This window comes from Oncorhynchus gorbuscha, linkage group LG04 (genome assembly GCF_021184085.1).
Source record: "Oncorhynchus gorbuscha isolate QuinsamMale2020 ecotype Even-year linkage group LG04, OgorEven_v1.0, whole genome shotgun sequence".
Taxonomy (NCBI): domain Eukaryota; kingdom Metazoa; phylum Chordata; class Actinopteri; order Salmoniformes; family Salmonidae; genus Oncorhynchus; species Oncorhynchus gorbuscha.
In genome coordinates, this window is record NC_060176.1 from 78,084,409 (window position 1) to 78,156,497 (window position 72,089).

Here is a 72,089-nt window from a genome sequence, read left to right on the forward strand (position 1 = left end):
GACAGGACAGAAACATACAAGACAGGACAGAAACCTACAAGACAGGACAAGACAGGACAGAAACATACAAGACAGGACAGAAACATACAAGACAGGACTGGAAAGTCCAAGACAGGACAGAAACATACAAGACAGGACAGAAACATACAAGACAGGACAGAAACATACAAGACAGGACTGGAAAGTCCAAGACAGGACAAGACAGGACAGAAACATACAAGACAGGACTGGAAAGTCCAAGACAGGACAAGACTGGCCAGAAACATACAAGACAGGACTGGAATGTCCAAGACAGGACAAGACAGGAAAGTTCAAGAGAGGACAAGAAAGGACTGGAAAGTCCAAGACAGGACAAGAAAGGACTGGAAAGTCCAAGACAGGACAAGACTGGAAAGTCCAAGACAGGACAAGACTGGAAAGTCCAAGACAGGACAAGACAGGAAAGTTCAAGACAGGACAAGACAGGACTGGAAAGTACAAGAATAATATATAAGCCGGTTACCATAGAGCTGTGAATTAGGAGGAGGTGACATATTAAATGCTGTCTGGGGTTGCTTAGGGGTAATGCAAGATACGAATAGTTTCCAAAATGTCATTATAATCTTTCAGTTTGTTATTTAGTTTGATGGTAAATCTCTCCAGGGAGGCCAAGTCAGACAATAAATTAACCAGTATAGCACTGAATCTTTGGACCCCTTGTGTCTCCAAACTTTCACTCCTTTGCGATTTTATAGTGATGCTGGGGGGGGGGGGTATTTCATCACAATGATGTCCCCATAATGTCAAGGCGAAAACATGTTTAGATATTTTAGCAAATGTATCAAAAATAAAAAACAGAAATACCTTATTTATATATAACTATTCAGGTCCTTTCTTATGAGACTCGAATTTGAACTCAGGTGCATTTTGTTTCCATTGATCATCCTTGAGATGTCCCCAAGAACACAGTGTCCTCCATCATTCTTAAATGGAAGAAGTTTGGAACCACCAAGACACTTACTAGAGCTGTCTGCCCGGCCAAACTGAGCAATCGGGGGAAAATGGTCTTGGTCAGGGAGTCGACTAAGCACACGATGGTCACTCTGACAGAGCTCCTCTGTGGAAATGGGAGAAAATTCCAGAAGGACAACCATCTCTGCAGCACTTTCTGGTAAAGTGGCCAGACGGAAACCACTCCTCAGTAAAAGGCACATGACATCACTCTTGGAGTTTGCCAAAAGGCACCTGAAGTCTCTCAGACCATGAGAAACAAGATTCTCTGGTCTGATGAAACCAAGATTGAACTCAATGGCCTGAATGCCAAGCGTCACGTCTGGAGGAAACCTGGCACCAGCCCTACAGTGAAGCATGGTGGTGGCTGTATCATACTGTGGGGATGTTTTCAGTGGCAGGGACTGGGAGACTAGTCAGGATCGAGGGAAAGATGAACGGAGCAAAGTACAGTGAGATCCATGAGGAAAATCTGCTCCAGAGCGCTCAGAACCTCAGATTGGGGCAAAGGTTCCTCTTCCAACGGGACAACGATCCTAAACACACAGCCAAGACAACGCAGGAGTGGCTTCGGGACAAGTCTCTGAAAGTCCTTGAGTGGCCCAGCCAGAGCCCTGACTTGAACCCAATCGAACATCTATGAAGAAACCTGAAAATAGCTGTGCACTGACGCTCCCCATCCAACCTGACAGACCTTGAGAGGATCTACAGAGAAGAATAGGAGAAACTCCCCAAATACAGGTGTGCCAAGCTTGAAAGTATCATTACCCAAGAAGACTCTTGGCTGCAATCGCTTCCAAAGGTGCTTTAACAAAGTACTGAGTAAAGGGTCTGAATAATCTTGTAAAAGTATTAAAACATTTAAACATTTGCTAACATTTCTAAAAACCCGTTTTTGCTTTGTCATTATAGGGTATTGTGTGTAGGGTGATGATGAAAAAAATGAATTTCATCCATTTTAGAATAAGGCTGTAACGTAACAAAATGTGGGAAAAAGTTAAGGGGTCTGAATACTTTCCGAATGAACTGTAGGTCAAAATGCTGTTCTCCGTCAACCTAGAGGAAGTGTAAGGGGAAGGATGACAGTGTTCGGCTCACTCTCTGTGTACTGTGTTGTAGATGTTTGTGAGAGAGGCACAGTGGTGTGTGTGTGTGTGTGTGTGTGTGTGTGTGTGTGTGTGTGTGTGTGTGTGTGTGTGTGTGTGTGTGTGTGTGTGTGTGTGTGTGTGTGTGTGTGTGTGTGTGTGTGTGTGTGTGTGTGTGTGTGTGTGTGTGTGTGTGTGTGTGTGTGTGTCATACTTATCACTCATTTGGATTTTTTCACCCGATTGAGGGTCAAAGGTCGCAATAAGAAATGTGGCCCACAGTGAGCCCCGAACAAACTGCTTCTTTGGGAAGAGGAAGCAGTGCTGGGTTATTAAAGTGAAAATGACAGAGTACATGGGTATGAAGTAAACTTACCCTGCCGAAGGCAGTTGAAGATAACAAGCAGTGTGATGATAGCTCACACTCAACATGAGGAAAAGCAGTCCGAATTATTCCCCAGTAATCTATAGCCTCCGGTATCCGCCCATGCATATTAAAACGGAGAGGGAGACGGTTCTATTGGATCTACCAGCGGGCCAGTGGGGTACAGCAAGTATTCTGTTCCAATAGTGAGAAATGCCAAGATACTGTACATATTTGAACAACACACAGTCAGTAAAACTAAGCCAATTTGCTCCCTCAGTGTAGCTGCCATAATTCTACTGATTCCATCCCTTTTTGCTTCTTGATTCCACATCCGTGGGCTTTATGCACCACAACCCCTTGACATAAGTCGATCAAGTACTTCAACAACTTCAGTTTGGAAAAACACAAAAAATTCAGCATGTTAAAAAAAACAAGTTTTAAAAGGTGGTGAAAGTGGCTCGGGGAGGGAGAGATCTCAGGTGTGTGAATGTTCTGCTCTGCAAAAAGCCTTGGGACATCCCACATGGTACACCCTAGCAGGGGTACCACTCCGTAACCCTTTTCTCCAGTCCTTACAGTACTTTGAAGAGTTCTCTGCGGCCTCTTTTCAAACTGCCATTCACACCTCTCGCTCTAAAATGTGTGTCTATAGACAGACAGGGTTGTTAATGGGCCCATGTGTTAGCCCATCAGTGCTGAAAGAACATCTCAGTGAGAATAGTATCCCAAATGGCATCCTATTCCCTTTACAATACATTTTCATCAAACCCCTTGGTCTAAAGTAGTGCACTACATAGGGAATAGGGTGCTATTTTGGACAAATTTGTCTAAACACCCCCGGTACATAATGAGGAAACCCACTGTGTGGAGTGAACTACTCAGACGGTAAAATATTGAAGCGTCCTCAGTGGAGGGGAATGTTATTGGGAGAAAGAGGCGTCATCTGGATGCCCGAGGCTGTCTTTCTAAAACTTCTGATTCAATCATTCAAGTGAATAGGATTCACAAGTCAAAAGGTAGACTAGGTGAGTGTGTAGGTCTAGGGGGCCTTAAATCTACTGGGTGGATGATTCTCAGGTGTTAGTCCTGTGGTGCTGGGAAGGAAGGAACACGTTTACTGGTTACTTTGAGCCAATTGTTCCTGTTGTGACCTTCCAATGATTGAGGAAGGCATGGTAGCCTAGTGGTTAGAGCATTGGACTAGTAACCAGAAGGTTGCAAGTTCAAATCCCAGAGCTGACAAGGTACAAATCTGTCATTCTGCCCCTGAACAGGCAGTTAACCCACTGTTCCTAGGCTGTCATTGAAAATAAGAATTTGTTCTTAACTTAACTGACTTGCCTAGTTAAATAAACATCAAATTAACAGGAAGGACCACTGTCACCAACCTGAGACAAGGATAAAATACTAAAAAGAGTGTATTGACGAGGAACCAAACTGATTTCTGTTGCAAAACCTTTTACAATCACCACTAACCCCGTGGCAGGAAGGGGGAAACCCTTTCTGGGTTAATCAGCATTAGAGATTAGCATTCTCTCTATTCCGGCTGTTTGATTGCTGTCTGTGTCCCAAATGTGATCCTTTACCTGATATAGTGCACTACCACATAGTGCACTACTTTTGACCAGAGCCCTATGTATGGAATAAGGGTGTCATTTGGGGCACAAGCTGTGTGTCATTGATATTCCTCAAGGGAAGCAGTATTTGGCTAATTTCTGCAGACGGCTTTTTTGGGCATGTTTCAGTGAATGGCATGAATTATTTACAGAATGCCAGTCACAAACAGCATGCTGTCCACACACTGAACATATTGGACAGGTGCTGACTGACCTTGTCATGAAGACCTTCCCTTTGTGGTGCCTGGCAACACTCTGAACCGCGTACTGTGGGTCTCTACAACACTCTGAACCGCGTACTGTGGGTCTCTACAACACTCTGAACCATGTACTGTGGGTCTCTACAACACTCTGAACCGTGTACTGTGGGTCTCTACAACACTCTGAACCATGTACTGTGGGTCTCTACAACAACACTCTGAACCGTGTACTGTGGGTCTCTACAACAACACTCTGAACCATGTACTGTGGGTCTCTACAACAACACTCTGAACCGTGTACTGTGGGTCTCTACAACAACACTCTGAACCATGTACTGTGGGTCTCTATAACAACACTCTGAACCATGTACTGTGGGTCTCTACAACACTCTGAACCGTGTACTGTGGGTCTCTACAACACTCTGAACCATGTACTGTGGGTCTCTACAACACTCTGAACCGTGTACTGTGGTCTCTACAACACTCTGAACTGTGTACTGTGGGTCTCTACAACGCTCTGAACCGTGTACTGTGGGTCTCTACAACACTCTGAACTGTGTACTGTGGGTCTCTACAACGCTCTGAACCGTGTACTGTGGGTCTCTACAACACTCTGAACCGTGTACTGTGGTCTCTACAACACTCTGAACCGTGTACTGTGGGTCTCTACAACACTGAACCGTGTACTGTGGGTCTCTACAACACTCTGAACTGTGGGTCTCTACAACGCTCTGAACCGTGTACTGTGGGTCTCTACAACACTCTGAACCGTGTACTGTGGTCTCTACAACACTCTGAACCGTGTACTGTGGGTCTCTACAACACTCTGAACCGTGTACTGTGGGTCTCTACAACACTCTGAACCGTGTACTGTGGGTCTCTACAACACTCTGAACCGTGTACTGTGGGTCTCTACAACACTCTGAACCGTGTACTGTGGGTCTCTACAACACTCTGAACAGTGTACTGTGGGTCTCTACAACACTCTGAACCGTGTACTGTGGGTCTCTACAATGCTCTGAACTGTGTACTGTGGGTCTCTACAGTGCTCTGAACCATGTACTGTGGGTCTCTACATCACTCTGAACCGTGTACTGTGGTCTCTACAACACACTGAACCATGTACTGTGGTCTCTACAATACTCTGAACCGTGTACTGTAGGTCTCTACTACAACACTCTGAACCGTGTACTGTGGGTCTCTACAACAACACTCTGAACCGTGTACTGTGGGTCTCTACTACAGTGCTCTGAACCGTGTACTGTGGTCTCTACAACACTCTGAACCGTGTACTGTAGGTCTCTACTACAACACTGAACCGTGTACTGTAGGTCTCTACTACAACACTCTGAACCGTGTACTGTGGGTCTCTACAACACTCTGAACCGTGTACTGTGGGTCTCTACAACAATGCTCTGAACCGTGTAGTACGGGTCTCTACAACACTCTGAACCGTGTACTACGGGTCTCTACAACACTCTGAACCGTATACTATGGGTCTCTACAATGCCCTGAACTGTGGGTCTCTACTACCCCCCTGTGGTCAACTATGGAACAACAGCCAAGTCCTCATTTCCCCCTCAATAATATTCCTTGCGCTCGTTCTGTATCTCCCACAAATCTAAAGTCATTGTATTGATGAAGGCACGGGCTAGGTGGAGTTTCCAACACATCACTTATACTAGTCATTGCCATTCTAATCCATGAAAGGAAGTGATCATGTGCACAAATTAGGAGTTTATTGGCACACATCCTTACTCTGCTAACTAACTAGCATATTGAAAGAAAAACAACCATGTCATCCTGAATAGATCAGCATTCATTTATTCAGACAGGCCAGGCCCGAGGCTCCAGACAGGCCAGGCCCGAGGCTCCAGACAGGCCAGGCCCGAGGCTCCAGACAGGCAGGAGACAGAAACAACCGTGGACAAGAAGATTCGCCAAACAGCATTGGTTGATTGTTTTATTTAATTTCAAAACACAAGTGTTGCCTGTTTGTATTATTTTTCTCTCATTTATTTTCTTCTTTTTTTTAGAAAATGGAAAAGAAGTTGCCTTGTACAAACATTTAAAATTGACTAACAGAAAAGAGTCTGTACACATTCTGTAAAGATAGGAGAGGGGTTCAGCTCAGAAGAGGGTGATTCATGGTAGAACATAGCTCCTCAATCCTACTGTAGCTTTTCTTTTTTTCCATTACATTGACCCTTAAGCATGTGACCCCAGATAACCCTGTATAGTTGCACCCCAGGGCAGGAGAAGGACAGGTGCGACCCATAGCCAGGCTTGGTGGGCAGCAGCCACACATAGCAGGGGTCCGGTGAGGGAGTCGGTGGAGGTTAAGGGGGACGGGACTGTTGTGCTTCTCGTGACCCATCCAAAACCAGGTATACGCTTTTCTCCATCTTCCCAGAAAGAGAATACTCCTGACAGTTCTAGCAGGGCTCGGATTTCCTTTCCTCGAAAACAGTTCCAACATAATTAGCATTGTCGTTATCAACATAATTAAATCGATCAATAATTCATGGATACTTGGTGACAATGCATAATCAGTCATTATTCAGTGCTGTTTTCAGCATTCTGCGACCCGGGTGCCAGTGGTTCTCCACCCAGGGACAGAGAGCTTCCTTCAGGCTTGGTTAGACGGAGCAGAGCGGAGCGAGACCTGGATAGAGCCAGAGCTGGAGGAGAGAATGTCGGTCAGCAGCCAGGGTGGAGCTGGGCTGGATAGGATAGTGGGGTAAGGAAGTGAGTTACTTGAGAAGTGCTATTTGTTGCCGAGCAGCTCCAGCTGGTCCTGGTACTCTGTGAAGAGCCTCTGGAAATGCAAGTTCTGTCCTATGACAGGCAGCAGCTCTCTCAAGAGGTCCCTCTTCCGCAGGCCCTGGGGACAGACAGATAGGTCAAAGGACAAGTCACATGATCATTTCACTGTGTTTGGATTGGAGCTCATTACTGGAACTAATTCTAATACTGGAATTCTAATTCTATATGAGCCTCGACCTCCCGTCACGAGGAGTGTTCCTGTAACCAACGCTGTTTGGGACCCTCTCTGGGATTGACCCAATCCCATAAATCACTGTTCTCTCAATCATCATTGCTATTTCATTTGGGATTAGGGATGGGTATTTGAAATTATTTCACTGTTTGAGTACTCTCATTAAATGATTTCACTGTTTGAGTACTCTCATTAAATGATTTCACTGTTTGAGTAGTACTCTCATTAAATGATTTCACTGTTTGAGTACTCTCATTAAATGATTTCACTGTTCGAGTACTCTCATTAAATGATTTCACTGTTCGACTACTCTCATTAAATGATTTCACTGTTCGAGTACTCTCATTAAATGATTTCACTGTTCGAGTACTCTCATTAAATGATTTCACTGTTCGAGTACTCTAAATGATTTCACTGTTCGAGTACTCTAAATGATTTCACTGTTCGAGTACTCTAAATGATTTCACTGTTCGAGTACTCTAAATGATTTCACTGTTCGAGTACTCTAAATGATTTCACTGTTCGAGTACTATCATTAAATGATTTCACTGTTCGAGTACTCTAAATGATTTCACTGTTCGAGTACTCTAAATGATTTCACTGTTCGAGTACTCTAAATGATTTCACTGTTCGAGTACTCTAAATGATTTCACTGTTCGAGTACTCTAAATGATTTCACTGTTCGAGTACTCTAAATGATTTCACTGTTCGAGTACTCTAAATGATTTCACTGTTCGAGTACTATCATTAAATGATTTCACTGTTCGAGTACTAAATGATTTGACTGATCGAGTACTCTAAATGATTTCACTGTTCGTACTCTAAATGATTTACTCATTAAATGATTTCACTGTTCGAGTACTCTCATTAAATGATTTCACTGTTCGAGTACTCTCATTAAATGATTTCACTGTTCGAGTACTCTAAATGATTTCACTGTTCGAGTACTCTAAATGATTTCACTGTTCATTAAATGATTTCACTGTTCGAGTACTCTAAATGATTTCACTGTTCGAGTACTCTAAATGATTTCACTGTTCTAAATGATTTCACTGTTCGAGTACTCTAACTGATTTCACTGTACTCTAAATGATTTCACTGTTCGAGTACTCTAAATGATTTCACTGTTTGAGTATTAAATGATTTCACTGTTTGAGTACTCTCATTAAATGATTTCACTGTTCGAGTACTCTCATTAAATGATTTGACTGTTTGAGTACTCTCATTAAATTATTTCACTGTTTGAGTACTCTCATTAAATGATTTCACTGTTTGAGTACTCTCATTAAATGATTTCACTGTTCGAGCACTCTCATTAAATGATTTCACTGTTCGAGCACTCTCATTAAATGATTTCACTGTTCGAGTACTCTAAATGATTTCACTGTTCGAGTACTCTAAATGATTTCACTGTTCGAGTACTCTAAATGATTTCACTGTTCGAGTACTCTAAATGATTTCACTGTTCGAGTACTCTAAATGATTTCACTGTTCGAGTACTCTCATTAAATGATTTCACTGTTTGAGCACTCTCATTAAATGATTTCACTGTTCGAGTACTCTAAATGATTTCACTGTTCGAGTACTCTAAATGATTTCACTGTTTGAGTACTCTAAATGATTTCACTGTTTGAGCACTCTCATTAAATGATTTCACTGTTTGAGCACTCTCATTAAATGATTTCACTGTGTGAGTACTCTCATTAAATGATTTCACTGTTTGAGTACTCTAAATGATTTCACTGTTTGAGTACTCTAAATGATTTCACTGTTTGAGTACTCTAAATGATTTCACTGTTTGAGTACTCTCATTAAATGATTTCACTGTTTGAGTACTCTAAATGATTTCATTAAATGATTTCACTGTTTAAATGATTTCACTCTCATTAAATGATTTCACTCTAAATGATTTGTTTCGAGTACTATCATTAAATGATTTACTGTTCTCATTAAATGATTTCACTGTTCGAGTACTCTCATTAAATGATTTCACTGTTCGAGTACTCTCATTAAATGATTTCTCATTAAATGATTTCACTGTTCGAGTACTCTAAATGATTTCTCATTAAATGATTTCACTGTTCGAGTACTCTCATTAAATGATTTCACTGTTTGAGTATTCTAAATGATTTCACTGTTTGAGTACTCTAAATGATTTCACTGTTTGAGTACTCTAAATGATTTCACTGTTTGAGTACTCTAAATGATTTCACTGTTTGAGTACTCTAAATGATTTCACTGTTGAGTACTCTCATTAAATGATTTCACTGTTTGAGTACTCTCATTAAATGAGTACTCTAAATGATTTCACTGTTTGATTTCAGTACTCTAAATGATTTCACTGTTTGAGTACTCTCATTAAATGATTTCACTGTTTGTACTCTCATTAAAGATTTACTCTCATTAAATGATTTCACTGTTTGAGTACTCTCATTAAATGATTTCACTGTTCGAGTACTCTCATTAAATGATTTCACTGTTCGAGTACTATCATTAAATGATTTCACTGTTCGAGTACTCTCATTAAATGATTTCACTGTTCGAGTACTCTCATTAAATGATTTCACTGTTCGAGTACTCATTAAATGATTTCACTGTTCGAGTACTCTAAATGATTTCACTCTCATTAAATGATTTCACTGTTCGAGTACTCATTAAATGATTTGACTGTTCGAGTATTAAATGATTTCACTGTTCGAGTACTCTAAATGATTTCATTAAATGATTTCACTGTGTGAGTACTCTCATTAAATGATTTCACTGTTCGAGTACTCTACTCTCATTAAATGATTTCACTGTTACTCTCATTAAATGATTTCACTGTTCATTAAATGATTTCACTGTTCGAGTACTCTAAATGATTTCACTGTTCGAGTACTCTAAATGATTTCACTGTTCGAGTACTCTAAATGATTTCACTGTTTAAGTACTCTCATTAAATGATTTCACTGTTCGAGTACTCTCATTAAATGATTTCACTGTTTGAGTACTCTCATTAAATGATTTCACTGTTTGAGTACTCTCATTAAATGATTTCACTGTTTGAGTACTCTCATTAAATGATTTCACTGAATACTCATTAAATGATTTCACTGAATACTCATTAAATGATTTCACTGTTCGAGTACTCTCATTAAATGATTTCACTCATTAAATGATTTCACTGTTCATTAAATGATTTCACTGCATACTCTCATTAAATGATTTCACTGTTCGAGTACTCTCATTAAATGATTTCACTGTTCGAGTACTCTCTAAATGATTTCACTGTTCGAGTACTCTAAATGATTTCACTGTTTGAGTACTCTAAATGATTTCACTGTTTGAGTACTCTAAATGATTTCACTGTTTGAGTACTCTAAATGATTTCACTGTTTGAGTACTCTAAATGATTTCACTGTTTGAGTACTCTAAATGATTTCACTGTTTGAGTACTCTCATTAAATGATTTCACTGTTTGAGTACTCTCATTAAATGATTTCACTGTTTGAGTACTCTCATTAAATGATTTCACTGTTTAAGTACTCTCATTAAATGATTTCACTGTTTAAGTACTCTCATTAAATGATTTCACTGTTTGAGTACTCTCATTAAATGATTTCACTGTTTGAGTACTCTCATTAAATGATTTCACTGTTTGAGTACTCTCATTAAATGATTTCACTGAATACTCATTAAATGATTTCACTGTTTGAGTACTCTCATTAAATGATTTCACTGAATACTCATTAAATGATTTCACTGTTTGAGTACTCTCATTAAATGATTTCACTGAATACTCATTAAATGATTTCACTGTTCGAGTACTCTCATTAAATGATTTCACTGTTTGAGTACTCTCATTAAATGATTTCACTGTTTGAGTACTCTCATTAAATGATTTCACTGTTCGAGCACTCTCATTAAATGATTTCACTGTTCGAGTACTCTCATTAAATGATTTCACTGTTTGAGTACTCTCATTAAATGATTTCACTGTTTGAGTACTCTCATTAAATGATTTCACTGTTTGAGTACTCTCATTAAATGATTTCACTGTTCGAGTACTCTCATTAAATGATTTCACTGTGTGAGTACTCTCATTAAATGATTTCAGAGTACTCACAGGATGATTAAAAACAGCTGAAGGAGGCCGTCTCACATTTCAGCCACACCTGTTTTAAATCCAATTCTGTTGCTAAGTATTTACAGGATCTATGCTTGTGTTTTCACAGGAAGCCCCATTCTGTTCTTCTGTCCAATTACTGGTAAGAGCTGGCCTGATTGGTCAAAAATACCAATTAGTCAAAAAATATATTTTTTAAAAATACTTAATTGGGCAGCTTGTTTAAACGCAGTCTAAATGCTGTAGCAATTGAGCCCGGGGGCAAGATTCATTCGGCCCTAGCCGTGCTGCCTTCTAGGCACCGTGTCCTGCCTTCTAGGCACCGTGTGCTGCCTTCTAGGCACCTACCAGGGTTGTCGGCTCCCATGCACTGCCGGCAGACTTGTGCACTGGTCCCAGTAAGTCTTTACAGAGCTCACGTAGCCGATAATCAGAGCCTGCCGGACAAAACACAAAGGTTAGACAGCAAGAAAAATACGTAAAGTAAAAGGAATGTTCCGGATTTTACAACTTAGATGGTTTCCTCATCCTGAAACGAGTCTATGGGCCATGAGAAACTATAATCCATGGTTCATTTTTCAGCTACTACAATCTTTAACTTACTTTGGCCACTACCAGCTAACCACCAATGGAAGGGACACGTGTGAATGTTAAAAAAAATAAACTGCCAAATCACATGACCAAATAACGGAGTTGATTTCAGTTCATTTTGTCACACATGCCCCATCCACTTCCTCTATGGGCCCTGGTCTAAAGTAAAAGGGCATAGGTTGTCATGTGGGACACAGTCTGGGCTCACCCTCAGTGACCAGGAAGCGTGCATAGATGAGCAGCCAGTAGTGGTACTCTGTGCTGGAGCGCAGGGTGAGGGCTGAGGCCAGCTGGTTCTCCAGGAAAACCAGGGTCATGCCATGCTGCAGGTGGTGGGGGGTGGACGACAGTCTGGAGGCCAGGCGACCCGCACTGGGAGAGGAAAACAACCACATTAAAACATCGGAAAAATAGGGAAAGGTTTGGCAAAGTTCTGGATTAACGTAGTTTCATTATTTTTGGATAGAAAGTTAATGCCACAGTCAACTTGCACATTTACGGTGTAAAAATCAGTAAAACCAAGCAACGACTGTATCTGTGCATTAACAGTCACCTTGACAACACTAACTAGCTACTTCCCTCGTCGGAACGTTAACAGAACTGCTGAATAGCAGTGCTCGGCAGGCGGGGGGGGGTCGAAGGTCACAGTGTAGCACCAAACGTGCACTCTCCACCGAGTAGACTGTATCCCGTGACTTCCAAATAGTGACCAACGTCATGAACATCGCTGAACCTTGGAGGAAAACGTCTGGCCATGTCACCACTGGAGACGACGTGACACAGCTGCCCAGTGGGGAACGCCTCAGGTCAGCACAACACCTCCCTACAGTAACGCTAGTTGACATGGTGATCAATATTACAGGCTACTTCTCCCATTGAAATAAACAGCACTTGTTAACTAGTGGCCGCTATTTAATATCTGTTCAAATGTCTGGAAGCCGAAGACATCTTCCCACATCTCACCTCCCATACTGTTACAAAGAAGCGGCGTGCAGCCTTCAACGGCAGTGGGCCCGCGGTGTGCAGCCTTCAACGGCAGTGGGCCCGCGGCGTGCAGCCTTCAACGGCAGTGGGCCCGCGGCGTGCAGCCTTCAACGGCAGTGGGCCCGCGGCGTGCAGCCTTCAACGGCAGTGGGCCCGCGGCGTGCAGCCTTCAACGGCAGTGGGCCCGCGGCGTGCAGCCTTCAACGGCAGTGGGCCCGCGGCGTGCAGCCTTCAACGGCAGTGGGCCCGCGGCGTGCAGCCTTCAACGGCAGTGGGCCCGTGGCGTGCAGCCTTCAACGGCAGTGGGCCCGAGGCGTGCAGCCTTCAACGGCAGTGGGCCCGTGGCGTGCAGCCTTCAACGGCAGTGGGCCCGCGGCGTGCAGCCTTCAACGGCAGTGGGCCCGCGGCGTGCAGCCTTCAACGGCAGTGGGCCCGCGGCGTGCAGCCTTCAACGGCAGTGGGTGGGCCAGCCTTCAACGGCAGTGGGCCCGTGGCGTGCAGCCTTCAACGGCAGTGGGCCCGTGGCGTGCAGCCTTCAACGGCAGTGGGCCCACTGCCGTTGAAGGCTGCACGCCGCGGGCAGAAAAGGAAAAACAAGCCTTTTCATATTGGACGAGTTCGGATAGTACCTCCCCCTGTTTTAGTCTGGTTTCTGAACACGACCCTGCTGTTCACCATTAACATGACATCGACATCTGAACTGTTCAGCTCTTAATCAGAGACCTTCAGCCCCTGGTCTTCATCACGAGTAAATGTGGTGAGTGTGTATCAGTCTGTGTAGGGTGATGTTTCCCTACACTCTGATCTTGGGTCAGTTTAGCATTGTCCCCACTAATGGATAAGGTTATGGTAAGTTGATCCTAGATCATCGTTAACAGTCAAGACTCACTTGAGGTTGTGTCCCTGTGTGAGAGCCAGGGGTCCCTGTGACACGGGTGCATCCTGGGAGGAGATGCAGTTCTTGAAGTCGGCACACTGCACCAGGGAGTCCTGTTTATCTGCGATTAGGTTCCTGACACGCCACAAGATAATTACAAGGGTAATATAGAATGTGTGACTTTCATGATTTCTCTAAAGTAAGTGTATGTGTATGTGTGTGTGTGTCTTACCATGTCTCCAGGGAGGAGTTGAAGCAGTAAGACTTCCCATTGGAGAGACCAATGACTGGGACCCCCTGCTGTGTCAGTAAAGACTGGGACACAGTGCATTCTGTGCCTAGGAGAGGAGACAAGGAGAGGATGAATACGAGGGAAGAGAGACAGGAGAGGATGGATACGAGGGAAGAGAGACAGGAGAGGATGAATACGAGGGAAGAGAGACAGGAGAGGATGAATACGAGGGAAGAGAGGAGAGGATGAATACGAGGGAAGAGAGACAGGAGAGGATGGATACGAGAGGAGGAATACGAGGGAAGAGAGACAGGAGAGGATGGATACGAGAGGATGGATACGAGGGAAGAGAGACAGGAGAGGTGAATACGAGGGAAGAGAGGATGAATACGAGGGAAGAGAGGATGAATACGAGGGAAGAGAGGATGAATACGAGGGAAGAGAGGATGAATACGAGGGAAGAGAGGATGAATACGAGGGAAGAGAGACAGGAGAGGATGAATACGAGGGAAGAGAGACAGGAGAGGATGAATACGAGGGAAGAGAGACAGGAGAGGATGAATACGAGGAAAGAGAGACAGGAGAGGATGAATACGAGGGAAGAGAGACAGGAGAGGATAAATACGAGGGAAGAGAGACAGGAGAGGATAAATACGAGGGAAGAGAGACAGGAGAGGATAAATACGAGGGAAGAGAGACAGGAGAGGATAAATACGAGGGAAGAGAGACAGGAGAGGATGAATACGAGGGAAGAGAGACAGGAGAGGATGAATACGAGGGAAGAGAGACAGGAGAGGATGAATACGAGGGAAGAGAGACAGGAGAGGATGAATACGAGGGAAGAGAGACAGGAGAGGATGAATACAAGGGAAGAGAGACAGGAGAGGATGATTACAGGGAAGAGAGGATGAATACAGGGAAGAGAGGATGAATACGAGGGAAGAGAGGATGAATACGAGGGAAGAGAGACAGGAGAGGATGAATACGAGGGAAGAGAGGATGAATACGAGGGAAGAGAGGATGAATACGAGGGAAGAGAGGATGAATACGAGGGAAGAGAGGATGAATACGAGGGAAGAGAGACAGGAGAGGATGAATACGAAGGAAGAGAGACAGGAGAGGATGAATACGAAGGAAGAGAGACAGGAGAGGATGGATACGAGGGAAGAAAAACTAAGCTTTAAAAACATATTAGACCGTCAGTACGGTTGAAAGTATAGAATATATCCCACACGCTCTGCACAGGTTTGAGTAATAATAACAAAGTCAAGCAGGTGACATGACAGCGTGGGAGGACATGCCTCCCCCCACGGTTCATATTTAAAAGTATGTCAAACCACGCACTGTCTCAGAAAATCTTCTCACCCCAAAAGATTGAGTGACAGGAAAGTACTGACAGTCTTCCAGGTATTCATAGAACCATAGTTATAACGTAGAACAGAAGTTACTAATGTACCTTTGAGACAGTCAGTGCAGATGAAGGTATGGACGACGTCTACCAACAAGGTCACGAGGAACAGCACTAACCTCAGAGGAACAGCACTAACCTCAGAGGAACAGCACTAACCTCAGAGGAACAGCACTAACCTCAGAGGAACAGCACTAACCTCAGAGGAACAGCACTAACCTCAGAGGAACAGCACTAACCTCAGAGGAACAGCACTAACCTCAGAGGAACAGCACTAACCTCAGAGGAACAGCACTAACCTCAGAGGAACAGCACTAACCTCAGAGGAACAGCACTAACCTCTGATTAATGCACCAGTGCCACTGGAAGAATGGTAGAGCCCATGGTGTGGCAGGTTTGCGACGTCGACCTTGTAAAATCTTGACAACGCGCAGGGCGACAACCAGGTAGCAGCTGCGTATACCTCATTTCAGAGGGACGCCTCTCGGTGTAGCCCAGGATGTGGTGACACTTCTGGTCGAGTGGCATCTCACACCTTCTGGGACAGGGAGCCCTACTCCCGTGTAGGCTTGAGTGATGACATCCACAAGCCAGTGTGAAAGCCTCTGGCTTGGACAATGCAAGGCCTTTTTGACTTCCCACCGAAGCACAGAAACAGCTGATCTGACTTCCTGTAGTGCTCCGATGTTTGCATAGAGCGTATGAGGGAAAGGACTGGACACAGGAGATTAGTTCACTCATCATCCGCATTCTGGAAAGGATGGGGACAGTAGGCCACCAATTCAATCGCTTGATTGATGTGAAGGGGTGATAAAACCCTTAGGTAAAAAGGTCGCACCAAGGTCATCTGCCTTCTATCGGAGGTAGACCGGGCTCATAAAGAGCTCACTCACGTTTCGCTGATGAAATAGCTCAAGAGGAAAGCTCCTCTGCATGCTTGAAAGGAAGTTAAGTCCGATAATAGCAGGATCGCAGCTGATCAGTAGAGGGTCGGGCACTTCAGATGCCACACCCATAGCTGTAGGTGGTCTGGGCTGGGATGCCATAACCTGCATTCCAACTGAACGCAGCTCCTGTCTGTGGGAACTGCTATGGCTCTCCCTCTAAAAGAATGAGGGTTGGAAACCAGGGTTCCATGGCCATCTGGGGGGGGGGGCCTAAATGAAAAATTAGTCATTTAGGTCAACATTGGATCATTCAGAGATCCTCACTGAACTTCTGGAGAGAGTTTGCTGCACTGAAAGTAAAGGGGCTGAATAATTTTGCACGCCCAATTTTTCAGATTTGGATTTGTTAAAAAAGTTTGAAATATCCAATAAATGTCGTTCCACTTCATGATTGTGTCCCACTTGTTGTTGATTCTTCACAAACAAATACAGTTTTATATCTTTATGTTTGAAGCCTGAAATGTGGCAAAAGGTCGCAAAGTTCAAGGGGGGCGAATACTTTCGCAAGGCATTGTATGTATTTTTTTTTACAGTGGTTGAGGGGAGTTGCCATCGGTTTGGTTTTTGGTGGCCCTGGGTGGGTCCTGGCGAACAACAATGGTCAATTATTTGTGAAAATCAGGCCCTCTTCGCTTCACTCACCGTCACAGGCAGGATGGTGCAGTTAACGCAGGGGTGAGACAGATGGCCAACGGATCATGACCGTCTTTAACCTGTAGTTCAGCTCCACAAGGGGAGCAGCCATGCATACCCAGCATCACAGTGCTCTCAGAGCTCAGAATGGAAACAATATAAATATTTATTATACAATACACCGATTCATCAAATTAACTAATATAATAGTAACCGAAGACTGTATTACAACCGCTACCACAATACACAGGAAGGGTAGAGAGCTACAATAATCTGGCAGGCGTAACGGATGTGAAACGGCTAGCTTAGTTAGCGTTGGTGCTGGTGTAACGGATGTGAAACTGCTAGCTTAGTTAGCGGTGGTGCTGGTGTAACGGATGTGAAACGGCTAGCTTAGTTAGCGTTGGTGCTGGTGTAACGGATGTGAAACGGCTAGCTTAGTTAGCGTTGGTGCTAGTGTAACGGATGTGAAACGGCTAGCTTAGTTAGCGTTGATGCTGGTGTAACGGATGTGAAACGGCTAGCTTAGTTAGCGGTGGTGCTGGTGTAACGGATGTGAAATGGCTAGCTTAGTTAGCGGTGGAATAGTGCGCGCTAAATAGCGTTTCAAATCGGTGACGTCACTTGCTCTGAGAGCTTGAAGTAGTGGTTCCCCTTGCTCTGCAAGGGCCGTGGCTTTTGTGGAGCGATGGGTAACGATGCTTCGAGGGGTGACTGTTGTTCATGTGTGCAGAGGGTCCCTGGTTCGCGCCCGGGTATGGGCGCGGAGACGGTCTGAAGTTATACTGTTACACAGGAGATGTAAACATGGCTGGAATATGAGTTGTAACATATTTAAAATGTATGCTTATTTATGCGAAATACGCACGAATGGCAGTCATTTTGTAAGGCAAGCTGACAACACACAGTGGCAGCTAGTTTAATAAACTGGCAAGCTAGCTTGTGTGGCTAGCTTGTGATACCAAGCATGTGTAGCTAGCCTGTGACACCAAGCATGTGTAGCTAGCGTGTGATAACAGGGGAGAGGGATACCAGGGCAGAGAGATGTCTAGGGGAGGCAAACTGAATCGCATGTCATACAGCTGGCTAGGCTAACAAACATTCATAGATGTGGTTATCTAGGAAAGTGACCCGTTTGAGTTTTATATACATTTACATTTACATTTACATTTAGGTCATTTAGCAGACGCTCTTATCCAGAGCGACTTACAAATTGGTATATATATACAGTCTTGGCCAAAAGTTTTGAGAATGACACAAATATTAATTTTCACAAAGTCTGCTGCAATTTTCATATACTCCAGAATGTTATGAAGAGTGATCAGATGAATTGCAATTAATTGCAAAGTCCCCATTTGCCATGCAAATGAACTGAATCCCCCCAAAACATTTCCACTGCATTTCAGCCCTGCCACAAAAGGACCAGCTGACAGCATGTCAGTGATACTCTCATTAACACAGGTGTGAGTGTTGACGAGGACAAGGCTGGAGATCACTCTGACATGCTGATTGAGTTTGAATAACAGACTGGAAGCTTTTAAAGGAGGGTGGTGCTTGGAATCTTTGTTCTTCTGTCAACCATGGTTACCTGCAAGGAAACACGTGCCGTCATCATTGCTTTGCACAAAAAGGGCTTCACAGGCAAGGATATTGCTGCCAGTAAGATTGCACCTAAATCAACCATTTATCGGATCAAGAACTTCAAGGAGAGCGGTTCAATTGTTGTGAAGAAGGCTTCAGGGCACCCAAGAAAGTCCAGCAAGCGCCAGAACCGTCTCCTAAAGTTGATTCAGTTGTGGGATCGGGGCACCACCAGTACAGAGCTTGCTCAGGAATGGCAGCAGGCAGATGTGAGATTATCTGCACGCACAGTAAGGTGAAGACTTTGTGGATGGCCTGGTGTCAAGAAGGGCAGCAAAAAAGCCACTTCTCTCCAGGAAAAACATCAGGGACAGACTGATATTCTGTAAAAGGTACAGGGATTGGACTGCTGAGGACTGGGGTAAAGTCATTTTCTCTGATGAATCTCCTTTCCGATTGTTTGGGACATTGGGAGAAAAGCGTGTCCAGAGAAGACAAGGTGAGCGCTACCATCAGTCCTGTGTCATGCCAACAATAAAGCATCCTGAGACCATTCATGTGTGGGGTTGCTTCTCAGCCAAGGGACTGGGCTCACTCACAATTTTGCCTAAGAACAGAGCCATGAATAAAGAATATTACCAACACATCCTCTGAGAGCAACTTCTCCCAACCATCCAGGAACAGTTTGGTGACGAACAATGCCATTTCCAGCATGATGGAGCACCTTGCCATAAGGCAAAAGTGATAACTAAGTGGCTCGGGGAACAAAACATTGATATTTTGGGTCCATGGCCAGGAAACCCCCCAGACCTTAATCCCATTGAGAACTTGTGGTCAATCCTCAAGAGGCGGGTGGACAAACAAAACCCCACAAATTCTGACAAACTCCAAGCATTGATTATGCAACAATGGGCTGCCATCAGTCAGGATGTGGCCCAGAAGTTAATTGACAGCATGCCTTGCCTATTGCAGAGGTCTTGAAAAAGAAGGGTCAACACTGCAAATATTGACTCTTTGCATCAACTTCATGTAATTGTCAATAAAATCCTTTGACACTTATGAAATGCTTATTAATTAATTATACTTCAGTATTCCATAGTAACAGTTGACAAAACTATCTAAAGACACTGAAGCAGTAAACTTTGTGGAAATTCATATTTGTGTCATTCTCAAAACTTTTGGCCACGACTGTAGTTGAAGGATGACTAACGTTAGTGCCTGGTGGCCTTGATAACGAGCACAGCAGTGGAGGATATCTTGACAAGATTAGCACCGGAGTATGGTGGCCAACACACACACTAGCTGGTGGGCTAAATCAACACAAGACAAGGAAGCCCGAAATCCTCAGATAAAAAGGGCTAGGTTGGGGAGAGCTGTCACACAGCCTTGGAGGGCGAATTTCACGCTCTGATCCACAGGACTCAGGCTGTTGGTCACAGACTGACAGGACACACAACTCACACAGAGTTTAGTTTACCATACTGGGACTTGGGAAGATGCAAACTGAAAAACAGGAGCAGTGGACCAGTCCATCTGCGTGATATGCTACGCTAACTTTGGGAGAAGTAATAAGACAATGTGCTGTCGTACGGTTGTATATGAACCGCAGGCACCTCCCCTCCCCCGCAGGCACCCCCACCCCCACGCTGTCACGTAAACGGCAGGACTCTGTTGTTGATACTCAACCTGCGCTGGGATATAATCCATACTTTCAACCGTACTGACGGTCTGAAAGGCTTGAAGTACAACTCCTCTCACCTGATAAAATGGTCTGCAAAGATTCATTTTTCACCACGGCACTCTGTTTTTGGACATCCCTGTAGAGAAGAACAAGGTGGAGAAGACAGAACACGTCTCAATTCTTTTTCATTAAAAAAACAACTTTTATTTAACTAGGCAAGTCAGTTAAAAACAAAATTCTCATTTACAATGATGTACTCAATGTATGGCCCTGTCCAGAAACAAACAACCCCTAGCCTCTGAACACCCTAGACACTTGAGGAGATCTGACAGGATTTGATATTTGATATTTGTAAGCAATGTGTCATTCTTCCTAGCCTATCAGAGAGCAAGTCTGAGATATCACCATATTGGTGCGGTAGGTAGCCTAGCGGTTAAGAGCGTTGAGCCAGTAACCGAAAGGTAGCTGGTTTGAATCCCCGAGCGGACGAGGTGACGACGTGCGATTGACTTAACTGCTCCAGTAAGTCTCTGTGGAGAAGAGAACCTGCTAAACTACTAAAGAAATGTCAAATGTTCACACTTCACACAAATTAAAAGTGTCAAGGGACTAGGGGTTGTCTCTAGTCTAAAATAGAAGGTGTGGCGAGTCAGGAGTGATCGCCGTCGCTAGAGCACCCCAGAGTATGGGAGTCGTGTTAAGCAGTCGGAAATCCCACACTCATCACTCACCTAGGTGATAGGCTATGTGGCCTACCTGGGTGATAAGGCTATGTGGCCTACCTGGGTGATAAGGCTATGTGGCCTACCTGGGTGATAAGGCTATGTGGCCTACCTGGGTGATAAGGCTATGTGGCCTACCTGGGTGATAAGGCTATGTGGCCCACCTACCTAGGTGATAAGGCTATGTGGCCCACCTACCTGGGTGATAAGGCTATGTGGCCCACCTACCTGGGTGATAAGGCTATGTGGCCCACCTACCTGGGTGATAAGGCTATGTGGCCTACCCACCTACCTGGGTGATAAGGCTATGTGGCCCCTACCTGGGTGATAAGGCTATGTGGCCTACCTGGGTGATAAGGCTATGTGGCCCACCTACCTAGGTGATAAGGCTATGTGGCCTACCTGGGTGATAAGGCTATGTGGCCTACCTGGGTGATAAGGCTATGTGGCCTACCTGGGTGATAAGGCTATGTGGCCCACCTACCTAGGTGATAAGGCTATGTGGCCCACCTACCTAGGTGATAAGGCTATGTGGCCCACCTACCTAGGTGATAAGGCTATGTGGCCCACCTACCTAGGTGATAAGGCTATGTGGCCCACCTACCTAGGTGATAAGGCTATGTGGCCCACCTACCTAGGTGATAAGGCTATGTGGCCCACCTACCTAGGTGATAAGGCTATGTGGCCCACCTACCTAGGTGATAAGGCTAAGGTGATAAGGCTATGTGGCCCACCTACCTAGGTGATAAGGCTATGTGGCCCACCTACCTAGGTGATAAGGCTATGTGGCCCACCTACCTAGGTGATAAGGCTATGTGGCCCACCTACCTAGGTGATAAGGCTATGTGGCCCACCTACCTAGGTGATAAGGCTATGTGGCCCACCTACCTAGGTGATAAGGCTATGTGGCCCACCTACCTAGGTGATAAGGCTATGTGGCCCACCTACCTAGGTGATAAGGCTATGTGGCCCACCTACCTAGGTGATAAGGCTATGTGGCCCACCTACCTAGGTGATAAGGCTATGTGGCCCACCTACCTAGGTGATAAGGCTATGTGGCCCACCTACCTAGGTGATAAGGCTATGTGGCCCACCTACCTAGGTGATAAGGCTATGTGGCCCACCTACCTAGGTGATAAGGCTATGTGGCCCACCTACCTAGGTGATAAGGCTATGTGGCCCACCTACCTAGGTGATAAGGCTATGTGGCCCACCTACCTAGGTGATAAGGCTATGTGGCCCACCTACCTAGGTGATAAGGCTGGCCCATGTGGCCCACCTACCTAGGTGATAAGGCTATGTGGCCCACCTACCCAGGTGATAAGGCTATGTGGCCCACCTACCTAGGTGATAAGGCTATGTGGCCTACCTACCTAGGTGATAAGGCTATGTGGCCTACCTACCTAGGTGATAAGGCTATGTGGCCCACCTACCTAGGTGATAAGGCTATGTGGCCCACCTACCTAGGTGATAAGGCTATGTGGCCCACCTACCTAGGTGATAAGGCTATGTGGCCCACCTACCTAGGTGATAAGGCTATGTGGCCCACCTACCTAGGTGATAAGGCTATGTGGCCCACCTACCTAGGTGATAAGGCTATGTGGCCTACCTACCTAGGTGATAAGGCTATGTGGCCTACCTAGGTGATAAGGCTATGTGGCCTACCTAGGTGATAAGGCTATGTGGCCTACCTAGGTGATAAGGCTATGTGGCCTACCTAGGTGATAAGGCTATGTGGCCTACCTACGTGATAAGGCTATGTGGCCTACCTAGGTGATAAGGCTATGTGGCCGCTGCGTAAAAAACCCCAGCTTTTTATCTCTAATCCATTGATGATCAGATGCTTTAATTATAACTGTGGCCCTGTTGCTCTCACATGTTAACAGTTCATTGATGGGGCGGCAGGGTAGCCTAGTGGTTAGAGCGTTGGACTAGTAACCAAAAGGTTGCAAGTTTGAATCCCCGAGCTGACAAGGTACAAATCTGTCGTTCTGCCCCTGAACAGGCAGTTAACCCACTGTTCCTAGGCCGTCATTGTAAATAATAATTTGTTCTTAACTGACTTGCCTAGTAAAATTAAAATAAAGGTTATAAATGCTTTAATTATAACTGTGGCCCTGTTGCTCTCACATGTTAACAGTTCATTGACAACTTTAGCACTCCTCTTTTATGAAACAACAGCCGATATAGAATTCCAAACGTCTCTGATGCTGCTGGGCTCATTGGTTGGCTCATTGGTTGTCTTGTCATTGGTTGTCTTGTCATTGGTTGTCTTGTGGTGACCTATTTCTTGTTTGACTCATATTCAACACCTCTGCACATTAGTGGTGGGGTGGTGGTGTGGTGGGGTAGTGGAGTGGTAGTGGAGTAGTAGTGGGGTGGTAGTGGGGTGGTAGTGGGGTAGTGGGGTGGTAGTGGGGTAGTAGTGGGGTGGTAGTGGGGGGTAGTGGGGTAGTAGGGGTGGTAGTGGGGTGGTAGTGGGGTAGTGGGGTGGTAGTGGGGTGGTAGTGGGGTGGTAGTGGGTGGTAGTGGGGTGGTAGTGGGGTGGTAGTGGGGTAGTGGGGTGGTAGGGGTGGTAGTGGGGTGGTAGTGGGGTGGTAGTGGGGTGGTAGTGGGGTGGTAGTGGGGTGGTAGTGGGGTGGTAGTGGGGGGGTGGTAGTGGGGTGGTAGTGGGGTGGTAGTGGGGTGGTAGTGGGGTGGTAGTGGGGTGGTAGTGGGGTGGTAGTGGGGTGGTAGTGGGGTGGTAGTGGGGTGGTAGTGGGGTAGTGGGGTGGTAGTGGGGTGGTAGTGGGGTGGTAGTGGGGTGGTAGTGGAGTGGTAGTGGGTGGTAGTGGGGTGGTAGTGGGGTGGTAGTGGGGTGGTAGTGGGGTGGTAGTGGGGGGTAGTGGGGTGGTAGTGGGGTAGTGGGGTAGTGGGGTGGTAGTGGGGTGGTAGTGGGGGGGTGGTAGTGGGGTGGTAGTGGTGGTAGTGGGGTGGTAGTGGGGTGGTAGTGGGGTGGTAGTGGGGTGGTAGTGGGGTGGTAGTGGGGTGGTAGTGGGGGGGTAGTGGGGTGGTAGTGGGGTGGTAGTGGGGTAGTGGGGTGGTAGTGGGGTGGGGGTGGTAGTGGGGTGGTAGTGGAGTGGTAGTGGAGTGGTAGTGGGGTGGTAGTGGGGTGGTAGTGGGGTAGTGGGGTGGTAGGGTGGTAGTGGGGTAGTGGGGTGGTAGTGGGGTGGTAGTGGGGTGGTAGTGGGTGGTAGTGGGGTGGTGGGGTGGGGTGGTAGTGGGGTGGGTAGTGGTAGTGGGGTGGTAGTGGGGTGGTAGTGGGGGGGGGTGGTAGTGGGGTGGTAGTGGGGTGGTAGTGGGGTGGTAGTGGGGTGGTAGTGGGGTGGTAGTGGGGTGGTGGGGTAGTGGGGTGGTGGTGGGATAGTGGGGTGGTAGTGGGGTGGTAGTGGAGTGGTAGTGGGGTGGTAGTGGGATAGTGGTGGGTGGTGGTGGGGTGGTGGTGTGGATAGTGGGGTGGTAGTGGGGTGGTAGTGGGGTGGTAGTGGGGTGGTAGTGGGGTAGTGGGGTGGTAGTGGGGTGGTAGTGGGGTGGTAGTGGGGTGGGGTAGTGGAGTGGTAGTGGGGTAGTGGGGTGGTAGTGGAATGGTAGTGGGGTGGTAGTGGGGTGGTAGTGGGGTGGTAGTGGGGTGGTAGTGGGGTGGTAGTGGAGTGGGGTGGTAGTGGGGGGTGGAGTGGAGTGGGGTGGTAGTGGGGGGTAGTGGGGTGGTAGTGGGGTGGTAGTGGGGTGGTAGTGGGGGGTAGTAGTGGGGTGGTAGTGGGGTAGTGGGGTGGGGTAGTGGGGTGGAGTGGTAGTGGGGTGGTAGTGGGATAGTGGGGTGGTGGGGTAGTGGGGGGGTGGGATAGTGGGGTGGTAGTGGGGTGGTGGGGTAGTGGGGTAGTGGGGTGGTAGTGGGGTGGTAGTGGGGTGGTGGTGGGATAGTGGGGTGGTAGTGGGGTGGTAGTGGAGTGGTAGTGGGGTGGTAGTGGGGTAGTGGGGTGGTAGTGGGGTGGTGTGGTTGGGTAGTGGGGTGGTTGTGGGGTAGTGGGGTGGTGGTAGGCTGAATAAATACAACAATAGGTATAATTAAAAGAACAGTGATGAAGGAAGTGAAAAATGCTGGGCAGAGCATGACCAGAGCATGACCAGAGCATGGCCAGAGCATGGCCAGAGCATGGCCAGAGCATGACCAGAGCATGACCAGAGCATGGCCAGAGCATGACCAGAGCATGACCAGAGCATGGCCAGAGCATGACCAGAGCATGGCCAGAGCATGGCCAGAGCATGGCCAGAGCATGACCAGAGCACCTAGGGGAAACTTCCCATCAGAGCAGCAGCCTAGATGGTGCATCTCAATAGGTTTTGTCACGTCAATACTGGTGTGTGTGTGTGTGTCACGGGGCTCTCTCTCACCAGACAGACAGGGTGGCGCAGGCGGTCAAGGCCATGACGTAGAAGCCTGAGCAGTGCAGGGCGGACATGGGCGCGGGCAGCAGGATGGCGGGTAGTAGGCGGCGGCCACACGCCGAAAACACAGACAACATGCGGTCCTCGCACGCCACTGCCACCACATCACTGGGGGAGGAGAGGAGGAGAGAGACACGCCTTATTTACTACAGTGTAAATAAAGCTTTAACCACAGTTACCACAGTTGGAATGGAAGCCAAATCCCCCTATAAAAACAGCACAGACGTTAAAGCTGAGAACCACATTAGCGGAAGCAGCACCACGGGCAGCCACAGGCATATTGTTATGGTTTACTTTGTTAACCCATTACAGTCGAGAGCCTCGTCGAAAGGAAGTCTGTTCTCAAGTGCCTCTCCTATATCTGAGATAAGATCAGCAAACATTTGTTTCTAGTAAGCTATATGGATTTTTTATTTTTTTATTTTAAGAAGGTCACACCAAGGATCATGTTGTTATTTGATTTAGAATTTTAAGTCCCCTTGAAGGATAACAATAACTAAACAAAAAATGATTTGAAGAAAATGTTTATTTAGTTTCTTTGACCTTACTGAAATTAGCCCGTACAAACGCATTGAAAAACAGATTCACTACATGGAACAATAGATAGTCCCCCCAAACAACAACAAAAAATCAAAAGGAAGTTTGTTCTGAAGTGTTGGTCTTATATCTGAGCACTATAAGAAAGATCAGGAAACATATATATATTTTCCCCCCCGGGTATTTAACCCCTTATTTGGAGCTAAACAGTCTCCATATCTACTTCCATTCATTTTTTTCAACTAGAGCAAAACATGTATGTGTTTGTGACAGTCTCACCTTTCCACAGAGGCCCAAACTGTTCCCTACAGACAGAAGTTGTCAGATTGGCTGTACCAACTGCAGACGAGTCCTAAGACTCTTGTGGGGAGGGAGGGGGGGGGACACTATTGACCGTGAGAGTCTCATCTTTTCATAGAGGGGTCGTAATAGTTTAGGATGGATGTCTTTGTGAGAACATGTCTCATGGTCAGACATAGACCGCCTCCAGCTCTGTCACTTTTCACCGCAGAAAGTACAACGTGGGCGGATGCGGTGGATCTCTCTCCAGGTTAAAATGACAGATTGTTATGGGGATGTTTTTATTATGTTAATTATACTGAACAGGAGTGGCGTGTCAAGAAGCTGATTAAACAGCATGATCATTACACAGCAGTACCTCGTGCTGGGGGACAATAAAAGGCCAGTTGTCACACAACACAATGCCACAGATGTCTCAGGTTGAGGGAGTGTGCAATGGGCATGCTGACTGTAGGAATGTCTACCCGAGATGTTGCTAGAGAATTACGTGTTCATTTCTCTACCATAAGCCACCTCCAATGTCATTTTAAAGAATTTGGCAGTACATCCAACCGACCACGTGTAACCACGCCAGCCCAGGACCTCCACATCTGGCTTCTTCACCTGCGGGATCGTCTGAAACCAGTCACCCAGACAACTGATGAAACTGAGGAGTATTTCTGTCTAATGAAACTCTTTTGTGGCTGGCCTGGCTCCCCAGTGGGTGGGCCTGATTGGCTGGCCTGGCTCCCCAGTGGGTGGGCCTATGCCCTCCCAGGCCCACCCATGTCTGCACCCTCACCCCGTGTCATATGAAATCCATAGATTAGAGCCTAAAGGAATTTATTTAAATTTACTGGTTTCCTCCTTATATGAACTGCAACTCAATAAATTTGTTGAAATGATTGCATGTTGCGTTTATATTTTTGTTCAGTATAGACTTCCGCAGGGGCACGGACTCGAGGAGGTTCAACAGAGAAGAGGAGCTATAAAATCTGCTGTTCAATCACAAGTGCAATGACGTCCCCCCAAAATATTTGTTTGAAGTAAAGTCTTTGTTGTCGTAATACCACAAACGGATATAGCAGTTTCATTGCTACGGACTCCAGCTTTTACCCTTCACACTCGTACCTGTAAACAGGTTGAAAATGACAGATTTGGGCACTAATAAGCTCCGAAATCAAAACGTAGTGGCTGTACAGTAACATGCAATACATGACATCAGAGCTCAGTGACTGTAGAGTAACATGCTATAAATGAAGTCAGAGCTCAGTGACTGTACAGTAACATGCTATACATGACATCAGAGCTCAGTGTCTGTACAGTAACATGCTATAAATGAAGTCAGAGCTCAGTGTCTGTAGAGTAACATGCTATACATGAAGTCAGAGCTCAGTGACTGTACAGTAACATGCTATAAATGAAGTCAGAGCTCAGTGACTGTACATGCTATACATGACATCAGAGCTCAGTGTCTGTACAGTAACATGCTATACATGAAGTCAGAGCTCAGTGACTGTACAGTAACTTGCTATAAATGAAGTCAGAGCTCAGTGGCTGTACAGTAACATGCTATACATGACATCAGAGCTCAGTTTCTGTACAGTAACATGCTATACATGACATCATAGCTCAGTGTCTGTACAGTAACATGCTATACATGACATCATAGCTCAGTGTCTGTACAGTAACATGCTATACATGACATCAGAGCTCAGGGTCTGTACAGTAACATGCTACAGATGACATCATAGCTCAGTGACTGTACAGTAACATGCTATACATGACATCATAGCTCAGTAACTGTACATTAACATGCTATACATGACATCATAGCTCAGTGTCTGTACAGTAACATGTTATAAATGACATCATAGCTCAGTGTCTGTACAGTAACATGCTACACATGACATCATAGCTCAGTGACTGTACAGTAACATGCTACAGATGACATCATAGCTCAGTGACTGTACAGTAACATGCTACAGATGACATCATAGCTCAGGCTCTGCGCTTCACAGCCCTGTTTGGGTTTTGACTGACAGATGTTCTGAACTTGAGCACCTCAAGCCACAAGAAGTGGTCACCATCCCTCCCACTAATTTTGCAACTTTTTGCCCCTACTGCTTACCTGCTGCCCGCTGCAGTAATGACTCGGCTGGGCAGCAACGTGTCCCACTCCCTGCCCTCCCTGGAACAGCGGAGCTGGCTGAGTTTGGCTCCGGACACCGCAGAGACGTCGTTCTCCACCTCCAGGTACACCGGGGGCTCCGTACTGACCTACAAACATACACAATATGGCGGAAAGAGAGCACGACTAGCATCCATTGTACTCATCATGACTCCGTCTATGACCATGTGGGTTGTTTAGCCACAACTGAAGTGTGATGTAATAGCATACCTGAAGAGTAAATGCTTTCTGCGGTGTGGGAGTGGGCAGTTTGAGGACCGACACGGGGATAGCAACGACGCAACAAGGCTCCTTCTCTGATGAAGGGGTAGCCTGCAAGTGTGCAGTTGGGGAAACAAGAAAAAAAAATGCATAAATGTCCCTGGTCAAAAGTCCCCACATTATAATTGGAAGAGAAAACTCTAACATAGCCTGTAAGATAGAAAGGTGACTCCAAACACAAGTTAAACTAATTGCAGCGGTTTAAACAAAAGGTTGGCAAAAACGTATGTCCGAGTCAAGAAAGCGTACCAGCAGCTAGCGGTACTAAACTGGTACTAAACAAATGTATTTTCAAAGCCCGTTAGATGCTATGTAAGCGTTATTAGCACCAATGAGTGCAAATGGGGAGTTCACATGCTATTGGAGTTCACACGCTATTGGAGTTATCAGAAGTTCCGAGTGGGAAATTTCACTTCAATAGTTAGGTTTCCTTCAAATTTGCATTTTTTTTAAAACAACACCTTTTCCCACCAGAAGTTTCCATCAAACTGACTCGTGTTTACAAGGCAGTGCCTGATGACGTAATGCACATACAATTAAAATAAAACACTTTTGCGCTTCAGTTCTCACATACCAACAACAACAACAACAACAAACACACAAATGTAATGTGTTTTAGGTCTCAAGACCATAGCTGGCTGATAAAGTAGACAGGTTCAGTTATTATACTGATCAAAAACATAAAACGCAACAATTTCAATGATTTTACAGCGTTACAGTTCATATGAGGAAATCAGTCAGTTGAAATGGATGTGAGGCCCAAATTTAAGGATTTCAGATGACTGGGCCTCACAGCGGGCCTCGGGATCTTGTCATGGAATTTTTGTGCATTCAAATTGCCATCGATAAAATGCAATTGTGTTCGTAGCTTATGCCTGCCCATAACAATCAGCCCACCACCACCACGGGGCACTCTGTTAACAACGTTGACATCCGCTAACCGCTCTCCCACACAACGCCATACACGTGGTCTGCAGTTATGAGGCCAGTTGGACGTACTGCCAAATTCTCTAAAACGACATTGGAGGTGGCTTATGGTAGAGAAATGAACATTCACTTAACTGGCAACAGCTCTGGTGGACATTGTGTGGCCTATTTTGTCCCCAGCACAAGGTGCAGCTGTGTAATGAGCATGCGGTTTAATCAGCTTCTTGATATGCCACACCTGTCAGGTGGATGGATTGTGAACAACATTTTAGAGAAATAAGCTTCTTGTGCGTATGGAACTTTTATTTCAGCTAATGAAACATGGGACCAACATGTTACATTTGATATTTTTGTTCAGTGTATTATGAAACGGATAAGAGAAAGATCATTTTTATTTGTTCAATGGCAGCTAAGCACCGGTCGTCATTGCATTTAACTTAAGACCCTCGATATTTATTGGAAAAGAGAATCAAGCTCATCACCGTGCACTTTCATCTCATTGCGAACTTCATCACAACTTATAGCCTATTATAAACTGGATGATTCGAGCCCTGAATGCTGATTGGCTGATAGCCGTATACCACGGGTATGACAAAACATTTATTTTTACTTCTCTAATTACATTGGTGACCAGTTTATAATAGCAATAAGGGACCTCGGGGGTTTGTGGCATATGGCCAATATACCATGGCTAAGGGCTGTGTCCAGGCACTCTGCAGTCGTGCATAAGAACAGCCCTTAGCCATGGTATATTGGCCATATACCACACCCCCTTGTGCATTATTGCTTAAATAAACTCTGCATTACATTTTCAAGTCGTAGTGGGAGGCCCAGAGAAGATAGCATTTTGTGACTGCAAATTTACCTTCGACATGGTTATTCTAGAACAAAAAATTGTGCAATAAATAATTTCCACTGCAATTTGTGACACATTTTACAGACACAAAAATATCCCACCAAGTCTAACGAACAAAACGTCTGTCGACATTTCTTAAATACTAAACGACACTTCCTGTTTCAATCACAGCCGTCGTGATTTATTTTTCTACGCAATGTGGATGGAAACGTGGTTAAGCAACTCATAACTACAAAAGGGAATCCAGGATACATTTTTGTTATCCAAGTTACGACATTTCACCTTTTTAACCAAAAGTTGCAAACATTCATTATTGACAATTATAAACTCATCAATGGGGATAATATAGATAGATAGCTTGCTGAACTTTGACAATATGGTTAGGCTAACTTCATTATTTGCAATATTAGCAAGCCTATCAAGCTAGCTAAAATCTTCTTGGTTGAAGAATAAGAATTGGTCTGACCTCAAAACCACGTGCAAAATTGTGTTTATTCAGTTGTTGCTAGAGATATTAACCAGTCAACTGTTTGGACACACCGACTCATTCAAGGGTTGTATAATAATAGTGAAGACATCAAAACTATGAAATAATACTCATGGGATCTTGTAGTAACCATACAAATGGTTAAACAAATCAAAATATATTTTATATTTAAGATTCTTCAAAGTAGCCACCCTTTGCCTTGATGACAGCTTTGCACACACTTGGTATTCTCTCAACCAGCTTCATGAAGTAGTCAACTGGAATGCATTTCAATTAATAGGTGTGTCTTGTTAAAAGTTCATTTGTGGAATTTATTTTACATAATGCGTTTGAGCCAATCATTTGTGTTGTGACAAGGTATGTGGGTGGTATATAGAATATAACCCTATTTGGTCAAAGACGGTGATTCGATGGGCAGACCACACCACCCTCTAATGAACCCTGTGGTTGTGGGCAGTGCAGTTTCCGTACCAGGCAGTGATACAGCATGACAGGACGCTCTTAATTGTGTATCTGTAAAAGTTTGTGCGGGTCTTAGGGGCCAAGCCAAATTTCTTCAGCCTCCTGAGGTTGAAGAGGCACCGTTTTCAGTGCCTTATCATCAGTGATGTGTACACAGAGGAACTTGAAGCTTTTCATCTTCTCCACTGCGGTCCCGTTGATGTGGATAGGGGCGTGCTCACACTGCCGTTTCCTGAAGTCCACGATCAGTTCCTTTGTTTTGTTGACGTTGAGAGAGAGGTTATTTTCCTGGCACCACTCCGCCAGGGCCCTCACCTCCTCCCTGTAGGCTGTCTCGTCATTCTTGATAATCTGGCCAACAACTGTGTTTTCATCAAACTTGATGACCGAGTTTGAGGTATGCGTGGCTACGCAGTCATGGGTGAACAGGGAGTACATGAGGGTGCTGAGCACGTACCCTTGTGGGGCCCCTGTGTTGAGGATCAACGAAGTAGAGGTGTTTTCTGCCTTCACCACCTAGGGGTGGCTCGTCTAGAAGTCCAGAACCTGTTGCACAGTGCAGGATCCAGACCCAGGGCCCTGAGCTTAATGATGAGCTTGGAGGGAACTCCAAGCTCAGTTGGTAGAGCATGGCGCTTGTAACGCCAGGGTAGTGGGTTCGATCCCCGGGACCACCCATACGTAGAATGTATGCACACATGACTGTAAGTCGCTTTGGATAAAAGCGTCTGCTAAATGGCATATATTATTATTATATTATTATATTATTATTATATTATTATTATTATATTATTATTATTATATTATTATTATTATTAACTGGTATTGAATGCTGAACTATAGTCACTGAACAGCAGTCTGACATAGGTATTCCTCTTCTACAGATGGGATAGGACAGTGTGCAGAGTGATGGTGATTGCATTGTCTGTGGATTGTCTATTTTGTTCAGTTACCTTTTCTTTCTTGGGTACAGGAACAGTGGTGGACATCTTGAAGCAAGTGGGGAGCAGGCTGCGCCGGTGGTACTGTGTTATCCTCAAAGTGGGCGAAGAAGGTGTTTAGCTTGTCCGGGAGCAAGACGTCTGTCTGCGACGTGGCTGTTTTTCCCTTTGTATTCACGGCTGTGAATATAATCGAAGATAATTCTCTTTGGACGTAATACATTGGCATTTGATTGTGAGGTATTCTAGGTCGGGTGAACAAGAGGACTTGAGTTTCTGTATGTTACCACAATCACACCAGGAGTCATTCAACATACACCCCTACATGTATGCATGTATCATCATGACATTCTTGTTGAAGGTCTCTCCGTCCTCGCAGTGGAACTTGACTCGGATGGTGCGGGTCTGCTGGGGGGAACAGCAGCGGCCGTCCACACAGGATCCACAGTACTTGGACCTGTACTTCTTCAGGCTGGAGCCTGACTCTCTTCCCGGAGAGTTCTTTATGCCTGTCTGCACGATGAACTGAGAACCCAGCTGGCTGTATGAACGGGGACAGTATATCTAGAGAGAGCCATGATTCTGTGATACAGAGTAAGTTACAGTCCCTGATGTCTCTCTGGAAGGAGACCCTCTCTCCCTGAGCTTGTCTACATTCTTGTCCAGAGACTGAACATTAGCGAGTAATATACTCGGAAGGGGTGGATGTTGCGCCCGACTCCTGAGTCGGACTAAAAGGCCACTCCGAAAACCTCTTCTCCTCCAGCAGCATCTTGGAGCAGCCTCTGGGGTAAGTTCTCCCTCCCTGGGAGGTATGAACCAAGGATCCAATTGGGGAAAGTCGTATTTCTTAATGCTGGTGAGATACCGCCGCTCTAACATCCAGGAAGTTATTTCCGGCTGTATGTATTAACACAAAAAAAACATTCTGGGCTAATAAAGGAAGAAATAACACACAAAAAAAACAAAAATACTGCAAAGTTGCTTAGGAGCTAGAAGCAGAGCTGCCCTATCTGTCGACACCATCCATGGTCGAATTGCTGCAAAGAAACCACTACTAAAGGACTCCAATAAGAAGAAGAGGCTTGCTTGGGCCAAGAAACACAAGCAATGGACATTAGACCGGTAGAAATCTGTCCTTTGGTCTGATGAGTCCAAATTGTCAAATGTTGGTTCCAACCGCTGTGTCTTTGTGAGACACAGAGTAGGTGACCGGATGTTCTCCGCATGTGTGGTTCCCACCAGGAAGCATGGAAGAGGTGTGATGGTATGGGGTTTCTGTGCTCGTGACATTGTGATTTATTTAGAATTCAAGGCACACTTACTCAGCATGGCTACCACAGCATTCCATGCACCAACCCAATCTGGTTTGCGCTTAGTGGGACTATCATTTGTTTCAAAAGGACAATGCCCCAACACACATCCAGGCTGTGTAAGAGTTATTTGACCAAGACAGAGAGTAATGGAGTGCTGCATCAGATGACCTGGCCTCCACAATCACCTGACCTCAACCCAATTGAGATGGTTTGGGATGAGTTGGACCACAGAGCAAAGAAAAAGCAACCAACAAGTGCTCAGCATATGTGGGAACTCCAAGAGTGTTGGAAAAGCATTCCTCGTGAAGCTGGTTGAGAGAACACCAAAAGTTGTCATCAAGGCAAAAGGTGAATACTTTGAAGCGTCTAAAATATATTTAGATTTGTTTAAAACTTTGATGTCTTCACTACTATTCTACAATGTACAAAAACCCTTGAATGAGTAGGTGTCCAAACTTTCGACTGGTGCTGTTGACATTGTCAAGGGTTTAAACACTGGTTCCCATGCTTGTTCAATGAACCATGAATGAACATGCACCTGTGGAACAGTCGTTAAGACACTAAGAGCTTACAGACAGTTGGCAATTAAGATCAGTTATGAAAACTCAGGACACTAAAGAGGCCGTTCTGCTGACTCTGGAAAAACACCAAAAGAAAGATGCCCAGGGGCCCTGCTCATCTGCGTGAATGTGCCTTAGGCATGCTGCAAGGAGGCATGTGGCCAGAACAATGAATTGCTATCTCCGTACTGTGAGACGCCTGAGACAGCGCTACAGGGCGGACAACTGATTGTCCTCACAGTGGCAGACCACGTGTAACACCACCTGCACAGGATCGGTACATCCGAACATCACACCTGCGGGACAGTTACAGGATGGCAACAACAACTACCCGAGTTACACCAGGAACCACAATCCCTCCATTAGTGCTCAGCCTGTCCGCAATACGCTGAGAGAGGCTGGAGCGAGGGCTTGTAGGCCTGTTGTAAGGCAGGTCCTCACCAGACCTCACCGACAACCAAGTCACCTATGGGCATAAACCCACCATCGCTGGACCAGACAGGACTGGCAAAAAGTACTCTTCACTAACAAGTCACGGTTTTGTCTCACCAGGGGTGATGGTCGGATTCGCGTTTATCGTCGAAGGAATGAGCGTTACACCGAGGCCTGTACTCTGGAGGCGGATCGATTTGGAGGTGGAGGGTCCATCATGGTCTGGGGTGGTGTGTCACAGCATCATCGGACTGAGCTTGTTGTCATTGCAGGAAATCTCAACGTGTGCGTTACAGGGAAGACATCCTCCTCCCTCATGCGGTACCTCAACCATCACTCCTGTGTTCCAATGCACGTTGTGTTAGCTAATCCAAGTTTATAATTTTAAAAGGCTAATTGTTCATTAGAAAACCACTGTGCAATTATGTTAGCACAGCTGAAAAATGTTGTACTGATTAAAGAAGCAATAAATCTGTCCTTCTTTAGACAAGTTGAGTATCTGGATCATCAGCATTTGTGGGTTCAATTACAGGCTCAAAATGGCCAGAAACAAAGAACTTTCTTCTGAAACTCATCAGTCTACTCTTGTTCTGAGAAATGAAGGCTATTCCATGCGAGAAATTGCCAAGAAACTGAAGATCTCGTACAACGCTGTGTACTACTCCCTTCATAAAACAGCTCAAACCAGAATAGAAAGAGTGGGAGGCCCCGGTGCACAACTGAGCAAGAGGACAATTACATTAGAATGTCTAGTTTGAGAAACAGACAACTCACAAGTCCTCAACTGGCAACTTCATTAAACAGTACCAGCAAAACACCAGTCTCAACGTCAACAGTGAAGAGGCGACTCCGGGATGCTGGCCTTCTTGGCAGAGTTCCTCTGTCCAGTGTCCGTGTTATTTTGTCCATCTTAATCTTTTATTTTTATTGGCCAGTCTGAGATATGGCTTTTTCTTTGCAACTTTCATCTAGAAGGCCAGCATCTCGGATACGCCTCTTCACTGTTGACCCCTGCCGTACCACAGCGGACCCATAGGGGACCCCCGGTTGAATATTCCTACACTATAGGAATAAGGGTGTCATTTCGTACGCAGCCAATCAGCTTGTTGATCCCATATCCAATCAAGACCATTACATTCAAAGACAAGCATATCTTGAATATTATCATATCTTCCATCAGAAAAAAATATGTAAAGTCATGAGATTACGTGAAATCAACTGGCCTCACCTGCTGGAAGGTTTGGTGGGACACGGGCATCATCATTTTCGCGTCCATTTTCCTGGGCCGTCCCTTTTTCCTCTTCTCTACCTGGTTGTCCCCTCCGTCCACGTCTAGGGCCTTCCGCTTCTCCAACTGGTTGTCCCCTCCGTCCACGTCTAGGGCCTTCCTCTTCTCCAAATGGTTGTCCCCTCCGTCCACGTCTAGGGCCTTCCTCTTGGTGAAGGAGGGGGACTTCACCACAACCATCTTGTCCTCGCTGTCGCTGCTCGTCTCATCCTTGAGCTCCTTTAAAGTGCTGCTGTCTTTCACTCTACAACAGGAGGACAACAACCACAGAAATAGGCTCACCACGTGTTCCATTAGCCCATTAACCCATTAACCCATTAGCCCATTAACCCATTAGCCCATTAACCCAATAACCCATTAACCCAATAACCCATTAACCCATTAACCCAATCGCCTTAGTAGTGTTTCCTCATATGATCATAGGTGAAGCAATGCTTGGAAAAATATGGAATTTTCATTCACTTTTTTTTGTAAGGAGGGTTGAGTTGTGTGTTGAGTCCAATTTGAATTGATGTACTTCCTACCCTATTTCCAGGTTAACAGGGACACTTTGTGCTCTATTTCCTGTTTAATGGGGACATTTCTAGCTGTACTTCCTGTTCACTTGTCCACCCATTATGGCCTCATTGACCTAAATGAAGATGCCCTTTCTAGTAATTATATTTCGAAGAGAGACAACCTCCAAGTCCCAGTCAACAAGGTAACAACAAAAACAGATCAATGTAGTTCAGTGAATATATATATATATATATTTTTAAGAAACTGGTCATCACTTAAGATCTATTCCAAGAAGTGTCAATCAAAAGTGGATTGCTCCGTTAAAAACAAGGCTAGCATTCAATCTGTTGTTTTTGTTGTGTTCATAGGAACATATGTACGTCCTAAACTGATTTATTTTTTCCCTGTTCAGATAACAAGAATATCAGATGTGGAAACGACCAATAACGTTCCAGCATTGTATGCCTCAAATCAGCAACTGTTGACGGATCATAAAGACTATTGGGATAAGCTTGATGGTTCTGTTCCTTTACCTGTCTAGCGGGGTGAGTCCCGCCATGGAGATGGTGACCCCGGGCATGACCTTTGACCTCTCTGTGAACCTGGAGTCAAGGGCTTTCATCGGCTCCATCTTGGTGGAGGTAGTTAGGAGCAGGTTGGACTTCATGGCTGTGGTGTTAAGAGACGAGGCCTGGGCCGTGGCACCGGAAACACTGTCAGGAATGGAAAGAGGGGGAGAGCAAAATACTAAATTAACAGGCCGGTAAGGGGGGGGGGGGGGGCAGAGCAGGAGAGAAAGAGAGATGGAGAGGAGAGAATGGCAGAGAAGACTAGACAGACAACTGACCTGTCTTTGGCGTCATCTGGGGCCTTGCCCCCCCAGTGGGGTGGATAGGGGGTCCAAATTGGAGGTGGCCGTGTTGGAGTCTGAGGAAAGCTGGGAGGTGAGCTGGCTGGCCGACCCAGGGAGGATGGGTACGCTGTTGAAGAGGGCTGGGGAGAAATCCCTGAGGATTCAAACAAAAACATTGAGACTTCAAACTAACAGAAACAAGACCATCCCCGTGGTAATCTAATATATTGACAATTATTTGTGAAATGTGTAACAGGTTCAGTTTATCTATTTCGAAGGTAACGTGTTAGCACGTAGGGGGCATCGATTGGTGTCACCTCGTTAGTAACTGCGCTACACCTGTAATGGCTTGTCCATCGTGTTAGTCGGAAGGTGTTTCACCCGCGTTAGCATAGGTGATATTTAAGATTGGCTGGGCCAGTGCTCCAGTTGAGCGTGAGAGATGTTGGAAGAGCTACACTTCACGTCAGCTGAGGTGTGATTTTTAAGCTCAACCTTTTAATTTTGAAAGAAACCTGATTTGTTATGTTTTCCCTGTTTGTTTTGCTCCATATTCTTTTTACTTCCTATCCTAAATTGTGTTTCGAAAAAAATCTGAGGCAAACCTAGTGGGCATCCATGATGGGTCTTTTATAACCCTTTACTAGTTGCTTTGCCCATTTTCAGTTTGCACCCACATGGGTACCTTTCAGAACCTCTTTGTTTTGCTCGTCAGTGATGTTCCTTGTTAGTTCCATTTGTCGTGAGCAACATTTTGAGTTTGTCTTGTGGGAACATAACAAAATGGCGGCTTGTACGGGGTCCTGTTTCTCACGAGTATGGTAGTCACGTACTCTGAAGCCCTGTGGGGGTTAAGATATTTTAGTGTTTAAAATACACTTGTGGTAAAGTTTGTGTCACTGGAATCCACCCTGGGGGGGAGGGGGGGTTTATAAGATCGCCGGAATAATTTAGAAAGTTGCATAAACACAGGTTTATAAAAAATAAAGCCACAGACTAAGTTTGTCGAGCATTTGCAGTAAACCCTACATGGGAGACGCTATCGAAAATGTACGAAGGCGGCGAATCTGCTCGTCATCGCAAGCATTATGATATCAAAGCTGCACATGCAGACTCAAAAGCAGTAGTCAAAAAGTCTATAGTGATTTAGTGGAGGAAGAAATCTGCCCGGAGAGGGAGGATGGGGAAAAGGGTCTTATGGGTGGTAGAGTTAACCCCATTGAGGGAGGATGGGGAAAAGGGTCTTACGGGTGGTAGAGTAAACCCCATTGAGGGAGGATGGGGAAAAGGGTCTTACGGGTGGTAGAGTAAACCCCATTGAGGGAGGATGGGGAAAAGGGTCTTACGGGTGGTAGAGTAAACCCCATTGAGGGAGGATGGGGAAAAGGGTCTTACGGGTGGTAGAGTAAACCCCATTGAGGGAGGATGGGGAAAAGGGTCTTACGGGTGGTAGAGTAAACCCCATTGAGGGAGGATGGGGAAAAGGGTCTTACGGGTGGTAGAGTAAACCCCATTGAGGGAGGATGAAGAAAAGGGTCTTATGGGTGGTAGAGTAAACCCCATTGAGGGAGGATGAAGAAAAGGGTGTTATGGGTGGTAGAGTAAACCCCATTGAGGGAGGATGGTGAAAGGGGTCTTATGGGTGGTAGAGTAAACCCCATTGAGGGAGGATGGTGAAAGGGGTCTTATGGGTGGTAGAGTAAACCCCATTGAGGGAGGATGGTGAAAAGGGTCTTATGGGTGGTAGAGTAAACCCCATTGAGGGAGGATTGAGGGAGGATTGAGGGAGGAAAAGGGTCTTATGGGTGGTAGAGTAAACCCCATTGAGGGAGGATGGTGAAAGGTTCTTATGGGTGGTAGAGTAAACCCCATTGAGGGAGGATGGTGAAAGGGGTCTTATGGGTGGTAGAGTAAACCCCATTGAGGGAGGATGGTGAAAGGGTCTTATGGGTGGTAGAGTAAACCCCATTGAGGGAGGATGGTGAAAGGGTCTTATGGGTGGTAGAGTAAACCCCATTGAGGAGGACGATGAAGAAAAGGGGTCTTATGGGTGGTAGAGTAAACCCCATTGAGGGAGGATGGTGAAAGGGTCTTATGGGTGGTAGAGTAAACCCCATTGAGGGGGAGGATGAAGAAAAGGGTCTTATGGGTGGTGAGTAAACCCCATTGAGGAGGATGGTGAAAGGGTCTTATGGGTGGTAGAGTAAACCCCATTGAGAGAGGATGGTGAAAGGGTTCTTATGGGTGGTAGAGTAAACCCCATTGAGGGAGGATGGTGAAAGGGGTCTTATGGGTGGTAGAGTAAACCCCATTGAGGGAGGATGGTGAAAGGGGTCTTATGGGTGGTAGAGTAAACCCCATTGAGGGAGGATGGTGAAAAGGGTCTTATGGGTGGTAGAGTAAACCCCATTGAGGGAGGACGATGAAGAAAAGGGGTCTTATGGGTGGTAGAGTAAACCCCATTGAGGGAGGATGGGGAAAGGGGTCTTATGGGTGGTAGAGTAAACCCCATTGAGGGAGGACAATGAAGAAAAGGGGTCTTATGGGTGGTAGAGTAAACCCCATTGAGGGAGGATGGTGAAAGGGGTCTTATGGGTGGTAGAGTAAACCCCATTGAGGGAGGACGGTGAAAGGGGTCTTATGGGTGGTAGAGTAAACCCCATTGAGGGAGGATGGTGAAAGGGTTCTTATGGGTGGTAGAGTAAACCCCATTGAGGAGGATGGTGAAAGGGGTCTTATGGGTGGTAGAGTAAACCCCATTGAGGGAGGATGGTGAAAGGGGTCTTATGGGTGGTAGAGTAAACCCCATTGAGGGAGGATGGTGAAAAGGGTCTTATGGGTGGTAGAGTAAACCCCATTGAGGGAGGATGGTGAAAGGGTTCTTATGGGTGGTAGAGTAAACCCCATTGAGGGAGGATGGTGAAAGGGGTCTTATGGGTGGTAGAGTAAACCCCATTGAGGGAGGACGATGAAGAAAAGGGTCTTATGGGTGGTAGAGTAAACCCCATTGATGGGGAAAAGGGACGGGTGGTAGAGTAAACCCCATTGAGGGAGGATGGTGAAGAAAAGGGGTCTTATGGGTGGTAGAGTAAACCCCATTGAGAGGAGGATGAAGAAAAGGGGTCTTATGGGTGGTAGAGTAAACCCCATTGAGGGAGGATGGTGAAAGGGGTCTTATGGGTGGTAGAGTAAACCCCATTGAGGGAGGACGGTGAAAGGGGTCTTATGGGTGGTAGAGTAAACCCCATTGAGGGAGGATGGTGAAAGGGGTCTTATGGGTGGTAGAGTAAACCCCATTGAGGGAGGATGGTGAAAGGGTCTTATGGGTGGTAGAGTAAACCCCATTGAGGGAGGATGGTGAAAGGGGTCTTATGGGTGGTAGAGTAAACCCCATTGAGGGAGGATGGTGAAAGGGGTCTTATGGGTGGTAGAGTAAACCCCATTGAGGGAGGATGGTGAAAGGGGTCTTATGGGTGGTAGAGTAAACCCCATTGAGGAGGATGGTGAAAGGGGTCTTATGGGTGGTAGAGTAAACCCCATTGAGGGAGGATGGTGAAAGGGGTCTTATGGGTGGTAGAGTAAACCCCATTGAGGGAGGACGGTGAAAGGGTCTTATGGGTGGTAGAGTAAACCCCATTGAGGGAGGACGGTGAAAGGGGTCTTATGGGTGGTAGAGTAAACCCCATTGAGGGAGGATGGTGAAAGGGGTCTTATGGGTGGTAGAGTAAACCCCATTGAGGGAGGATGGTGAAAGGGGTCTTATGGGTGGTAGAGTAAACCCCATTGAGGGAGGATGGGGAAAAGGGTCTTACGGGTGGTAGAGTAAACCCCATTGAGGGAGGATGGTGAAAGGGGTCTTATGGGTGGTAGAGTAAACCCCATTGAGGGAGGACGATGAAGAAAAGGGGTCTTATGGGTGGTAGAGTAAACCCCATTGAGGGAGGATGGTGAAAGGGGTCTTATGGGGGTAAACCCCATTGAGGGAGGTGGTGAAAGGGGTCTTATGGGTGGTAGAGTAAACCCCATTGAGGGAGGATGGTGAAAGGGGTCTTATGGGTGGTAGAGTAAACCCCATTGAGGGAGGATGGTGAAAGGGGTCTTATGGGTGGTAGAGTAAACCCCATTGAGGGAGGATGGTGAAAGGGGTCTTATGGGTGGTAGAGTAAACCCCATTGAGGGAGGATGGTGAAAGGGGTCTTATGGGTGGTAGAGTAAACCCCATTGAGGGAGGATGGTGAAAGGGTCTTATGGGTGGTGAGTAAACCCCATTGAGGGAGGATGGTGAAAGGGGTCTTATGGGTGGTAGAGTAAACCCCATTGAGGGGAGGATGGTGAAAGGGGTCTTATGGGTGGTAGAGTAAACCCCATTGAGGGAGGATGGTGAAAGGGGTCTTATGGGTGGTAGAGTAAACCCCATTGAGGGAGGATGGTGAAAGGGTTCTTATGGGTGGTAGAGTAAACCCCATTGAGGGAGGACGGTGAAAGGGGTCTTATGGGTGGTAGAGTAAACCCCATTGAGGGAGGACGGTGAAAGGGGTCTTATGGGTGGTAGAGTAAACCCCATTGAGGGAGGACGGTGAAAGGGGTCTTATGGGTGGTAGAGTAAACCCCATTGAGGGAGGATGGTGAAAGGGGTCTTATGGGTGGTAGAGTAAACCCCATTGAGGGAGGATGGGGAAAAGGGGTGGTAGAGGAAACCCCATTATGGTGAAAGGGGTGGGTGGTAGAGTAAACCCCATTGAGGGAGGATGGTGAAAGGGGTCTTATGGGTGGTAGAGTAAACCCCATTGAGGGAGGGATGGTGAAAGGGGTCTTATGGGTGGTAGAGTAAACCCCATTGAGGAGGATGGTGAAAAGGGGTCTTATGGGTGGTAGAGTAAACCCCATTGAGGGAGGATGGTGAAAGGGGTCTTATGGGTGTAGAGTAAACCCCATTGAGGGAGGATGGTGAAAGGGGTCTTATGGGTGGTAGAGTAAACCCCATTGAGGGAGGATGGTGAAAGGGGTCTTATGGGTGGTAGAGTAAACCCCATTGAGGGAGGATGGTGAAAGGGGTCTTATGGGTGGTAGAGTAAACCCCATTGATGGGTGGAGAGTAAACCCCATTGGTGAAAGGGGTCTTATGGGTGGTAGAGTAAAACCCATTGAGGGAGGATGGTGAAAGGGGTCTTATGGGTGGTAGAGTAAACCCCATTGAGGGAGGATGGTGAAAGGGGTCTTATGGGTGGTAGAGTAAACCCCATTGAGGGAGGATGGTGAAAGGGGTCTTATGGGTGGTAGAGTAAACCCCATTGAGGGAGGATGGTGAAAGGGGTCTTATGGGTGGTAGAGTAAACCCCATTGAGGGAGGATGGTGAAAGGGTCTTATGGGTGGTAGAGTAAACCCCATTGAGGGAGGATGGTGAAAAGGGTCTTATGGGTGGTAGAGTAAACCCCATTGAGGGAGGATGGTGAAAGGGGTCTTATGGGTGGTAGAGTAAACCCCATTGAGGGAGGATGGTGAAAGGGTCTTATGGGTGGTAGAGTAAACCCCATTGAGGAGGATGGTGAAAGGGGTCTTATGGGTGGTAGAGTAAACCCCATTGAGGGAGGATGGTGAAAGGGGTCTTATGGGTGGTAGAGTAAACCCCATTGAGGGAGGACGGTGAAAATGTATTTTTTTTTTTTTATGCTTGGTAGCGTACACCACATAGACATACAATTGAGGTAGTGCTAAAGGCAACATGGTAACAGAAATTAGAGTTGGAGGACAATGAAAGACAAGATGAGCGTCCAGCCAAACAATAAGAATGGGCAGCAAGACGAGAACAAGAAGAAAGTGCGCATGCCATTTGATTGAAAGAGATCGATCTGGACGTACTCCTAATACATTCAGGCCATCCTACACCCTCAAAAGAGATCGATCTGGACGTACTCCTAATACATTCAGGCCATCCTACACCCTCAAAAGAGATCGATCTGGACGTACTCCTAATACATTCAGGCCATCCTACACCCTCAAAAGAGATCGATCTGGACGTACTCCTAATCCATTCAGGCCATCCTACACCCTCAAAAGAGATCGATCTGGACGTACTCCTAATACATTCAGGCCATCCTACACCCTCAAAAGAGATCGATCTGGACGTACTCCTAATACATTCAGGCCATCCTACACCCTCAAAAGAGATCGATCTGGACGTACTCCTAATCCATTCAGGCCATCCTACACCCTCAAAAGAGATCGATCTGGACATACTCCTAATCCATTCAGGCCATCCTACACCCTCAAAAGAGATCGATCTGGACGTACTCCTAATCCATTCAGGCCATCCTACACCCTCAAAAGAGATCGATCTGGACGTACTCCTAATCCATTCAGGCCATCCTACACCCTCAAAAGAGATCGATCTGGACGTACTCCTAATCCATTCAGGCCATCCTACACCCTCAAAAGAGATCGATCTAGACGTACTCCTAATCCATTCAGGCCATCCTACACCCTCAAAAGAGATCGATCTAGACGTACTCCTAATCCATTCAGGCCATCCTACACCCTCAAAAGAGATCGATCTAGACGTACTCCTAATCCATTCAGGCCATCCTACACCCTCAAAAGAGATCGATCTAGACGTACTCCTAATCCATTCAGCACATCCTACACCCTCAAAAGAGTTTGATCTGAGGCGGAACAACCCAACTTGTACCGCTTTTCAACAAAAAGGAGGTGGATGTATATTTGACTGTGTTTGAGCGGATTGCCACATCCCTTAAACGGCCGCAAGGTATTTGGTCACTGCTCCTCCAAGGTGTTCTTGTAGGAAAGGTCGTGCTAAATCCTGTCGTTTCAAAGTAACCCAGACGAGAGGAACCTGATGGGTTATCAGAAAAGTACCCTAGAATATTCCCAGACTGTTCCGTTACACATGCTATGTCTAAGAATGTCACTGGGAACAAGTCTGGTGTTGAGGAGGACGTCAGCGATCCCACTATATTCAATCTGTCCCAGACATTTATAGAGGATCGTGATTTCGCTAAACCTCCTGAGTTGACATCTCCTTTGAAAAGCCCAAGAGGTGAGCGAGTTCGTAGGACCGCTGAAGGAAGAGAGGGTTCCCTTCAGTTGACACTTTGTTTTAGGAAGCAGCAGCTGATTAGGGAATAGTAAAGATGTTCCCCTCTCCCCTCTTTGTGCTGAGATATGTCCAGAGGAGTTGGATGAAGTTTGTGTGTGTTACATTGACAGAGATGGTGTTCTAATGAGGAAATGGCGTTCTCGCGCCACTTCTGGGAAAGACGATTGGCTCGGTGTATCTCAAAATTGTTACGCTTCGACAAGAGATACGGAGGTATTTGGGGAACTTCTTCTGGTCTGAAACAGGATGTTGTTGCTTACTGTAAATCCTGTCGTATTTGGCACGGATGGGTAAACCAAAACAAGCTGTACCGGTGGCATCTTTGCAGCCTATTCCTGCTTTTGACAAACCTTTCGACAGGGCTTTGGTGGACTGTGTTGGTCCTTTGCCCAAAGCCAAGAGTTGTAACCACTTAACCATAATGTGTGCTGCCACTCATTCGCCTGAGGCTATTCCACTGAGGATCATCTCGGCTCACAGTATTTTTTTAAGGCCCCGGTGAAACGATGCTCAACGTTTGGACTTCTGCAGGGTGCGCGGGGGTGGGGGGGGGGCAATGATTAAATTTCATGTCAAAGGTCTTCCAGCAAATGCTACAACAGTTGGGTTTAACCCACAGCCCCTCTAGTGCCTTCCACCAAGAGTATCAAGGTGCTCTTGAGAGATTTCATCAGACTTTGAAGTCTATGTTGAGAGCTTTACTGAGCAAGCCTGTCCAACAGAAATATAGGATATATTTGTCGTCTTAAAGGGGAAGGTGTTACAGGCCTAGTTTTTTTTTTCATTTATGTTTTGAGGTTGGACTTTAGCGCATACAGCTCATTAGCGCATACAGCTCATTAGCGCATACAGCTCATTAGCGCATACAGCTCATTAGCGCATACAGCTCATTAGCGCATACAGCTCATTAGCGCATACAGCTCATTAGCGCATACAGCTCATTAGCGCATACAGCTCATTAGCGCATACAGCTCATTAGCGCATACAGCTCATTAGCGCATAGCTCATTAGCGCATACAGCTCATTAGCGCATACAGCTCATTAGCGCATACAGCTCATTAGCGCATACAGCTCATTAGCGCATACAGCTCATTAGCGCATACAGCTCATTAGCGCATACAGCTCATTAGCGCATACAGCTCATTAGCGCATACAGCTCATTAGCGCATACAGCTCATTAGCGCATACAGCTCATTAGCGCATACAGCTCATTAGCGCATACAGCTCATTAGCGCATACAGCTCATTAGCGCATACAGCTCATTAGCGCATACAGCTCATTAGCGCATACAGCTCATTAGCGCATACAGCTCATTAGCGCATACAGCTCATTAGCGCATACAGCTCATTAGCGCATACAGCTCATTAGCGCATACAGCTCATTAGCGCATACAGCTCATTAGCGCATACAGCTCATTAGCGCATACAGCTCATTAGCGCATACAGCTCATTAGCGCATACAGCTCATTAGCGCATACAGCTCATTAGCGCATACAGCTCATTAGCGCATACAGCTCATTAGCGCATACAGCTCATTAGCGCATACAGCTCATTAGCGCATACAGCTCATTAGCGCATACAGCTCATTAGCGCATACAGCTCATTAGCGCATACAGCTCATTAGCGCATACAGCTCATTAGCGCATACAGCTCATTAGCGCATACAGCTCATTAGCGCATACAGCTCATTAGCGCATACAGCTCATTAGCGCATACAGCTCATTAGCGCATACAGCTCATTAGCGCATACAGCTCATTAGCGCATACAGCTCATTAGCGCATACAGCTCATTAGCGCACACAGCTCATTAGCGCACACAGCTCATTAGCGCACACATAGCTCATTAGCGCACATATAGCTCATTAGCACATATAGCTCATTAGCACATATAGCTCATTAGCACATATAGCTCATTAGCACATATAGCTCATTAGCACATATAGCTCATTAGCACATATAGCTCATTAGCACATATAGCTCATTAGCACATATAGCTCATTAGCACATATAGCTCATTAGCACATATAGCTCATTAGCACATATAGCTCATTAGCACATATAGCTCATTAGCACATATAGCTCATTAGCACATATAGCTCATTAGCACATATAGCTCATTAGCACATAGGGTACGAAGATTGGTGTCACCTCGTTAGTCAGTATGGGTTACACTTGTGCTGGTTTCCATCTCGTTAGTGGGAAGGTGTTTCACCTGTGCTGGCCAAGGTGCTATTTAAGTGTGGCTGGTCCAGTTCTTCAGTTGTCTATATAGATGTGGAGGGTTAACCTTTAGTTGGCTCTCCCTAGTTGATTTCTAGAAAATCATTCCTTAGTCTGATTTTGTTTTGCTCCACCTTTTAGGTTTGCTTCCTGTCTTTATGTCTTTTAGTGGGTGTCTTTCAGGTCCTGGTTGTTGTTGCTAGTCAACTTTCTGTGGACACCCCCCATGAGCGTCTTTCAGAACCCCTCATAAAACCCCACCTGTTTGGTTGATTGTCAGTGACTGTTCGAGCGACATTATTTGCTTTTCTAGCTGGGGAACGTAACAAACATATGAAACTGTATGTCATTTGTCTTTAACGTCGGAGAACAAAAATGAATCCCGTAAAAAAACGTATTAAAACCAAAATAGAATGAAGCCGCCTTAAAAATTAGTTCTATAGTATAACTGCTTTGTTTGATGGAGGAAGGGCTCATTGTAATTTCTGGAATAGAATAAATGAACAAGGTGTATGTGTATGTGTTACCCTGTGTCGAGCTGGGCGATGCAGAGAGGAGTAATCCTCCTCCTGCCGTCCGCGGTCCTCGTCTCAACCTGTTTCTTCAACAGGTTCTAGGAGAAGAAAACAAATATCCATGGTAAGAGACTGTTCAAGACCATTAAAACGTGTGCAAGACCACAGAATGCATGACAACATAATACCAACTCATCTCAACTGACTTCTCAACTCTCATGTCCATTTGTCTTGTTAACAAATGAGAGCTGTTCTCATATTTTACAGTTCCTTCAGTCCCCCCCCCCCTCCACACACACACACACACACACACACACACACACACACACACACACACACACACACACACACACACACACACACACACACACACACACACACACACACACACACACACACACACGTTTCATTCCTTCAGTTATATCGGATCTGGGCCTGTATTTACAAAGCAGAAGTGCTGATCTAGGATCATTAAAATCAAGAAGGACAAAAGTGATCCTAGATCTTGCGCCAGGTGTATAAAGCGCCTAAAAGCAGGAGTGCTGATTTAGGATCCGGTTATCCTTTTAGATCACGATGAATACGACTATAAGGACAGATTATATAAACGTCTGAGACGGTTAAAAGGGACAGTTCAGCATGAAATTTGATACATGCTAAGAGGGAGATTGATTTACATGGGAAGTGTATCTGCAAATGTTGCCAATCCTTGTCCATAGACAGCTTTCAAAGTAAGGAAACTAATATCTAAATATATGTCAAATTACTGGAATATCTCTGATGAATACAGGCCCTGATATCTGCCTTCCAATGCATTCATGCACAATGCATGAACAAAAGTGACAAAACAAAATGAAGACAGAACTAGAGTTGCAAAATTCCGTTTTTGTTCCAGAAATTTCAATTGCAGGATTTCTCAGATTTCCTCGTAATTCCAGGAATCTTACAAACAGGATTTCTTTAAAACTGGTTTTGGGAATGTTACCGGAACATTCCAACCCTAAACAGAACCATACAGGGAGCTGTGGGTCAATGTTATGCATTGGTGTTAAATGGTTGACATCAATATGTTTATTGATGTCCTACATGCCTATCATTTCATTACATCCCCTAAATGAAGCCAATGGATTCAAAATGTAGGGATATGACAAAAACACAATAAATGTCATTGCAAATCAAACAGAGGAGAGAACCGAACACCTGCAACATGGAGAACTAAGCGACAGCTATATTGGGCTGAGCATGTGACTCACATTATTGGACCGACCGGAACCATAAGGTTCTGGCTCGGATATTTTCTTCTCACATTCATGTTCCGTTCCAGTAACTAGGTAAGATGCCAAGCTGAACCAAGCTGAACCAAGCTGTAAAGGGCTGGCCTGGTTATGCTTGGCTGAGTCAGGCTTTATAGTGTTAATCAGACTTGGCTGAGTCAGGCTTTATAGTGTTAATCAGACTTGGCTGAGTCAGGCTTTATAGTGTTAATCAGACTTGGCTGGGCCAGGATTTATAGTCTTAATCAAACTGTAGTGTGGTACTGGTCCTGCCCTGAGGTGCATTGTTGCCGTGCAGAGTAGGGTGAAGATGCCCCTACACGCTGATCGAGGGTCCATTTAGCAGATTCCCCGCTAATGGGTAAAGTTAGGATTGGGGAGGGTAAGCTGATCCTAGATCTGTACTTATCAAGGTTGGGGTAAATTCCATTTAAATTTCCAGTCAATTCCGAAAGTACCTTCTTAAAAGCATAAGAGAATTGTAATTTCAGTCTACTATTTGAATTTTCTCGAATTGACCCAAACCCTCATACCGGCCTGTCCTACCTTGCGGATGTCACCCCTGCCCTAGATGCTGATCTTGGGTCAGTTTTGCAGATTCCCCACGAATAGTTAGGATTGTGGGAGCTGATCCTAGATCTGTACCTAGGGGAAACTAGCTGGCCCATCCTACCTTGCGGATGTCCTCCAGGGACTCTCCGTTGACCACGCTGGTGAGTTTGTGGGCCTGGGCCTCGTGGGTCATCCTGTGGTTGGCCTGCTCCGCACGCTGCCTCTCCTGCTGGTACTTGAGCATCTCCGGGTTCTCGATGATGGTGGTGGAGAGTTGGGCCTCGGTGGTGATGGCCAGGCTCTTACCATAGATGTTCTGGTGGATGGCGTTCTGGATGGAGGAGTGTTAGCGAGCTAGAAGATCATCTCATAGTCTTATAGATCTGGGGGGGACTTCTTGAAAGCTAACGTGACGGCCCAGTGCCACAGCAGGGGGAGAAAAGGTATATGTGAACTGAAATGTTCTAAACTAAGCACTTTGCTGTTCTACAGGTGTTCTGGGTTGTTGTGAGACATATAACTGCCACCTTCCCTGTAAAGCTTTTGGGGGAAACTTTATATTTACAGAGAGTACAGAAAGAGGGAATTTAAGTTGTGGTATTGATCCCAACACTGGTTGGGTCACGTCAAAGGACATTAGCAGTTGGCTGACCTTCTCGTCCTCGTTGAGGGGGTCCCCGAGCTCGTCCTGAGAGAAGTTGAGGTATGCCACTGTACCGTCCATGGAGCACACCAAGATACCTAGCCCATTCAGGGTCCTAAGTGGAGCAGAGAGCAAAACGCCACCACACACTGTAACTAACAGCGTTCCCTCCCGTTTCTCCATACACTTTGAAGAAAACTTATATCATCAAACCCAGGCTAAGAAACAGACTGGCACGCCGGCTAAGAAACAGACTGGCACGCCAGCTAAGAAACAGACTGGCACGCAAGCTAAGAAACAGACTGGCACGCCAGCTAAGAAACAGACTGGCACGCCAGCTAAGAAACAGACTATCAGTCTCTAAAGACATGCATTATATGTCAAAGTAGATGAATTCAGTGAGGGGGGTATTCTCACCATGAGATGTCCATGATGGATTTATCGAACAGGTCGTGGATGACCACTAGAGGGCGCTTCAGAGACGTCAGCTGAAAACGGAGAGGTAACGCCCACACACAAAACAGAGTTGGTACAGTACATGAAAATATGTTGTTGGGGATTCTACAGAGCCATCCACATGTACACATACTGCTGTCGAGACACATTGATGGAGGGTGGATCTCACTATCCGTCTAAAATGTGTGAATAGATTAGATGAAATTAAAACAATCAATACAACAAAAACAAGAAAACAAGAAAACCGATTTGTTTTGCTAGTGGATATGTCCGTTAGAATGAGGTATGAAGGATAAACATCTGACAAATCCTGTACACAGACCAGGCACCCCAGTGTCCAGTCTGGAGCGTGAAGTCACAAGCGTAGCAACCTAGCCCTGCCAAAAGCCCTGGTTTGCTCTAGAAAGCCTACGTAAATTCTGATCGCAAGAACGGCCAAACCAAATAAATGTAGGGACCCTGGTTTTGGGCTCTAAAAGGAATTGATTCGTTCGATCCAGACATTAATTATTTTAAAGTTCGCTACGAATCAAGATATTTAATAAAATAGCGATCTATTCTGACTACTACATTTGTCATCATACAGGACCACACACTGACACAGACCAATCACGTGCCAGCAGGCTACGAGGAGGCTCCCGGTTGATGAAAATGACTACATCGACCATGATCCTTGCACTTCAAATTCAACTACTTCATGCGCCATCGGGAGTTTTCCGTAGGAATACGTGGATGACATCAAAGCTATCACCATCTACTGGTCTGACATAGAACGACGGTTCTTACCCAAACGGAGAGGGAGCGGTCTTTGCTTCCCACAGCACAGCAGCAGTAGGGACAGCTGGGCTTGGGAGAACTTCCATTCCTCTGTTTCTTTTTGAAGATTTTGGGGTTGAATTTCTGAGAGAGAGAGAGGAGAGAGGTGATTGGGAGCCTGAGGGATAAGTGATTCTAGAGCTGAAATGCCATCCCAGTTGTGTCCTCTCTAAGCTTATGTCAGCGCCTGCAAGCTTGTGGAAGGATCTTTCCTCCAAACATGTTTAATAATAGCGTGTTGCTGTGACAACACACTTTGGAAAGTGTTTTGCACATAAAGCAATATTACTCAGATTCCTAGTCAATATCCACTATCACCATTACAAGAATAAGTGTGTTCACCAGAAAGCCTTAACATGTAAGTTCTCGTGGCAATGTCCAAAAATACAAAATCAATACTATGTTGTAAGGGATTCCAGGTGGAGTCCAAGAGAAAGTATCCATTAATGTTATTCAGAGTCCACAAAAGAGGACTGGCCACTCCTCTGAGCCTGGTTCCTCTCTAGGTTTACTCCTCTGAGCCTGGTTCCTCTCTAGGTTTCTGCCTCTGGCCACTCCTCTGAGCCTGGTTCCTCTCTAGGTTTACTCCTCTGAGCCTGGTTCCTCTCTAGGTTTCTGCCTCTGGCCACTCCTCTGAGCCTGCTTCCTCTCTATGTTTCTGCCTCTGGCCACTCCTCTGAGCCTGCTTCCTCTCTAGGTTTCTGCCTCTGGCCACTCCTCTGAGCCTGCTTCCTCTCTAGGTTTACTCCTCTGAGCCTGGTTCCTCTCTAGGTTTCTGCCTCTGGACACCCCTAAGCCTGGTTCCTCTGTAAGATCCTGCCTTCCATTGAGTTTTTTCCTAGCCACTGTGCTCCGCGTTGCTTGTTGTTTGGGGTTTTAAGCTGGATATCTGTAAAGCTCTTTGTGACAAGTGCTAATGTAAAAAGAACATTATAAAATACATTTGATTGATTGATCACGGGCCCTCACCACAACAGTGACAGCCTTGCGGTGGCCCACAAAGTCCATGTTGGTCTTCCAGCCGTCCCTCTCAATGATCTGAGCGGTGGGTCCTGAGTTGTTCATAGCGTGGGCTGACACCAGGTACTGTCCGTCAGGAGACCAACTGAGGCGCAGCACATGAGTGGTCCCCCCACACTGGTCAACAACACAGAGAGGAGCAGAGAACAGGGAGTTAGTGGTCAATGAATTGGGACGACAGAAATGACAAACGTCAATCGCGAGAAGGGAGAGTGACAGCTGGGGTCTCCTCAATAGGAACTAAATAGAAGCAAACGGGCCGAAAAGTGACACCTGATTTTGTCTAATAGTATAAAAATAATAACAACAACAATAACATTTACATTTAAGTTGGGTGCCTACATTTGTGCTATTTCACACATGTACAAGTGTGTAATATACATGCGTGGATTTGACATTTGTTTTAAGTACATCCCACTCCACCCGAGACAACCTCGGAAAGTGGGGTCACGGCCAGGGATCAGCAAATATTGACGGCGACCGTTATGTATCTCATTTTTTGTTTCAAAACATTTATCATTGCAAAGTGATTTGCTAAAGTAGGCACTGATGAATACTCCCCAACTGTGTTGTGTGGAGGTTTGTCAGCTTGGCAGAGTGGAGCTCACCTCGTTGAAGGGCTTGGTGATGTTGGTCTCCTGCTGCCAGTCCATGGTCCTCCACACCTTCAGGCTGTGGTCGTCAGCCTGGGAGGCGATGTACTTCCCTACAGGGTCCCACGTCAGCCCCTTCACCAGGCCTGTGTGTCCCTTCAGCGACGCCACTATCTCTGGGGGGGAAGATGAACAAGGTTGTGTGAGAAATAACTCAGAAACACAACAACAACAAAAGAAACAGTGGTTCTCGTTTGTCACCTGGGAATTTGCGAGCATTCCAGATCACAATGGTGTTGTCCACACTGCAGGAGGCTAACCACACGTCGTGAGGGGACCACGCCACATCCATGACATCTGAAAACACAGACGGGATGTGCCCAAAGGCAAAACGACTGTCAACGTAATGTAGAGCATATTGTCTGAGCAGTGAGCAGTCCATCTTTCCATAGAGCAGACAGCTTACCCCCTGTGTGGTTTCTCAGTATGGTCACACAACGCCACTGCTCCACGTTGGCCAATTTACTGCTCGACCCAAAGACGGTACTCGGTCCAATGAAGCTGTTGAAGTAAACACAGCAAATCACTTACATCAGGAATGGCAAACTCATTCCACGGAGGACCTAGTGACTGCTGTTTTTGGGAGTTTTTCCCCTTCCTTACTAATAAGTGACCATGATTCGTTAAGTACAAGGGAGGAGCGAAAACCTGCAGACACCCGGCTCTCTCTGGGAATGAGTTTGATGCGTGTGACTTACATGGTGAGTTGCAATGGCACAATATTACAGGAAAATATCAACCAAACACAGCATGTGATTAGGTGGGTGTGTGTTACGTACGCAGCTCTCTTCCACACCATGACCAACTTGTCATCTCCTCCGGAGGCCAGGTAAAGCCCGGTGTTTGACCAGCGGACACAGTTCACACACGCTAGAAAAAGGAAATCAACACAGAGGCTGTTTTAGTTGAAACTTCACCCCCAGAGAACCTCTTGTATGACGTTTTTTTTGTCCGATTAAAAACACGCCGGAATATGGTTTGTCTCTACTGTCAGTCAGATCTGAGCAGCAGACATGTGGTTTGTCTCTATTGTCAGTCAGATCTGAGCAGCAGACATATGGTTTGTCTCTATTGTCAGTCAGATCTGAGCAGCAGCAGACATGTGGTTTGTCTCTATTTTCAGTCAGATCTGAGCAGCAGACATATGGTTTGTCTCTATTGTCAGTCAGATCTGAGCAGCAGACATGTGGTTTGTCTCTATTGTCAGTCAGATCTGAGCAGCAGCAGACATGTGGTTTGTCTCTATTGTCAGTCAGATCTGAGCAGCAGACATATGGTTTGTCTCTATTGTCAGTCAGATCTGAGCAGCAGACATATGGTTTGTCTCTATTGTCAGTCAGATCTGAGCAGCAGACATGTGGTTTGTCTCTATTGTCAGTCAGATCTGAGCAGCAGCAGACATGTGGTTTGTCTCTATTGTCAGTCAGATCTGAGCAGCAGCAGACATATGGTTTGTCTCTACTGTCAGTCAGATCTGAGCAGCAGACACCAAACATTAGTGAGAGAAGAATCACCTAAGTGATTGTCCATCTGGCAGAGCATCTTGGGGATGTTCACGTTCTTCTCGTCCTCCTCTCGGAGCACTGGAGCCATATTCCATATGACAACCTTCCCAGAGTCCTCGCCTGCAACACATGGCACACAAACACAACTCAGTACCATTGAACTGATCTCCTTATTTAAAGTGTAAAACAATGGTGCATAGTGTATTGATTATTATTGCATACTTGAGACAATGGTCAAACTGTACATTACGCTTGTACTGTTTAGTGAGGTGTATTGTTTAAATGCAACCCGAACAATTAAACCGTTATTAGGCGTAGTGATGAAGGACCTTACCCTGGCCACCCGTGGCAAACTTTGTTCCATCGGGATGGATGTCAACAGAAAATATTGGTTTCCCTGAGAAGCAGACGTGATTTAAATTGGATTAACAAGCATGTCATCCTGCTGTAGATAACTAAAAATGCTTGATTCAGAACACCAGGGGTGTTTTCATTACGCAGATTCTGTTGCACGTTGAAAAGTGTCTGGAATAAAGGATTTCTGTTATAAAACGCTTTGCAACAGAATCCGACTAATAAATACAACCCAGCTGTAGACACGGTCTAAAATGAATACTGCAGCCTGCATTGGGTGTTTTGCAACAACTGCTATCTACTTACTGCTTTGTGGAATATGCTTACGTGCTAACCTTAACAAATAAAAACAGATGGCTAACTAGCTAACATTAGCGTCTTAGCTCATGCAAGAGAGCGTTGTGCCTTTTCCTTTGTAGCTATAGTTTATAAAGGAATGAGTAACGTCAGCTTGCTTTAACACCCTCTTCCCCAACACAACGACAGAAGCACAACTTGTCTTGGGTCAAGATTCGGTCAACTATTATTATTCATTCCAGAACAACCGCGATTCAAATGCTTACCATTGTGACTGACCCAACTTGGTTTCAATAGCTTCATTTCAAGTGCGTTGGCTTTGAATTAAAATATGTTGAGCTAAATCGTGATTTCTCTCCGTCTCTCGCGTTTAGTTAGATATCCTTGAATATGAAGTACCCCTTCTTTTTTTGTGTTAAAGTCCGTCCGTTACTTTAATTGAACTCCATTTCTCTTGCTACCCTCTGGCACATCTCGCATTCTCCCCAATCTCCAAGCAGAAACAGTTCAGCGTCTCTTCGGCAACACTAAAAAAAAAGTACTTCCGGGTCACGCACATTTTCTAAATAAAAGTTTCCCACGTAATAGTAGAAAAGTGTCCTAAACCTGATGTATGTATCTAAACATTAACAATGCTTCATATTTAAGTGACATTCGCAATACATTTGGGTTTTAAAACATATTCCAAAGCAAATTACTTCATGACATAAAACACGATTATTCTAGTGCTAGATCAGTAGGGTCTGTAGAATATTATTAAAAACACAAATCATCACATAAATAATTTTGGGTTGATTTTCCTTTAAGCTCCAGCCATTTCTCAATGTGCTCCATCTTATATTATTTATCTTATATAAAAATAAATATTTTTAAAGATCATCCCATTTCCCGCAGGAGGCCTTTTGGTAGGCCGTCATTGTAAATACGAATTTGTTCTTATCTGACCTGCCTAGTACAAGGGATCAGAAGTCTAGAGGCTTACTACATTTTAACCCTCTTATTAAAAAAAAAACAGAAGAAACTAAATCAATGGCTATAGAGGGACTTATCTTTAAAAGGTAGAGTCCTAATAACCCAGGCTGAAGGTATCTCTGGACTAACATATGGTGCTCTATCTTTATATCTTGACAGTAAAATAAGCAAGGAGATAGACCAGATGCTTTTCAACTTTCTGTGGAGAAACCGTACCCATTACATTAGGAAAACTGTTGTAATGAACACTTATGAGAATGGTGGACTGAATTTTCTGGACTTAACTACTTTAAATAATACTTTTAAGATCAATTGGATAAAACAATTCCTAAGAAGACCCACTTCTATCTGGAATTGTATTCCTCATCATGTCTTCTCTACTTTTGGTGGCCTTAACCTCATGTTGTTTTGTAATTATAATATTGACAAAATTCCAGTGAAACTTTCTGCTTTTCATCGGCAGGTTTTCTTGTCATGGTGCTTAATTTATAAACACAATTTTTCCCCACACAGATATTATATATGGAATAATCGGGATATATTGTATAAAAATACCTCTTTGGTTTTAGAATATTGGTTCCGAAATAATATCCTATTGGTGAGCCAACTGGTAAATGCAGAGGTTCTTTTATTCAGTTATAAAGAATTCTTATCACTTTACAAGGTCCCTGTAACACCTAAAGATTTTGCAATTGTTTTAGATGCCATTCCCCCAGGTGTTGCTATTCAGGAACGTGTCAAGACCTGACCCTCAGAGTCTACCTTCTATTGACCCTTTTGACTCATCAGTAGGAAAGATTTGTTTATCTTTTGGTCCATTCAAAAACAGAGCGATACGATCCTTGTTTCAGCAGGATGTTGTATCTATACCTTATGTCATGCCTTATTGGAATGGATTTATTGATAATATCTGTTGGAAAAAAAGTTTGGATGTTGCCACACACATACCTACTTGTTAACAAAATTAAGGAAGTTTCCTTTAAAATTATTCATAAATATTATCCTGCCAACCACTATATGAAGAAGTTTAAGGAAAACATCAACTCAAATGGCTCCTTTTGTAATGACCACCCAGAAACAGTGTTGCATCTTTTTTGGCATTGTATTCATGTAAGAAAACTATGGCAAGACATCAGTAGGTTAATCATTTAACACATTTATGAAGATTTTACACTATTGTGGAGAGATGTACTGTTTGGATTCTTTACATACAACAGAAATAAGCTGAAACATTTTTATGTAATCAATTTCATTATTCTTTTGGCCAAATTTCATATTCACAAATGTACATTTACAAACAGAAATCCAAATTTTCGTACCGTACAAAAATAAATTGAACTGTATTTTAAGACGGTTGAATGCTCTACTAACAAAAAAGCTGTTATAATTGTAAGTATATGCATGTCCCTTAAGGTCCTTGTGTAATTGTAATGTGATATTGTACCCCCTAGCTCGATTGTCCATTGTTTGTAATCTATGTATGCTTGTGTTCCCTCATGTGCTTTATGTATTGACTAAAAAAATAATATAAAAATAATAATAATAATAATAATTAAAAAATAATTAAAAACAATTTAAAAATCTGACCTGCCTAGTTAAATAAAGGTTTAATGAAAATATACAGTCATTCTCTTTTTTTTCAGATGTAGTTAAAATTATGTACTTTGCAAAGCTACAAAAAATATTGATTTTATGCCATATGCATAGCGTTTTACGGCAGACTTATTTTAACGGCAAAACCATAAAGCCGAGAGGATAATGCTGCTGTCGTGATGCTGATAAGAAACAGATACACAAAAAAGCAGCGGCAGCAACAAAGGAAGTGTTCCACCTTTCCAGTAGATCGACTGGAAACATGTCCCGCAAGGCGTCAATTCCGCAGATTCATCCCACTAGAAGTGCTTTTCATTACCAATTTTAAAAGAGAAAGCTACTGCCTATTGTGAAATAGCACATACAGATTAAGACCGTGATATGGAAAAGGAAAGTAGCGCAAAAGGAAATAACTAGCTAATAGCTTTCCCAAGTAGCTAGTGTAATATATTGGAAAAGTGTGCGGCGCGGTCTTTTATTTTGAAAAACCATGGCAAACATCTTCGTCTGGCATACCAAACAAAGGGTCTGTCTGTTGAACCTCTTAACTAATTAAAGTGTCACTTATTTTCTTTATATGATCGGAATATAACCACGGAAATTATAAATGTAAAAAAGTGACTCGAGAGGTTTTTCAGCTGTTGCACTTTGTATGGGTAGATGTATAGCCAATGACTATGTAGCCCAGCGAATTTGTAAGGAAGCAAGCTACTAACTAGACAGCTAGGTATTGATTGGCAAGAACCTATTTAAAGCAAACTAAATGTCTATATTATACACATTTTTGTTAAATGGTGTATGTGTACTAGCTAGGTTAATATTAGACTGTTTTAGGAAGTAGGCTATGTGAAGAGTTGTAGCAGCTGTGGGCAATGATGTTTACCCACTACGCATCTTCGATAGTTATCTTGGATTATCTGAGACATAATCAGTTGCCTAGGTCTAGTATTATCAAAGCTATAACTAACATGATAATAATCGACACTATACATTAAATTAGATTTCAGTGTTTCTGCAAGGAATGGGCCTATTGATAAATGACAAGTGTGTGTGCCATAGGCCATAGATTTCCAAACTCTGGTACTGCTGGGGATCTGCACATTTTTATTTTCTAGGGAAAAAATGTAAATATCCCTAGCTGCAACAGAATACCTTCGTGGTTTCCATTTTTATGTTTCTGTGTGCAATAATGAAGTTAAAGGTAGTTTCACGAGGCAATGCTAACTGTAGCTGTTTCTGTGTCACCCCACTCTGGGGAAGAATATTAAAAATGGCTTCATTCCCAAAATCTCGAACTATCCCTTTGATACGAATGAAATTATTACTTTTACTGTCAACTATAATTCACCAGATGATAGGACAATACCTGATTTTCCTGGGAATTCACAGACAATAATGCAAGACGATACTTTTTCATGATTGTGTTTTAATGGTCATAAATGTCATTCCAGAAACAGAAGGGAAGAAATAAACGGTTTGTCAGCAGGAAGGAACCTCAGTTTTATAATGGTGGTGGTCCAGAGTCCATGTGGAATTAAATGTATGGCCTAACGTGTGGGTTGTGTTTACGACCTGGATATGTTAACCAATCGGGAAGGTTTGATGGTTCATCTATCACACTGGTCAGTTGCATTCAGCAGCTGATGCTTGTAATCAGAAAAAAAAGGGAGATGTACTTTACTAGTCTTCCTCATGGGTAAAAATGTTCACTGAGTCAACATTCTCTCAAAATCGATGCACTGTTTACTTGAATATTATACGGTATATTCAATGTTAATCAATCTGTAATGCCAACATGTGACTTTAATAATAGTAGAGACGCTCAATGGTTTGCAATAAATGGGGATGATGAGATGTATTTTTCTATAAAAGGCTCACAGCACTATGTGAATGTATAATCAATATCCCTCTTAGTCTGCATTAAAAGGACAAACATGATAAGCAAAACCATTTAAAGGCTTTAGTAAAATGGCCATTCATTTTGTAACAATTATTTTCACTACTTGTCTCAAGAATACTCCATGGTAATCAAAACCACATTTCTTTCACTGCAATGTTTTCAAACCCCATCATAATATTGTCACTTTGTGAAATACCTTGATCTTTGAAAACTCTCAGTTAATATCACTGGCCAGCTCTTCACATAACATGAACCCTTTCTCATCCATCTCCTCATATCGAGACGATCAATACCATCCACTTCAGTCTTTTCATGCCTCTGATCAAAACCTTTTTATTTCTGTACTGAAATCTACATTCATATTTTAATTTGGTTGAGTAGGCTTTCTTTCTCCTTATAGTGTACTAACATGATACTGTCAAAATGATGTCTATTCAAAATGGCAGACTTACAATCAAGTATCCCCTTATCGGCTGCATTTACACAGGCAGCCCAATTCTGATCTTTATCCACTAATTGGTCTTTTGACCAATCCGATCGGCTCTTTTGCAAATAATTGGACAAAATATCTGAATTGGATTGACTGTGTAAACACAGCCATAGTGTTACTGGAATCACACAAAAATAAGGTTTCAATAGGTGGGGAATGAACAGAGTCAACGATCCCAGTCATGGGATGGGTGGCAGGTAGCCTAGCAGTTAAGAGAGTTGGGCCAGTAACTGGAAAGTTGCTGGTTTGAATCCCAGAGACTGTCGATGTGCCCTAGAGCAACCCTAAGTTAGGCAACCCTAAGTTAGGCAACCCTAAGTTAGGCAACCCTAAGTTAGGCAACCCTAAGTTAGGCAACCCTAAGTTAGGCAACCCTAAGTTAGGCAACCCTAAGTTAGGCAACCCTAAGTTAGGCAACCCTAACCCTAAGTTAGGCAACCCTAACCCTAAGTTAGGCAACCCTAACCCTAAGTTAGGCAACCCTAACCCTAAGTTAGGCAACCCTAACCCTGAGTTAGGCAACCCTAACCCTAAGTTAGGCAACCCTAACCCTAAGTTAGGCAACCCTAACCCTAAGTTAGGCAACCCTAACCCTAAGTTAGGCAACCCTAACCCTAAGTTAGGCAACCCTAACCCTAAGTTAGGCAACCCTAACCCTGAGTTAGGCAACCCTAACCCTAAGTTAGGCAACCCTAAGGCAACCCTAACCCTAAGTGCTCATGTAAATTGCTCTGGATAAGAGCTAAATAACTCAAATGTAGAAATAGGGAGGGGGGAAAAAAAACAAAGTTACACAGAAGGAAGCAAGACTAAAACAGAAGCTACATATACCCAACAAAGACCATATAAAAACACATTCACGTTAAGACGCTTCGGAATGATTTCAGCTCGGCAAAACAACGGTCATGAGACCACCTATAAATGCCCATTCCCTCCATCGCATTCAAGACATTCAATTCATATATTATGTTTTATTTATTAAGTTCTGCAATTAAATGTCATGGATACTTATGATACCCCACAACGATAAGAAAATAGGTGTTTTAAATTGGTCCATGAGGTAAAATGTAAAAAAAAAAAAAAAAAAAAAAAAACTTCAGGTCATTTTAAAGTAAAGAGAAAAACAACAGCTATGGAACACAAAATGGAGGGTTGCAATGAAAACTCCCTGTAAACCATTTGTGTAATAAGTGGAATAAACACAAGACCATTGGAAAAGACAGGCATGATGATCTACTGGTAGAGAGAGCGAGATGGTGAGCTACCATCCTTAAACAACACACACCTCTGTGTGTTTCGGCATCTCACTATCTACTACCGAAAGAACCACATCATTGAGAAAATATTTACACTTAAGTGAGGACTATCATTGACAGAGAAAACAAAAAAAAGAACAAACATATTGCACAATTCCACATGGCAAAAAGCAACCAGATGAAATCTCTATATTCTCTATTTGTCTCCTATGTTGCCGGGGAGGGGTGGGGGGGGGGCAGTTATGAGCAAGCGTAATTTTTTTTGCCATCCGCAGAGCAAGGCGCTTACGGTAGAGGGCTTGTGGTGGAAGGAGGAGTCTGTTAGTGGGAGAATGGTTCTGGCAAGAAGCAACAACAGCATGAACTCTTGGTCTCTCGGAAAGAAAGAACGCTGCAGAAAGGTCTGTCCAAGGAGTGTAAAGGAATAGAGCCGTGTCCACAGCAACAAAGTCTACGGGGTCCCAGTGGCCATACAGTCCCCACATTTCCGAATGGATGGAGCCTGGTTGGTGACCATCTGGTCTTCTCAGTGATTGTCTCTGTCGTCATATCCATCACTCCCATCCTCCACGCTTTTGAACCACTAGTCTTCCACCCTTTGCATGTGGTGGCAGTGTTTTTTTAAATGGCCGATGATGTTGAACTGCAGATGAGAAATAAAGTAAGGTGCCTTTTTCTCAACTGCAGGAGAGTTGGCAGACCTCTAAGGTGTGTGTGTGGGGGGGGGCGCAACCCTGAAGGACCCAATATGGGCCCCATCCAGTTAGTCTTAGAAGAGGGCTTTACTGCCTTGGTTCTCAAACTCGGACCAGGCGTCGTTGAGCTCCATGAAGATCAGTGTAGCGTAATCTTCGTAGGGCTTTCCGGCGGCCTGCAAGGAATGAGTTTCAAGTGCGGTTAGCGTTCACAGATCAAGAACTTGACACTGCTTTCAAGCCCACAATACTAAACTTTAATCCCAGCCATTCATCGACAGCAATCAGCCTTCAGCCGTACACAACGAGCATGCATTCGCCACAGGGTGAGTTGAGGCAATTGTGACTAACCGATAGACCCATTTAATTGTGTGCAAAAAAAAAAACAAAAAAAATCACATTGACGTTACCTTATCAGGGTGCACCACCAGCGCAGCTTTCCTGTAGTACCTCTTAACCTGGTCTGGAGTGACTAGGTCTGCAATGTTTACGGGCTTCCAGCGCGTCTCGCCCTCCCACAGGACTGTATGAAGCGTGGAGAGGAGGGCCCGGATGTTCCGTTCCTTCCCCTCAATCCAATCCAGAATCTTGGGTTGGGAACAAGGATCACAAACCACAATCCCTCAGAACAGGTTCAAAGATTTTTTTTTTAATCGACTAGAAATATACACGCATAGAATTAACTCTCTCTCGGTGTAGAGATACATACACCATGGGACAGTTTCCCAGACGAACACTGAGCCTATTCCTGGGGTGTATTCATTAGTGCACTCTGTAGCAAAAGCACGTTGAAATTGAAAACTTGTTCAATCCTGGCCAAGGCAATCTGTGTCCAAGAAGGCAGGCGCTTCTGTATATTTGGGAGGGGGCATTGCTGGTGCTACCTGCAGTTTGAGGGGGTCCGTGTTCTTCGAGAGCTCCTGTTTCCTCATCTCTGCGATGGTCCTGGGTCCACTCTTGTCTGATAGCTTGGAGGCAAAACCCTGAGTGGAGAGCAGGTCTTCAAAGTCGTCCTCTTTGACTTTGGGTTTTGGCCCTGGAATATATCGTCACAGAGCAAAGATCCTCAATTAGAAGGGGAAAGAAAGAACGGAGACCAGGTTTTCTACACAGAGGGCTGTCAATAATTAGACATGCTCAGATAGTGAGGTGATTGTTTGTCTCACCAAATCCTGGGCCCCTGACGCCTCTCTCCTCTCGGCCCCCGATCACACTGAAGTTAAGGTTGTAGTTGGGTTTGGCTGGCTGGGGCGCAGGCTTGGGTGGCTGGGCTTTGGGGGTAGCAGCACTGGGGGCCATCCAGGGCTTGCTTTGGCCAGCGGAGGGCCGGCCAGACTGCTGCCACGACTGCCCAGCAGTCTTGGTGGAGGCCCCACTCTTTGGGTTGAAGCCTGGGCCTGAGAAACTGCCACTGGAGGAACCTGGAAATAAAAGACTTATATACATGAGATGATAACTCATTTACAGACCATGGATAGTAAAGCCCACTGTCTAAGTGTAACATGGTACCAGGAGTCACTGGGGTCTGTTTTACCTGGCAGCGTAGGACCCAGTTTTCCCAAGTCTGCAAACGGGTCAAAGCTCTGAGACTTTGCTTTGGAGAAGGAAGACACTCCGGGAGCTGGAATTCCAAGAGGGAAAAAAAAAAAAAAAAAAACTCAGTTCATATCTGCTAGAGTTGTTATGGTGTTAAATTTCTAGATTTAACAGCCTCAGAACCTACGACCTACCTGGGAAGGCTGGCTTATGGGAGGAGGCGGCAGCCATGCTCCCACTCGATGCCCAGCTGTCCCACCCTCCAAGCAGGTCTGGTTGGCTGGCAGACGAAGTCATCTTAGGGGGATTGTTGGTCAGCTTGTCTGTCGAGGGAGAACATTGAATGAATGGAAGTGAACATGGGAGTTGTAGCTCTTTTCTTATAGATATTACTGGTGTCTTACTGAGGTTGAAAAGGCTGGAGTTGGAGGTGGGCGGGGGGTTAGTGTTGGTGTCGGAGCTCAGCAGGTCCCCAAACAGGTCGGGTCCGGTCTGATTGGATGAAGATCCCATCCCGAACAGGTCAAACAGGTCATTTATTGCTGTGGGACAAAAATAGCCAGAAATGTGTGTCAGAGGGGATCGACTGCATGAAAACGACACAAATCGTCATGTGTTACCACTTCTACTGACACCAAGGCAGGAAGTGGACACATAGATAAGACGCTTACGTTTGGGGGTGGCCGAGTCTGGCGGTGCAGCGGGGTTACTGAAGAAGAGGTCCTCTTGGGCACCTCCGTCCCCAATCAGGTTGTTGGAGCTGCCCTGCTGAGCGTTGCTGCTGGGCGTGGGGGCAAACAGGTCGTTGAGAAGGTCACTGTTACTAGACGAGGCCTTCATGCCGCCTGCTGCCGTGGAGGGTTGTGGGGAGGCAGTGGAGCTGAGGTCGGAGGTGAGACCCAGCAGGTCAGCCGTGTCGCTGGGCCCTGGGGACTCCTGGGGTGTGGCGGCAGCCTGGAACTCAGCGTTGAACAGGGACTCGCTAGGCTCCCTGGAGAGGGGTTCGCCGGCCAGGCCGGAGTTGGACTCCTCGTCCACGGAGGCGTCACTGAGCTCGTCCTGGTCGTCAATGGTGCCTCCCAGGCTGTCCGAAGCGTCCGCTCCATGTCCACTCCCATCTATGTGACAGAGACTCGTCAACAAAGGCTTAGGGCAGGATAATTATAATCTATATGGGATAGTTCTTTTTATAGATATTACTGGTGTCTTACTGAACCTTACACTGCGGATTGTCATTCTCCTCATATCAAGGAGTGATTTAGACATGGGAGACCAGGTGGTCACAAATAATTATCAGGTAGAACAGAAAACCAGCAGTACTCCAGACCCAGATTTGACCCCTGGTTTAGGGCAATTGCAGCTTTCAAGTATTTTCAATACAATCAACCAGCTAACATGCAGTTGGCCCTTTGCAAAATAAATCAAAAATAACTATTTTTAGCAATAGTTTATGCACTAGGAAGTGTGCTCGTCGACAGGAGACATACCATCCCAATCCAGAGTCTGGAAGAAGTTGTTGGCGTTGGTATCGGTGCTCTGGTGAGATTCTGCCTCCATGGTGGAGCTATCAGGAGTCTGTTCCAACGGAGGCGACGCAGTGTCGTAGAAAGAACCGGAGAAAGAGCCCGGATGTCGGGGAAGCTCTGGTTTGCCTATGGGAGAGGGAGGGAAGGAGTGGGACAGAACATGACTTAAGTACCTCGAGGGCCACATCGGGACTTCGAAATTCAACAGAGAGCTACACAGATTCATTTTTTGGGGGGGGACTGACAAGACAGCCGTGAAACCCACCGAACTTGGTGAGGATCTCCTGCTGCTCGTCTCGGCTGGAGAAAAGGATCTTTGGGTTGAGGCCCTTTGTGGCAAAGTTGTCCCAGGGTGGAGTCTTGTTGCTCGGCCTGTCGCAGGGATCCACCTCCATATCCAGGTGGACCTGGAAGAGGTCCGGGTACTTCTCTTGGATGTCAGTGGCGTCCAGGTCATACCTGTCGGAGGATGACCGACGACCACCAGTTATCTCGTCAATGTAACAAATGGACAGCCAGCTCAGGTTGGAGGTAGTTAGCTGGTTCACCTCCGACCTTTCTACAGGAGTGTGAACTCATACACTCCCCCCCCCCTTTCATCAATTTAAAACAAATGGACAGATGTGAGCAACATGGTGGAAACCCTCCTCCAGTCATGCTTGCACCAATGCATGAGGGGGAGTGAAGGAGTGCACACTTCTGAAGAAGGGCAGAGAACTCAGGCAGCGTTTGTAGATAAGTGAAGGTCAAGTGAATTAAGAGGTCAAGTCAATGAAGAGGTCAAGTCAATGAAGAGGTCAAGTCAATGAAGAGGTCAAGTCAATTAAGAGGTCAAGTCAATTAAGAGGTCAAGTCAATTAAGAGGTCAAGTCAATTAAGAGGACAAGTCAATTAAGAGGACAAGTCAATTAAGAGGACAAGTCAATTAAGAGGACAAGTCAATTAAGAGGTCAAGTCAATTAAGAGGTCAAGTCAATTAAGAGGTCAAGTCAATTAAGAGGTCAAGTCAATTGATTAAAAAAAAAAAGTGTTCTGGGCTATCGTCACACACACATGCACCTGCCTGGACTGAGGATAGTGGCTTAGATTCTATGGACGGTGGTACCTACTTTGCAAACTTGACCGTGGTGGCGTTCTGGGGCACAAACCCTGTGTGAAACTGAATCTGGAACATCTTCATGGAAGCCATCTAGTCAACAACACACACACACAGCAAGACACCCACGTGACTTCATAGTAGCAGAGAAACACCCCTTTGGTCGGGTTCCAGGCTTGACTACACGGCAGACGCGTGTCAGATCTCACAACACCTGGACAGGTGTTTACAACATATCAGCTAACTGCGTCGTATGATAAAGCAATCTGATGCTTGATGGCGCAGTCCAGGATGTGGCACACCGTTGTTCGATGCAATGCAATGTCTGCAATGGTAGTCAGCCTGGAACGCAACGGTTTATCCCTGGATCAACTCAAGTACAAGTTGTTTCAATACATTCTTTTTTTAAATAAAGTCTGATTAGGGCTGATCATTTAACTATGATGTATGGATGCATGTCCTTAGGACTGTCACTGAATTTAGCCGAATGCAAACAAACTCTGGGGGTCCGTCCCTGACTGCTGTGGCCCCTACCTTGGCCTGAAGGCGGCCCCCCAGGGTTGAGCGGGCATGGAAGATGACCACCAGCACATCCCCCTGCACCGTCACGTTCAAGGGGATCTCAGCCCGTCCGTCCTCCAGCTTAAAGTCCCTGCAGAGAGAAGGGGGGGCGAGAGAGAGAGAAATGTCTATAATACACTATGGAGCCTGGGTCAAAAGTAGTGCAATAAATTGGGAATAGGGTGTCATTTGGGACCAAATCAAATTAAGTCCTGCATCATGTGACCTACTTCATCTTGTCGTACTCCCCGGAAGTGGTGGCCACGCGCTCGTCTCCCACGTAAACCTCGCAGAAGGGCCGGCAGCCACTCTTCTGCTTGTTGAAGAGAGGCACAGGCGTCATGGTGATGGAGCGGATGAGGATGGGTCTGCTGTGCGGGGTGATGGGCTCGTCAGCCATCATGTCACACATGTACTCCATGTACCTGCAGCGAGGGCCAATCAACAGCAGCGTGTCAACAGGAGCCAATCAAACAATCCTTCACCAGCCCGACGACCAATCAAAAAGGGTGTACTCGTCTGCACTGAACATCTCAACACATTTGAACCCTGAACTGGGCGTCACAGAATCACAGTAAATAAAACAAAAAAATAGCCTTGTTTGAGTCAGAACGGCCCATAGGGCAGGAGACGATATTCAAATCAAATCAAATGTATTTATAAAGCCCTTCGTACATCAGCTGATATCTCAAAGTGCTGTACAGAAACCCAGCCTAAAACCCCAAACAGCAAGCAATGCAGGTGTAGAAGCACGATATTCTGTAAAGCATCCACATACCTAGGTTCAGTTTGCTCCTAACAGAACTGGGCTAGGTTCAGTTTGCCCCATAACAGAACTGGGCTAGGTTCAGTTTGCTCCCAACAGAACTGGGCTAGGTTCAGTTTGCTCCCAACAGAACTGGGCTAGGTTCAGTTTGCTCCCAACAGAACTGGGCTAGGTTCAGTTTGCTCCTAACAGAACTGGGCTATGTGAAGTGAAAGTCTTGTGTTTACACCACTGCTACTCTCTGTTTATCATTTATGCATAGACACTTTTAATAAGTCTACCTACATGTACATATTACCTCAATTACCTCGACTAACCGGTGCCCCCGCATTGGTACCCCCTGTATATAGTCTCCACATTGACTCTGTACTGGTACCCCCTGTATATAGCCTCCACATTGACTCTGTACCGGTAACCCCTGTATATAGCCTCCACATTGACTCTGTACTGGTACCCCCTGTATATAGCCTCCACATTGACTCTGTACCGGTATCCCCCTATATATAGCCTCCACATTGACTCTGTACCGGTATCCCCCTGTATATAGTCTCCACATTGACTCTGTACTGGTACCCCCTGTATATATATATATATATAGTCTCCACATTGACTCTGTACTGGTACCCCCTGTATATATATAGTCTCCACATTGACTCTGTACTGGTACCCCCTGTATATAGTCTCCACATTGACTCTGTACTGGTACCCCCTGTATATATATAGTCTCCACATTGACTCTGTACCGGTATCCCCCTATATATAGCCTCCACATTGACTCTGTACCGGTATCCCCCTGTATATAGTCTCCACATTGACTCTGTACTGGTACCCCCTGTATATATATAGTCTCCACATTGACTCTGTACTGGTACCCCCTGTATATATATAGTCTCCACATTGACTCTGTACTGGTACCCCCTGTATATATAGTCTCCACATTGACTCTGTACTGGTACCCCCTGTATATATATAGTCTCCACATTGACTCTGTACTGGTACCCCCTGTATATATATATAGTCTCCACATTGACTCTGTACTGGTACCCCCTGTATATATATATAGTCTCCACATTGACTCTGTACCGGTATCCCCCTGTATATAGTCTCCACATTGACTCTGTACTGGTACCCCCTGTATATAGCCTCCACATTGACTCTGTACTGGTACCCCCTGTATATAGCCTCCACATTGACTCTGTACCGGTACCCCCTGTATATAGTCTCCACATTAACTCTGTACCGGTACCCCCTGTATATAGTCTCACTATTGTTATTTTACTGCTGCTCTTTAATTACTTGTTCCTTTTATTTCTTATTATTTTCTCTTCTTTTTTTATCTACATAGTTGGTTAAGGGCTTGTAAGTAAGTCTTTCACTAAGGTCTACAGACCTGTTGTATTCGGCGCATGTGACGAATACAATTTGATTTGTCTCTCATACTCCCTTAAAATAGCTTTGCTTAGAAAACAAGAAAGAAGCGGTAATATTACTGTTGTTTGTCTCTCTTGAGCCACCGTAGCAACATAGCCAAAATTCACTTCCTCAAAATAGTCTGAAATCATAAATTCAAGATTTGAATTTGTCACATGCGCCAAATACAACAGGTGTAGGTAGACCTTACAGTGAAATGCTGAATACAACAGGTGTAGATAGACCTTACAGTGAAATGCTGAATACAACAGGTGTAGTAGACCTTACAGTGAAATGCTGAATACAACAGGTGTAGGTAGACCTTACAGTGAAATGCTGAATACAACAGGTGTAGGTAGACCTTACAGTGAAATGCTGAATACAACAGGTGTAGTAGACCTTACAGTGAAATGCTGAATACAACAGGTGTAGTAGACCTCACAGTGAAATGCTGAATACAACAGGTGTAGTAGACCTCACAGTGAAATGCTGAATACAACAGGTGAATACAACAGGTGTAGTAGACCTCACAGTGAAATGCTGAATACAACAGGTGTAGTAGACCTTACAGTGAAATGCTGAATACAACAGGTGTAGGTAGACCTTACAGTGAAATGCTGAATACAACAGGTGTAGGTAGACCTTACAGTGAAATGCTGAATACAACAGGTGTAGGTAGACCTTACAGTGAAATGCTGAATACAACAGGTGTAGGTAGACCTACAGTGAAATGCTGAATACAACAGGTGTAGGTAGACCTACAGTGAAATGCTGAATACAACAGGTGTAGGTAGACCTTACAGTGAAATGCTGAATACAACAGGTGTAGGTAGACCTTACAGTGAAATGCTGAATACAACAGGTGTAGGTAGACCTTACAGTGAAATGCTTACTGACAAGCCCTTAACCAACAATACTTTAAGAAGTTAAGAAGAAAAGTTACAAATAGAAAATTAAAGTAACAAATAATTAAAGAGCAGCAGTAAAATAACAAATGAGAGGTTATATATAGGGGGTACCAGTACAGAGTTGATGTGCGGGGAAACCGGTTAGTCGAGGTAATTGAGGTAATATGTACATGTAGCTAGAGGTAAAGTGACTATGCATAAATAATAAACAGAGAGTAGCAGCAGCATAAAAGAGGGTTCTGGGAAGCCCTTTGATTAGCTGTTCAGGAGTCTTGTTTTTTAGTTTTTTTAACCTTTATTTAACTAGGCAAGTCAGTTAAGAACAAATTATTATTTACAATAATGGCCTAGGAACAGTGGGTTAACTGGCTTGTTCAGGGGCAGAATGACAGATTTGTACCTTGTCAGCTCGGGGATTTGATCTTGCAACCTACAGGAGACCCCCAACCCTGTCCACTACAGGAGACCCCCAACCCTGTCCACTACAGGAGACCCCCAACCCTGTCCACTACAGGAGACCCCCAACCCTGTCCACTACAGGAGACCCCCAACCCTGTCCATGACAGTCACTACAGGAGACCCCCAACCCTGTCCATGACAGTCACTACAGGAGCCTCTGAAAATGGAAGTCAGACGAACGCTAGCAGAGGTGTAGGGTGAATTTTCCTCACTAGTGGATAAGGGAAGGGAAAGGGGGATACCTGGTCAGTTGGATATGCTGGGGAAGGGGATTCCTGGTCAGTTGGATAAGGGAAGGGAAAGGGGGATGCCTGGTCAGTTGGATATGGGAAGGAAAGGGGATGCCTGGTCAGTTGGATATGGGAAGGGAAAGGGGATACCTGGTCAGTTGGATATGGGAAGGGAAAGGGGGATACCTGGTCAGTTGGATAAGGGAAGGGAAAGGGGGATGCCTGGTCAGTTGGATATGGGAAGGGAGAGGGGGATACCTGGTCAGTTGGATAAGGGAAGGGGGAGGCCTGGTCAGTTGGATAAGGGAAGGGGGATACCTGGTCAGTTGGATATGGGAAGGGAGAGGGGGATACCTGGTCAGCTGAACAACTGAATGCAGTCAACTGAAATGTGTCTTCCTCATTTAACCCAACCCATCTGAATCAGAGAGGTGCGGGGGGGCTGCCTTAATCAACGTCCACATCATCGGCACCCGGCGAGCAGTTGTTTTTAGGGCTTAACTGCCTTGCTCAAGGGAAGAACGGCAGATTCTTCCACCTTGCCGGCGCGGGGATTCGAACCAGCAACCTTTCGGTTACTGGCCCAAAGCTCTTAACCGCTAGGACACCTACCTGTGGAATAAGGTTAGGATTGGGGAGGGGAAGCTGATCCTAGATCTGTACCCAGGAGAAAATGTACTTAAGGCTGGATGACTTGACCAGGAGCACCTACCTCTTGTGGGAAGGGGAGATCCCCGGGGGACAGCGCTTCATACTGAACATGTATACGGCCGCCTCAGCCGTGGTGAAGAGGCGGCAGAAACACAGGAAGGAGCACACCGCCACGGCCGAGGCCGCCCGCCCGTCCTACAAGCACACAAGACAAGAGGGGTCATGGGTCAACATGGGAGACTAAGAATACAAGTTCTCGGGTTGGTCTGCATTTCAGACAGACTACCAATTAGGGGAGGAAAAAGTAATTTAAAAAAGGTATATAAATGTCACCAAGTTATGGTGAGTACTTTGTGTGTCCCGGTGCAGTGCGAGTGAGTGTCTGTGGTGTCTGTCTGTGGTGTCTGTCTGTGGTGTCTGTCTGTGGTGTCTGTCTGTGGTGTCTGTAGGTGGTGTAGGGGTGTATGTGGTGTCTGTGGTGTCTGTAGGTGGTGTAGGGGTGTCTGTAGGTGGTGTAGGGGTGTCTGTAGGTGGTGTAGGGGTGTCTGTAGGTGGTGTAGGGGTGTCTGTAGGTGGTGTAGGGGTGTCTGTGGTGTCTGTGGGTGGTGTAGGGGTGTCTGTGGTGTCTGTGGGTGGTGTAGGGGTGTCTGTGGTGTCTGTGGGTGGTGTAGGGGTGTCTGTGGTGTCTGTAGGTGGTGTAGGGGTGTCTGTGGTGTCTGTAGGTGGTGTAGGGGTGTATGTGGTGTATGTGGTGTCTGTAGGTGGTGTAGGGGTGTCTGTGGTGTCCGTAGGTGGTGTAGGGGTGTCTGTGGTGTCTGTGGTGTCTGTGGGGGGTGTCCGTGGTGTCTGTAGGTGGTGTAGGGGTGTCCGTGGTGTCTGTAGGTGGTGTAGGGGTGTCCGTGGTGTCTGTAGGTGGTGTAGGGGTGTCCGTGGTGTCTGTAGGTGGTGTAGGGGTGTCCGTGGTGTCTGTAGGTGGTGTAGGGGTGTCCGTGGTGTCTGTAGGTGGTGTAGGGGTGTCCGTGGTGTCTGTAGGTGGTGTAGGGGTGTCCGTGGTGTCTGTAGGTGGTGTAGGGGTGTCCGTGGTGTCTGTAGGTGGTGTAGGGGTGTCCGTGGTGTCTGTAGGTGGTGTAGGGGTGTCCGTGGTGTCTGTAGGTGGTGTAGGGGTGTCCGTGGTGTCTGTAGGTGGTGTAGGGGTGTCCGTGGTGTCTGTAGGTGGTGTAGGGGTGGTGTA

At 45.4% G+C, this 72,089-nt stretch overlaps 2 protein-coding genes across 3 annotated transcripts in view; both read right to left on the bottom strand.

Annotated features, from left to right (window-relative positions):
* Positions 1-6,203: 6,203 nt before the first annotated feature.
* On the bottom strand, positions 6,204-55,322 carry LOC124034674 (protein HIRA). Its single transcript, XM_046348144.1, is given in 25 exon segments — positions 6,204-7,142; positions 11,710-11,798; positions 12,161-12,324; positions 13,826-13,948; positions 14,046-14,151; positions 20,373-20,431; positions 25,449-25,610; positions 28,450-28,598; positions 28,720-28,821; positions 35,980-36,283; positions 37,071-37,228; positions 37,385-37,544; positions 47,252-47,337; positions 49,187-49,396; positions 49,718-49,823; positions 50,126-50,196; positions 50,951-51,064; positions 51,950-52,117; positions 52,609-52,769; positions 52,855-52,950; positions 53,060-53,154; positions 53,433-53,523; positions 54,168-54,278; positions 54,493-54,555; positions 55,076-55,322. Coding segments are annotated over 25 exon segments (3,102 nt in total). The 5' UTR covers positions 55,113-55,322; the 3' UTR covers positions 6,204-7,025.
* A 5,398-nt stretch (positions 55,323-60,720) lies between these two features.
* The window catches only part of gak (cyclin G associated kinase), a 53,271-nt gene continuing 41,902 nt past the window's right edge, over positions 60,721-72,089 (bottom strand). For both annotated transcript variants that reach the window (XM_046348146.1, XM_046348145.1), the window contains 14 exons: positions 70,920-71,053; positions 66,665-66,859; positions 66,408-66,525; positions 65,887-65,966; positions 65,043-65,236; positions 64,739-64,903; positions 63,923-64,369; positions 63,656-63,793; positions 63,446-63,574; positions 63,250-63,336; positions 62,882-63,136; positions 62,600-62,751; positions 62,126-62,302; positions 60,721-61,891 (listed from right to left, as the gene is read on the bottom strand). In XM_046348146.1, coding sequence (XP_046204102.1) covers positions 61,790-61,891; positions 62,126-62,302; positions 62,600-62,751; positions 62,882-63,136; positions 63,250-63,336; positions 63,446-63,574; positions 63,656-63,793; positions 63,923-64,369; positions 64,739-64,903; positions 65,043-65,236; positions 65,887-65,966; positions 66,408-66,525; positions 66,665-66,859; positions 70,920-71,053 — 2,373 coding nt within the window. In that variant the 3' untranslated portion in view covers positions 60,721-61,789. The remainder of the gene's footprint in view (positions 61,892-62,125; positions 62,303-62,599; positions 62,752-62,881; positions 63,137-63,249; positions 63,337-63,445; positions 63,575-63,655; positions 63,794-63,922; positions 64,370-64,738; positions 64,904-65,042; positions 65,237-65,886; positions 65,967-66,407; positions 66,526-66,664; positions 66,860-70,919; positions 71,054-72,089) is intronic.